General features: G+C 61.0%; 4 protein-coding genes across 7 annotated transcripts in view; 3 read left to right on the forward strand and 1 right to left on the reverse strand.

Moving 5' to 3' along the window:
• The first annotated feature begins 1,651 nt into the window (after window positions 1-1,651).
• POU6F1 (POU class 6 homeobox 1) lies at window positions 1,652-30,141 on the forward strand. Of its 3 annotated transcripts, XM_038164193.1 has the most exons (11): window positions 1,652-1,770; window positions 2,289-2,383; window positions 13,633-13,801; window positions 15,100-15,194; window positions 15,791-16,016; window positions 19,328-19,509; window positions 21,173-21,298; window positions 21,452-21,715; window positions 23,712-23,835; window positions 26,058-26,229; window positions 29,772-30,141. In XM_038164193.1, exons 2-11 carry the CDS (start codon window positions 2,330-2,332, stop codon window positions 30,115-30,117), a joined length of 1,758 nt encoding a protein of 585 aa, XP_038020121.1. In that variant the 5' UTR covers window positions 1,652-1,770; window positions 2,289-2,329; the 3' UTR covers window positions 30,118-30,141. The 3 variants fall into 3 exon arrangements, with proteins under 3 accessions (XP_038020121.1, XP_038020120.1, XP_038020122.1); XM_038164192.1 differs by lacking the exons at window positions 1,652-1,770; window positions 2,289-2,383 and adding an exon at window positions 11,928-12,056; XM_038164194.1 differs by lacking the exons at window positions 1,652-1,770; window positions 2,289-2,383; window positions 21,173-21,298 and adding an exon at window positions 11,928-12,056.
• A 2,967-nt stretch (window positions 30,142-33,108) lies between these two features.
• Window positions 33,109-53,945, forward strand: TFCP2 (transcription factor CP2). Of its 2 annotated transcripts, none has more exons than XM_038164199.1 (15): window positions 33,109-33,987; window positions 37,044-37,195; window positions 38,501-38,577; window positions 38,817-38,922; window positions 38,988-39,094; window positions 39,891-40,043; window positions 41,175-41,285; window positions 43,258-43,346; window positions 44,636-44,684; window positions 45,029-45,122; window positions 47,870-47,960; window positions 49,876-49,982; window positions 52,131-52,273; window positions 53,123-53,174; window positions 53,258-53,945. In XM_038164199.1, the coding sequence occupies exons 1-15, from the start codon at window positions 33,866-33,868 to the stop codon at window positions 53,293-53,295; spliced, it is 1,491 nt and encodes a 496-aa protein (XP_038020127.1). In that variant the 5' UTR covers window positions 33,109-33,865; the 3' UTR covers window positions 53,296-53,945. The 2 variants fall into 2 exon arrangements, with proteins under 2 accessions (XP_038020127.1, XP_038020129.1); XM_038164201.1 differs by having other exon boundaries at window positions 44,639-44,684.
• A 564-nt stretch (window positions 53,946-54,509) lies between these two features.
• On the forward strand, window positions 54,510-56,323 carry LOC119712661. The gene is made up of 3 exons (XM_038164175.1): window positions 54,510-54,756; window positions 54,798-55,869; window positions 56,267-56,323. Exons 2-3 carry the CDS (start codon window positions 54,808-54,810, stop codon window positions 56,321-56,323), a joined length of 1,119 nt encoding a protein of 372 aa, XP_038020103.1. The 5' UTR covers window positions 54,510-54,756; window positions 54,798-54,807.
• Window positions 56,324-62,437: 6,114 nt separating this feature from the next.
• Window positions 62,438-67,684, reverse strand: part of DTX3 (deltex E3 ubiquitin ligase 3) — an 8,027-nt gene continuing 2,780 nt past the window's right edge. Inside the window, exons 3-5 of the mRNA XM_038164414.1 lie at window positions 65,261-65,916; window positions 63,302-63,519; window positions 62,438-62,990 (exon numbers count right to left, since the gene is read on the reverse strand). Coding sequence (XP_038020342.1) covers window positions 62,915-62,990; window positions 63,302-63,519; window positions 65,261-65,916 — 950 coding nt within the window. The 3' untranslated portion in view covers window positions 62,438-62,914. The remainder of the gene's footprint in view (window positions 62,991-63,301; window positions 63,520-65,260; window positions 65,917-67,684) is intronic.

Consider the following 67,684-nt stretch of genomic DNA (forward strand, 5'->3'; position numbering starts at 1 on the left):
ATCCTTAAACGCTGCTCGGTTTAATTCATCCTAAAACCCTGCTCGGGCTTAGCTCCTCCTTAAACCCTGCTCGGGTTCAATTTATCTTTAAACCCTGCTCGGGTTTAGCTCCTCCTTAAACCCTGCTCGGGTTCAACTCATCCTTAAACCCAGCTCGGGTTTAGCTCTTCCTTAAACCCTGCTCATGTTTAATTCATCCTTAAACCCTGCTCGGGTTTAGCTCCTCCTTAAACCCTGCTCGGGTTTAATTCATCCTTAAACCCTGCTCGGGTTTAGCTCCTCCTTGGGGTTTCTCACCTGGGCAAACTCAGATAATAATATTAATATTAATAATATTTGTAATAATATTTGTAATAATAATAATAATAATAATAATAATAATAATAATAATAATAATAATAATAATAAACCAAAACATAATAATGATGGGTCCAACTTTTGGACCCATCTCTGCCTCATCAGCACCTAATTAAGATGGGAATTAAATCCACATGGAGATTGGGACCATCCTAAATATCCTTCTCTCGCCTTTTTTCCATCTTTCTTTATTTTTTAATATTTTTATTTGTGTCTCCTCCCAGCAGAGAGGAATCCAAGGGTTTCTCCTTGAAACCTTTCCTGTCCCCAAACTCCTCCATCTTTGGGGGGATCCTGGGGCTCCCAGGGTTTTGGGGAGCACGGGAGCAGCCCGAGCTCGGCACGGGAACGTCTGCAATGTTTTGTGTCCCTCCAGGCCGAACCCAGGCACCCCAAAACTCGGAGGAGCCCCGGGAGCTGGAGCCCCAAAACCAGGAGGGGCAGAAACCAGAGAGCCGGAGTCCAGGGACCCCAAAACCAGAGAGCCGGAGACCCCAAATCCTGCAGAGCCGGAGCCCAGAGACCCCAAAACCAGAGAGCCGGAGTCCAGGGACCCCAAAACCAGAGAGCCAGAGCTCGGAGACCCCAAAACCAGAGAGCCAGAGACCCCAAATCCTGCAGAGCCGGAGACCCCGAATCCTGCAGAGCCGGAGACCCCAAAACCAGAGAGACAGAGCTCGGAGACCCCAAATCCTGCAGAGCCGGAGCCCGGAGACCCCCAAACCAGAGAGCCGGAGACCCCAAATCCTGCAGAGCCGGAGACCCCAAATCCTGCAGAGCCGGAGCCCAGAGACCCCAAAAGCAGGAGAGGCGGAGACCCCAAAACCAGAGAGCCAGAGCCCAGAGACCCCAAAACCAGAGAGAGAGAGCTCGGAGACCCCAAATCCTGCAGAGCCGGAGTCCAGAGACCCCAAAACCAGAGAGCCGGAGTCCAGAGACCCCAAATCCTGCAGAGCCGGAGCCCAGAGACCCCAAAACCTGGAGAGCCAGAGCACTGACACCCCAAAAGCAGGAGAGCCGGAGACCCCAAAACCAGAGAGCCAGAGCCCAGAGACCCCAGATCCTGCAGAGCCGGAGTCCAGAGACCCCAAACCCAGAGAGCCCGAGAACAGACACCCCAAAACCCAAAGAGCCGGAGCCCAGACACCCCAAAAACCAGAAAGCCGGAGCCCAGAGTTCCTGAGAGCTGCAACCAGGACTGCAGAGAGCCGGACCCCTGAAACCCCGGGAGCCCCCGAACCCCGGCAGCCCCCGAACCCCGGCAGCCCCCGAAGCCCGGGAGCCCCCGAACCCCGGCAGCCCCCGAGCCCCAGGAGCCCCCGAAGCCCGGCAGCCCCCAGCCCAGCGGGGGACAGGAGCCACACCCAGCCCCGTGTGCCGAGCGAGGGTCCCTCACCCCAGAACGAGCCCTGGGTGAGTACCTGGGACCCCCAGAACCCCGGGGGATTCCCTTCCTTTCCCCTTCCTCCTTCTCCCTTCCCGTTTGGGGTCCCTGTTTGGGGACCGAGGCCCCCCTGTCTGACAGGTGTGGGGGCAGGGGCGGGGTGGTCCCACCTGGGACAGGAGCAGAAGCTTTCCCCCCTTTTCCAGCCTCGGGTGGAGGAAGAAGCTGCCGCAGGACTTTGGGGTGTTCCCCCAGATCCCTGGCAGCTCTCCGGGGCAGGGGAACCCACCCGGGGGGTGAATCCCGAGCCCATCCCTGTGACTCCTGTCCCCAACAATTTGGGTCCCCTCAGGGACCACCGGGGGCTTGGGAGGGCAGCCAGGTGTCACCTGGAGATTTGGGTGGGCTCCAGAGAGGGGCTGTCACCTGGCCCATCCCCGTTTTTAGGGTTTCAGAGGGGCTGAGAGGAAGCCCAGACCCCGCATCCCCCCGGGGACCCCCGTTGGTGGCCCCGTTGGTGACAGCCCCTCCTTGTCCCCTCCTGCAGCATGTGGCAGGTGTGACCCTGCCCACCTGTGCCAGGTCACCATGGAGCCGTGCCCGGGGCCGCCCCAGGAGGCCCTGCTGACGGTCAACGAGCAGGTATGGCCCCCCAAACTGGGCTGGGACCCCAAAACCGGGCTGGGGAGGGGGATCCACACCCCAAAACCGGGCCGAGGGGTGGGACCCCCAAACCAGGCTGGAGAGGGGGACCCCAAAACCGGGCTGGGGAGGGGGATCCACACCCCAAAACCGGGCCGAGGGGTGGGACCCCAAAATCAGCCAGGGGTGGGACCTCCACCCCAAAACCGGGCCGAGGGGTGGGACCCCCGAACCAGGCTGGAGAGGGGGACCCCAAAACCGGGCTGGGGAGGGGGATCCCCACCCCAAAACCAGTCTGGGGGTGGGACCTCAAAACCAGCCAGAGGTGAGACCTCCACCCCAAAACTGGTCTGGGGTTGGGACCCTAAACCAGGCTGGAGAGGGGGACCCCAAAACCGGGCCGAGGGGTGGGACCCCCGAACCAGGCTGGAGAGGGGGACCCCAAAACCGGGCTGGGGAGGGGGATCCCCACCCCAAAACTGGGCCGAGGGATGGGACCCCAAAACCAGCCAGGGGTGGGACCTCCACCCCAAAACCGGGCCGAGGGGTGGGACCCCAAAACCAGCCAGGGGTGGGACCTCCACCCCAAACCGGGCTGGGAGTGGGACCCTAAACCAGGCTGGAGAGGGGGACCCCAAAACGGGGCTGGGTAGGAGGACCCCAAAACCGGACCTGGACTGGGACCCCCACCCCAAAACCGGGCCAGGGGGTGGGACCCCAAAACCGGGCCAGGGGTGGGACCTCCATCCCCAAAATCGAGCCAGGGGTGAGACCCTCACCCCCAAAACCTGAGCGGGGCTGGGACGCCCCCTGTGTGCCCTGGGCTGGGCTGGAATGCCTGCAGGAGATTTGGGGGGGCTCACCTGGCCCTGCACCTCACCTGTGGGGCTGGAGGGGACACTCTGCAGGTGCGGGGCGCTGTTTTGGGGTGCTGTTTTAATTTGGGGTGCTGTGGGTGTGGGGATGATGCAGGTGGGGGGTACCCGCCGTGTTTTGGGGTGCTGCTGTGTTTTGGGGTGCTGCGGGTTTTGGGGTGCCAGCTCGATGGATTCATACAGGCTCAGGAGGAACAGCCAGGTTTAATTAATCATTAATTAATCCCCCCTGGAGGGGGTGGGGCGAAGTTTTACCCCCTCTGATGTAACATCGGGGTCACCCCCAGTCCTCATGAGGGGCCCCAGAAATGAGTCTGGGGGCACTTTGGGGGCTCTGCTCGTTCTGGCCCTGCTGGGACCCCACACTCTGAATGAGGGGCTGGGCCAGGGGGGACATCCCTGGGACTGGGGACATCCCTGGGACTGGGGGTGTCCTTTGGGACTGGGGACATCCCTGGGACTGGGGGTGTCCCTGGGACTGGGGGTGTCCTTTGGGACTGGGGGTGTCCCTGGGACTGGGGGTGTCCTTTGGGACTGGGGACATCCCTGGGACTGGGGACATCCCTGGGACTGGGGGTGTCCTTTGGGACTGGGGACATCCCTGGGACTGGGGGTGTCCTTTGGGACTGGGGGTGTCCTTTGGGACTGGAGGTGTCCCTCCTTGAACCCCTTCCCTCTCCACCACCCCGTTTTCTGTTTATGGCCCCTCAGGGCTTCATTTACCATTTCAGAACCCCATTTTCCCTTCTAGGGGCACGTTTACGCTTCAGGAGCCCATTTACCCTTCCAGGACCCCATTTATTCCCTGGGGATCCTCTTCCAGGACCCCATTAACCCTTCAGGGCCACACTCGGGCCTGGGAATGGCCCAACACCTCCGGGCTGGGTCTGGGGGAGTTTTGCAGTTGTGAAAGGCAGGACCTGCCTGATAAAAACCCCAATCCCTGGGGTCAGAGCCCAAATCAATCCCTGGGGATCAGAACCCCAATCCCAGCAGTATCAGAAGCCCAATTCCCAGGGATCAGAACCCCAATCAGTCCCTGATGGTCAGAACCCCAATCCCAGGGATCAGAACCCAAATCAATCCCTGGGGATCAGAACCCAAATCAGTCCCTGAGGATCAGAACCCCAATCCCAGGGATCAGAACCCAAATCAATCCCTGGGGATCAGAACCCAAATCAGTCCCTGAGGATCAGAACCCCAATCCCCGGAATCAGAACCCCAATCAGTCCCTGATGGTCAGAACCCCAATCAATGCCCAGGGATCAGAACCCAAATCAATCCCAGGGATCAGAACCCAAATCAATCCCTGGGGATTAGAAACCCAATCCTAGGGATCAGAACCACAATCAATGCCCAGGGATCAGAACCCCAGTCCCAGGAGTATCAGAATCCCAAAGAATCCCTGGGGGTCAGAACCCAAATCAACCCCTGGGATCAGAACCCAAATCAATCCCTGGGGATTAGAAACCCAATCCTAGCAGGTATCAGAACCCCAATTCCCAGGGATCAGAACCCCAGTCAATGCCCAGGGATCAGAACCCCAATCAGTCCCTGAGGATCAGAACCTCAGTCCCAGGAGTATCAGAATCCCAAAGAATCCCCAGGGGTCAAAACCCAAATCGACCCCCAGGTATCAGAACCCAAATCAGTCCCTGAGGATCAGAACCCAAATCCCGGGATCAGAACCCAAATCAATCCCTGGGGATCAGAACCCAAATCCCGGGGATCAGAACCCAAATCAGAACCCAATGTGCACAGGTTGGCAGATCTGCACAGGTGTGCTCATCCTGTGTGTTCAGGTGTGCTCATCCTGTGTGTACAGGTGTGTTCATCCTGTGTGTTCAGGTGTTCATCCTGTGTGCACAGGTCTGCTCATCCTGCGTGTACAGGTGTGCTCATCCCGTGTGTTCAGGTGTGCTCATCCTGCGTGTACAGGTGTTCATCCTGCGTGTTCAGGTGCTCATCCTGTGTGTACAGGTGTGCTCATCCTGCGTGTTCAGGTGTGTTCATCCTGTATGTTCAGGTGTGCTCATCCTGCGTGTTCAGGTGTGCTCATCCTGCGTGTACAGGTGTGCTCATCCTGCGTGTACAGGTGTGCTCATCCTGTGTGTACAGGTGTGTTCATCCTGTGTGTTCAGGTGTGTTCATCCTGTATGTTCAGGTGTGCTCATCCTGCGTGTTCAGGTGTGCTCATCCTGCGTGTACAGGTGTGCTCATCCTGCGTGTTCAGGTGCTCATCCTGCGTGTACAGGTGTGCTCATCCTGCGTGTACAGGTGTGCTCATCCTGCGTGTTCAGGTGTTCATCCTGTGTGTTCAGGTGTGCTCATCCTGTGTGTACAGGTGTGTTCATCCTGCGTGTACAGGTGTGTTCATCCTGCGTGTACAGGTGTGCTCATCCTGCGTGTTCAGGTGCTCATCCTGCGTGTACAGGTGTGCTCATCCTGCGTGTACAGGTGTGTTCATCCTGCGTGTACAGGTGTGTTCATCCTGCGTGTACAGGTGTGCTCATCCTGCGTGTTCAGGTGCTCATCCTGCGTGTACAGGTGTGCTCATCCTGCGTGTACAGGTGTGCTCATCCTGCGTGTTCAGGTGTTCATCCTGTGTGTTCAGGTGTGCTCATCCTGTGTGTACAGGTGTGTTCATCCTGCGTGTACAGGTGTGTTCATCCTGCGTGTACAGGTGTGCTCATCCTGCGTGTTCAGGTGTTCATCCTGCGTGTTCAGGTGTGCTCATCCTGTGTGTACAGGTGTGTTCATCCTGCGTGTACAGGTGTGTTCATCCTGCGTGTACAGGTGTGCTCATCCTGCGTGTTCAGGTGCTCATCCTGCGTGTACAGGTGTGCTCATCCTGCGTGTACAGGTGTGCTCATCCTGCGTGTTCAGGTGTTCATCCTGTGTGTTCAGGTGTGCTCATCCTGTGTGTTCAGGTGTGCTCATCCTGCGTGTACAGGTGTGTTCATCCTGCGTGTACAGGTGTGCTCATCCTGCGTGTTCAGGTGTTCATCCTGTGTGTTCAGGTGTGCTCATCCTGTGTGTACAGGTGTGTTCATCCTGCGTGTTCAGGTGCTCATCCTGTGTGCACAGGTGTGCTCATCCTGCGTGTTCAGGTGTTCATCCTGTGTGTACAGGTGTGTTCATCCTGCGTGTACAGGTGTGTTCATCCTGCGTGTTCAGGTGCTCATCCTGTGTGCACAGGTGTTTTCATCCTGCGTGTTCAGGTGTGCTCATCCTGCGTGTTCAGGTGTGTTCATCCTGTGTGCACAGGTGTGCTCATCCTGTGTGTACAGGTGTGTTCATCCTGCGTGTACAGGTGTGCTCATCCTGTGTGTACAGGTGTGTTCATCCTGCGTGTTCAGGTGCTCATCCTGCGTGTACAGGTGTGTTCATCCTGCGTGTACAGGTGTGTTCATCCTGCGTGTACAGGTGTGTTCATCCTGCGTGCACAGGTGTGTTCATCCTGTGTGTACAGGTGTTCATCCTGCGTATACTGGTGTGTTCATCCTGTGTGCACAGGTCTGCTCATCCTGCGTGTTCAGGTGCTCATCCTGTGTGTACAGGTGTGCTCATCCTTTGTGTTCAGGTGTGCTCATCCTGCGTGTACAGGTGTGTTCATCCCGCGTGTACAGGTGTTCATCCTGCGTGTACAGGTGTGCTCATCCTTTGTGTTCAGGTGTGCTCATCCTGTGTGTACAGGTGTGTTCATCCTGCGTGTACAGGTGTGTTCATCCTGTGTGCGTTGCACAGGTACTTTAACAGCACACACATAAAATCCATTTCAACATTTGCAAAAATCCGATATTATAACATGGATCTGTATCAGCTATGGCACTGAGCTTAATTAGCACCAGAAACTCAAACTGTATCTCTACAAAAAGGTTAAAGTGCACATAAAGAATCCTTTTCAATATTTGCAAAAAGCCAGAATTGTAACGTTTCTGTAACACTGCGTGGGGCTGATTTTCACCCAGGGGAGAGGAGGAGGAAGGAGAGGAGGGAGGGAAGAGGGCAGGAGCTGCCCCAGAGCTGCCGGAGCCTTTGAAAACACAAACCAGGGAGCAATGGCAATTCCATTCCCGCTCACCATGAGGCACAAAGACAGGAAAACTGCGAGCCTGGGGTCCATCCTTGGAACCTTGCTCTGCTTGGAACATTTAGAATAATTTTAATAACAATAATTGTGCTGAAAATGAAGGAGGAGCAAATGTTAAGCTTCTTCAGCTTGCTCTGCACGTACTCACCCCACCACACGCTTCCAAGACTTTTCACCCTTTCTGCATTTTAGCCAGCAAAGAAATTCGTGCCCATTGGCTATAAATTACAGAACTGTCATTAATTAGCAGTTTATGGTTATTGCTTTCTCTTCTGGTGCTGGTTCATTCCCATTTTCAGTCTCTTCAGGGCCTTTTTCCCCGCCGGGGAGAGTTCCAGTGCAGCTGTGGGCCGCCTGTGTCTCTTCCTTATCTCTGGGCTCAGCAGAGTGTCCTTGTGCTCTGTAAATCCCGTGTTCCTCACGCCCGGTTCCAGCACAAACATCTCCCTGTGCCAGGCTGTGTTTATTGGGGCTGGCTCAGCGCAGCCCCGAGCTCGGCCGTGTCCCCAGCCTGGGCTCCCAAAGCCATGAATGAGAAAGCCATTAATGAGAAAAGTTCATTGAAACCATTAATTAGGACAGTCCTTAGGAAAGCTGTATCGTTTCCAATGCAGAGGCACAGTTTGTGAGTGGTTCAGGAAGGGTTGGGTGTGTCAGGAAATTTAATCCTTAAACACCAGAGGTTTGTGTCCAAAAAGGAGCCAGAGGAGCCCTTTGGCTTTATTCAATAAAGGGAGAGGCCGTGGGGCATTCCCCTGGGCTCTCTCCAAGTTTTGGAGCCTCCTTTTTATCCCAATTTCCCTCTCTTTTTCCCCATTTCCGAGGTACTCGAGAGGTTCAGTCTTCCCAGAACCCCTGATACCGAAGATTCCCCTCTAATGCACAACCCTCCCTTTTCATTTTTAATTCTTGTGGAATTCAGGGGTTTTTCTTCCCCCCATTGTTTCTTTCATCTTTCAACGTCCAATTTCATTTATCAGCAAACCTAAAGTTTATTTGTGAAAGCAAATCTCTTTTTCCCATTCACCAATCAGTGGAACCCTTCCCATTGTTTCTTTTATCTGCCAGGGCTGGTTTTATCCACCAGCAGACCCAGAGACAAATCCCTCATTGCTCTCAGGTGGGAGCTGGGAAGAGATTCCCTCGTGTTTGATCCCTGTCCCCTCTCCTGCCCTGGGATGGGCCCCTGGGACGTTTCCTTGGGTTTTGTCAAGGTCGTTTCATTCCCTTGTTCATAACTCTGCAAAACTCAGCCAAATCCAGCCCAAATCCAAAGCCTTCCGAGGCAAAACTGACACTGAAATGCCCAAAATGGAACTGCAGCTGAAATCCCCAAATTCCTGCAGCCGGGTGATTCCAAGCATTCATTAATGTACCAACTCCCAGGCCTAATTTGGGTCAGTTCCCTGATTTTCAATTAGCTGATACAAATTTATACATGAGGTAAATGTACATTTAACCTAAAAGGAAAAGAAAAGCTTTTCCCACTCCATTCTTTTTTTTTTCCCAGTAAAAAAAAGACAAAACCAACTTAGCAAAAAAAACCCAAACTGACAGCACATGAAATAATCTGTTTCAGATAATTTAGCTGCCCAACAAGCTGCTCACAATAACAATTCCTACAATTGTTAAGTTGATAACGCAGGCAGTTCTTTTGGGGACAGTTCAAGGTCTCCTTGGTCCCACACAGCTCCATCGGGTCCCAGAAAAGGGAAGAATTCAGCCCGGGTTATTGCAAAGCAGGAGAAGGAAAAATCCCCCGCTGAGGGTTGATTCCATTCCCGGCTCGTTTCTCCTCCGGCAGCTGCGGGGTGAGACTGGGAGGGCAGAGGGGCCACCCCAAATCCTGGCACAGCCTGGGAGCCTCCCCTGCGAGCCCAGCGCCCCCCACTCAGGACTGGTGGGACTGGTCAGCTCCTGGGGGGGCTGGGAGGGTGAGACCCCCCCCCGTGCCCAAGGAGCTGGTGGGAATCTCCTTGGAATTCTGATTTTCCCTCTTTTTTCTGCTGCCCTGCCCCAGCATCCCCCCCCCCGTGGCACTGATCCCCCAGCCCCAGCACCCCGGGGGGGTCGGGAATTGTCAGAGCCAGGGGACAGCAACGCCGTTGGTCACAGGGGACAGTGACCACGGAGTGACACTCGGGGTGCCACCCCCGCTCCCCACCCCGGGTCAGTGTCACCTCCCTGGGGGACAGCTGGGCTTTGTGACAGAGGGAACCCGCAGTGACCTGGGTCACACCAGGAACCCCAAAGAGACCTGGGTCACACCGGGAACCCCAAAGAGACCTGGGTCACACCGGGAACCCCAACACCATCCTTGAGCAGAGGGAACCCCGCACAGACCTGGGTCACACCAGGAACCCCAAAATCATCCCTGAGCACAGGGAACCCCAAAGAGACCTGGGTCACACCGGGAACCCCAACACCAGCACTGAGCAGAGGGAACCCAAAGAGACCTGGGTCACACCGGGAACCCCAAAGAGACCTGGGTCACACCAGGAACCCCAAAGAGACCTGGGTTACACCAGGAACCCCAACACCATCCCTGACCAGGGGGAACCCGCAGAGACCTGGGTCACACCAGGAACCCCAAAATCATCCCTGAGCAGAGGGAACCCCGAAGAGACCTGGGTCACAGCAGGAACCCCAACACCAGCACTGAGCAGAGGGAACCCCAACATCATCCTTGAGCAGAGGGAACCCGCAGAGACCTGGGTCACACCGGGAACCCCAAAATCAGCACTGAGCACAGGGAACCCCAAAGAGACCTGGGTCACAGCAGGAACCCCAAAGAGACCTGGGTGACACCAGGAACCCCAACATCCATGACCACAGGGAACCCCAAAGAGACCTGGGTCACACCGGGAACCCCAACACCAGCACTGACCTCACTGAGCACTGACCACTGCACCCACCCCAGGGACCCTCAGTGACCACTTGGGAAGAGTTGGATTTTGCTCTGGGTTTAGGAGGGTGTTGGACTTTGCTCTGGTTTAGGGCAGGGTTGGGTTTGCTCTGGGTTTAGAGGAGGAGTTTGATTCTGGGTTTAGAGGAGGGTTGGGTTTGCTCTGGTTTAGGGGAGAGTTGAATTTTGCTCTGGTTTAGGGCAGGGTTGGGTTTGCTCTGGTTTAGTAGAGAGTTGGGTTTGCTCTGGTTTAGAGGAGAGTTGGGTTTGCTCTGGTTTAGAGGAGGGTTGGGTTTGCTCTGGTTTAGAGGAGGGTTGGGTTTGCTCTGGTTTAGAGGAGGAGTTTAATTGATTCTGGGTTTAGGGGAGGGTTGGGTTTGCTCTGGTTTAGTAGAGAGTTGAATTTTGCTCTGGTTTAGGGCAGGGTTGGGTTTGCTCTGGGTCTTGCAGGGGAGCAGCCGCATTCTCAGGAGGTTCAGGAACAGTGCTGGACCCTCTGGGGGTCGGCGGTTGTGTCCCCATTAACCCTTTCAGGGTCTGCTTGTGTCCCCATTAACCCTTTGGGGGTCGGTGGTTTTGTCCCCATTAACCCTTTCAGGGTCAGGTTTTGTCCCCATTAACCCTTTCAGGGTCGGTGGTTTTGTCCCCATTAACCCTTTCAGGGTCAGGTTGTGTCCCCATTAACCCTTTCAGGGTCAGGTTTTGTCCCCATTAACCCTTTCAGGGTCTGCTTGTGTCCCCATTAACCCTTTCAGGGTCAGGTTGTGTCCCCATTAACCCTTTGGGGGCCGGCTGGGCTCTCTCAGGGGGAAAACCTCGCCGAGCTCTGGGGCACCAGGGAGCCTCAGTGGCTCTGACGTGCCCAGGTCCCACCTGGGGGAGGAGAGAGCTGGAGCAGAGGGGGCAGTGAAGATCAGACCCCCGCAGCTGCCAGGACCTTCTGCTGGGGATTTCTGTCACCTCCCCATGAGTCTGGGGGCACTTTGGGGGCTCTGCTCGTTCTGGCCCTGCTGGGACCCCACACTCCAAATGAGGGGCTGGGCCAGTGGGACATCCCTGGGACTGGGGACATCCCTGGGACTGGGAGTGTCCCTGGGACTGGGAGTGTCCTTTGGACTGGGGACATCCCTGGGACTGGGGGTGTCCTTTGGGACTGGGGACATCCCTGGGACTGGGGGTGTCCCTGGGACTGGGGGTGTCCTTTGGACTGGGGACATCCCTGGGACTGGGGGTGTCCCTGGGACTGGGGGTGTCCTTTGGACTGGGGGTGTCCTTTGGACTGGGGACATCCCTGGGACTGGGGGTGTCCCTGGGACTGGGGGTGTCCTTTGGACTGGGGGTGTCCTTTGGACTGGGGACATCCCTGGGACTGGGGGTGTCCTTTGGGACTGGGAATGTCCCTGGGACTGGGGACATCCCTGGGACTGGGGGTGTCCTTTGGGACTGGGGGTGTCCTTTGGACTGGGGACATCCCTGGGACTGGGGGTGTCCTTTGGGACTGGGGGTGTCCTTGGGACTGGGGACATCCCTGGGACTGGGGGTGTCCTTTGGACTGGGGGTGTCCCTGGGACTGGGGGAACGTCCCAGCAGCTCGGGGGTGTTTCTGGGGCGGTGTTGCCGCGGCGAAGGGCAGGACCCGCTGATAGCGGCTCTGTCCGGCGGGATAAGGAGCCCGATCCCTCCCGCCCGGGCCGCTCCTCCGGCTCAGGGCCCAGCGCGGTCCCTCCCCTGCCCCCGGCCATGGCCGCGGGGTTCGGGGCGCTCACCGTGTGCGTTCCTGTCCCTGCCACGCTGCTGCAGGTACGGGGGGAGCGGCTGCGTCTGGAAACACCGGCCCGGGGTGCTGCAGGGGTGCGGGGCTCTGCAGGTTTGGGGTGCGTTAGGTTTGGGGTGCCGGCTCCATTTGGGGGTGCCAGCTCCGTTTGGGGGCGCCGGTTCTGTTTAGGGGTGCCGGCTCCATTTGGGGGTGCCGGCTCCGTTTGGGGGTGCTGATTCTGTTTGGGGATGCCGGTTTTGTTTGGGGGTTCCGGTTCTGTTTGGGGGTGCTGGTTCTCTTTAGAGGTGCCGGCTCCGTTTGGGGGTGCTGATTCTGTTTGGGGGTGCCGGCTCCGTTTGGGGGTGCTGATTCTGTTTGGGGGTTCCGGTTCTGTTTGGGGGTGCCGGCTCCATTTGGGGGTGCCGGCTCCATTTGGGGGTGCTGCAGCTGTGGAGGTTTTGCTGTAGGTTTGGGGGTGCTGTTTCTGTTTGGGGGTGCTGGTTCTGTTTTGGGGGTGCCGGTCCTGTTTTGGGGGTGCTGCAGCTGCGGAGGTTTTGCTGTAGGTTTGGGGGTGCTTTAGGTTTGGGGGTGCTGTTTCTGTTTGGGGGTGCCGGATCTGTTTGGGGGTGCTGCAGCTGCGGAGGTTTTGCTGTAGGTTTGGGGGTGCTGGTTCTGTTTTGGGGGTGCCGGTCCTGTTTTGGGGGTGCTGCAGCTGCGGAGGTTTTGCTGTAGGTTTGGGGGTGCTTTAGGTTTGGGGGTGCTGTTTCTGTTTGGGGGTGCCGGATCTGTTTGGGGGTGCTGCAGCTGCGGAGGTTTTGCTGTAGGTTTGGGGGTGCTGGTTCTGTTTTGGGGGTGCCGGTCCTGTTTTGGGGGTGCTGCAGCTGCGGAGGTTTTGCTGTAGGTTTGGGGGTGCTTTAGTTTTGGGGGTGCCGGTTCTGTTTTGGGGGTGCTGGTCCTGTTTTGGGGGTGCTGCAGCTGTGGAGGTTTTGCTGTAGGTTTGGGGGTGCTTTAGGTTTGGGGGTGCTGTTTCTGTTTGGGGGTGCTGGTTCTGTTTTGGGGGTGCCGGTCCTGTTTTGGGGGTGCTGCAGCTGCGGAGGTTTTGCTGTAGGTTTGGGGGCGCCGGTTCTGTTTTGGGGGTGCTGGTTCTGTTTTGGGGGTGCCGGTTCTGATTTGGGGGTGCTGCAGCTGCGGAGGTTTTGCTGTAGGTTTGGGGGTGCCGGCTCTGTTTTGGGGGTGCCGGTCCTGTTTTGGGGGTGCCGGTTCTGTTTTGGGGCTGCCGGTCCTGTTTTGGGGGTGCTGCAGCTGTGGAGGTTTTGCTGTAGGTTTGGGGGCGCTGCAGGTGAGGGCGTGCTTTAGGTGTGGGGGTGCTGTGAATTTGGGGGTGCTGCGACCGCTGGCAGCGCTTCACCTGCCCAAGGTGTCAGCCGGGGGTGCCCCTGGAGTTGGGGTGATGCCAGCAAAGCACTGAGGTGTCGGGGGGCTGGGACTCCCCCACCCGTTCCTCCCTCCTCCGGGGTCCAAGTGGACTCTGCGCCCCAAAACCAGGGGGACGGGGGGGAGCCTTGGGGGACACGGCCGCGGGGTGACGCACCTGGAGCTGATTTTGGGGTCCGTTTGCAGGTTATCGTCATGTCCAGCCACGAGACCATCCGGGTGCTGGAGGTGGGGGTGGATGGGGACCCCAAAACGGCCGGGGAGGGAGCGGGGGGGTCCCCGGCACAGGGGGGCCCCCCAGGTGTGGAGGACGCTCCCGCCAGCACCCCGAGCTCGTCCGGCGGGGAGGCGGCAGGTGAGAGACTCCCCCTTCCCTTCCATTCCCGGGATCGTTCCCGGTTCCCCCGGGTCTCTCCGTCCCGGGATCGTTCCCGGTTCCCCCGGGTCTCTCCGTCCCGGGATCGTTCCCGGTTCCCCCGGGTCTCTCTCTCCCGGGATCGTTCCCGGTTCCCCCGGGTCTCTCCGTCCCGGGATCGTTCCCGGTTCCCCCGGGTCTCCCATTCCCGGGATCGTTCCCGGTTCCCCCGGGTCTCCCATTCCTGGGATCGTTCCCGGTTCCCCCGGGTCTCTCTCTCCCGGGATCGTTCCCGGTTCCCCCGGGTCTCCCATTCCCGGGATCGTTCCCGGTTCCCCCGGGTCTCCCATTCCCGGGATCGTTCCCGGTTCCCCCGGGTCTCCCATTCCCGGGATCGTTCCCGGTTCCCCCGGGTCCCTCCGTCCCGGGATCGTTCCCGGTTCCCCCGGGTCTCTCCGTCCCGGGATCGTTCCCGGTTCCCCCGGGTCTCCCATTCCCGGGATCGTTCCCGGTTCCCCCGGGTCCCTCCGTCCCGGGATCGTTCCCGGTTCCCCCGGGTCTCTCCGTCCCGGGATCGTTCCCGGTTCCCCCGGGTCTCCCATCCCTGGGATCGTTCCCGGTTCCCCCGGGTCTCTCCGTCGCGGGATCGTTCCCGGTTCCCCCGGGTCTCTCTCTCCCGGGATCGTTCCCGGTTCCCCCGGGTCTCCCATTCCCGGGATCGTTCCCGGTTCCCCCGGGTCTCTCCGTCCCGGGATCGTTCCCGGTTCCCCCGGGTCTCCCATTCCCGGGATCGTTCCCGGTTCCCCCGGGTCTCTCTCTCCCGGGATCGATCCCAGCTCCATCCCTTGGAGCAGAGGGGGTGTCTGGCTTGTGTCACCTGGCTGGTGTCACCTGGCTGGTGTCACCTGGGCTGCTCCGCAGTCCTGCTGCGGGTCCCGCCCCACCGTCCCCCCGGCAGCTCTCGTTTTGGGGAGATCCCGCTTTATTCCTCACTGCTTTCTGGCCAACGCCCCAGATCCGGCAGGACACGCGCCTGTCGCCTGTCACCTGTCCCCTGTCACCTGTCACCTGTCCCGGCTCCCATCCTCTCTCCTGCCGGGGGAGGAGGAGGCCGCACCCGGGGGGTGGCGGGTGTCACCCCCTGGTCCCGCTGCGGCTGGCCCGGGTCCCTGCCCCTCCTGCGTCCCCTCCCCGCGCTGTGCCCGCACCTGGGGACACCTGAGGGAGGGTGCTCACTGCCCGGCCGTGCCGAATTGGGGTGTCACCCTCCCTCTCACCCCGGCCTGGTTGTCCCCCAGGTAAAGCCAAAGCGGCGTCGCCCACCCCGGTGCCCTCGAGCCCGGCCCCGAGCCAGCCCGGCGTGACACACCTGGCCGTGCAGGCCACCCCACAGGTAACTGTCCCCCGGGGCCGGGGGGCCAGGGGGGACCCCGGGGGAGGTGGCCGCAGAGAGGGGGTGGCCAGGTAAGGGGGACCCCTTTTGTCCCCCCGCGCAGACCCGGGGAGAAGGGAGGCCCCAGGTGTCCCTATGGAGAAGGGGTCCTGTGTTAGGGGGGACCCCGGGGTAAAGGGGATCCCCTCTCTGCCCCCCACCCCAACAGAGCGGGGTCAGCAGGAGGGGGGGACCCCCCTTAATCCCCTCCAGAGAGGCACCTCCACAGCCCCCCAGTGCCCCCCCCTTCACAGAGCTCCCCCCCATCTCCCCACGGAGAGGGGTTCCCGGTTCAGGGGGGCTCCCCCTTCGCCTTCTCCCCCCCCCACCCCGAGGTTCACCAGGGAGCCCCCCGGATCCCCCTTCCCCCAGGGGCTCACCGGGCAGGGGGGCTCCCCCTGTGCCCCCCCCCCAGAGGGATTCACCGGGGGGTTCCCCCTTTGCCCCCTCCCCAGAGGGGTGTCCCAGGCCGGGCGGGGGGGCCCCGCGGGGGTTTCCCTGATGCTGAGCAGGGCGTTGATTTGTGTTTCTCTTTCAAATCTCATTTATCTCCGCAGGTGTTGGCTCAGGAAAGCTTAGCCACAGGTGTGACAGGAGTAATGGTTCCGGCAGGGACAGTTACTCAACCTCTTCTTATCCCCATCAGTATTGCAGGTCAGGTGACAGGCCAGCAGGCGCTGGCCCTGGTGACAATTCCCACAGCAACGCTCGCCGCGCTCCCGGGACTGACGCCGGCGGCACCTGCGGGGGCGATTTTCAAACCGCCCGTAGCCAATCTCACAGGTAACCGCAGGTAACCGCGCCCGCCCGGGCAGCCGGCGCGGCACCGGGGACTGGCAGCGAGAGCGGGCAGCTCTGGGGCTCGGCTGCGGCCGCAGGAGCCCGCGGGCTTGGACTCGGGGCGCTGGAGGATCAAGGTGTAGATCTGGGGCTCCAGGTGTGACACCTGCTGCAGATTTGGGGCTCCAGGTGTGGCACCTGGTGTAGATTTAGGGCTCCAGATGTGGCACCTGGTGTAGATTTAGGGCTCCAGATGTGGCACCTGGTGTAGCTTTGAGGCTCCAGGTGTGACACCTGGTGTAGATTTCCAGGTGTGGCACCTGGTGTAGATTTGGGGCTCCAGATGTGGCACCTGGTGTAGATTTAGGACTCCAGATGTGGCACCTGGTGTAGATTTGGTGCTCCAGCTGTGGCACCTGGTGCAGCTTTGAGGCTCCAGGTGTGGCACCTGGTGTAGATTTCCAGGTGTGGCACCTGGTGTAGATTTAGGGCTCCAGCTGTGGCACCTGGTGTAGATTTAGGCCTCCAGCTGTGGCACCTGGTTTAGATTTGGGGCTCCAGCTGTGGCACCTGGTGCAGCTTTGAGGCTCCAGGTGTGGCACCTGATATAGATTTCCAGGTGTGACACCTGGTGTAGATTTGGGGCTCCAGCTGTGGCACCTGGTTTAGATTTGGGGCTCCAGCTGTGGCACCTGGTGTAGATTTGGGGCTCCAGCTGTGGCACCTGGTGCAGATTTGGGGTTCCAGCTGTGGCACCTGGTGTAGATTTAGGACTCCAGATGTGGCACCTGGTGTAGATTTGGTGCTCCAGCTGTGGCACCTGGTGCAGCTTTGAGGCTCCAGGTGTGGCACCTGATATAGATTTCCAGGTGTGGTACCTGGTTTAGATTTGGGGCTCCAGGTGTGGCACCTGGTTTAGCTTTGGAGCTCCAGATGTGGCACCTGGTGTTGCTTTGGGCCTCCAGCTGTGGCACCTGGTGTAGATTTAGCACTCCAGCTGTGTCACCTGGTTTAGATTTGGGGCTCCAGGTGTGCACCTTGTGTAGATTTCCAAATATGGCGCCTGATGTAGATTTGGGGCTCCAGCTGTGGCACTGGTTGACGTTTCCAGATGTGGTACCTGATGTAGATTTGGGGCTCCAGGTGTGGCACCTAGTGTAGCTTTGAGGCTCCAGGTGTGACACCTGGTGTAGCTTTGGGGCTCCAGATGTGGCACCTGGTATAGATTTCCAGATGTGGAACCTGGTGTAGATTTAGGACTCCAGATGTGGCACCTGGTGTAGCTTTGGGACTCCAGCTGTGGCTGCAGGAGGGCTCTGAAAAGGGCTTGAATTTGGGGAATTGAAGCGAATTTGGGGAAGTGAAGTGTGAAAGGTGCAGATTTGGGGCTCCAGGTGCAGATTTGGGGCTCCAGGTGCAGCTCCAGGTGCAGATTTGTGGCTCCAGGTGTAGATTTGGGGCTCCAGGTGTCGATTTGGGGTGCCAGATGCAGATTTGGGGCTCCAGGTGCAGATGTGGGGCTCCAGGTGCAGATTTGGGGTCTCAGGTGCAGATTTGGGGCTCCATGTGCAACTCCAGGTGCAGCTTTGGGGCTGCAGGTGCAGATTTGGGGTGTCAGGTGCAGATTTGGGGCTCCAGGTGTAGATGTGGGGCTCCAGGTGTAGATTTGGGGCTCCAGGTGCAGATTTCGGGCTCCAGGTTTAGCTCCAGGTGCAGCTCCAGGTGCAGATTTGGGGTGCCAGATGCAGATTTGGGGCTCCAGGTGCAGATTTGGGTGTCAGGTGCAGATTTGGGGCTCCAAGTGCAGATTTGGGGCTCCAGGGTCAGATTTGTGGCTCCAGGTGCAGATTTGGGGCTCCAGGTGCAACTCCAGGTGCAGATTTGGGGCTGCAGGTTCAGATTTGGGGTGCCAGGTGCAGATTTGGGGTGTCAGGTGCAGATTTGGGGCTCCAGGTGCAGTTTTGGGACTCCAGGTGCAGATTTGGGGCTGCAGGTGCAGATTTGGGGCTCAGGTGTGGCACCAGATGCAGATTTGGGGCGCCAGATGCATATTTGGGGTTCCAGGCGCAGATTTGGGGCTCCAGGTGTGGCTCCAGGTGCAACTCCAGGTGCGGATTTGGGGTGTCAGGTGTAGATTTGGGGCTCCAGGTGCGGATTTAGGGTGTCAGGTGCAGATTTGGGGCTCCGGGTGCGGATTTGGGGCTCCAGGTGCGGCTCCAGATGCAGATTTGGGGTGTCAGGTGCAGATTTGGGGCTCCAGGTGTAGATGTGGGGCTCCAGGTGCAGATTTCGGGCTCCAGGTGCAGATTTGGGGCTCCAGGTGTAGATTTGGGGCTCCAGGTGCAGATTTGGGGTGCCAGGTGCAGCTCCTGGTGCAGATTTGTGGCTCCAGGTGCAGCTTTGGGGCTGCAGGTGCAGATTTGGGGCTCAGGTGTGGCTCCAGGTGCAGATTTGGGGTGTCAGGTGCAGCTTTGGGGCTCCAGGTGCAGATTTGGGGTGTCAGGTGCAGATTTGGGGCTCCAGGTGCGGCTCCAGATGCAGATTTGGGGTGCCAGGTGCAGATTTGGGGTGTCAGGTGCAGCTTTGGGGCTCCAGGTGCAGATTTGGGGTGTCAGGTGCAGATTTGGGGTGTCAGGTGTGGCTCCAGGTGCAGATTTGGGGTGTCAGGTGCAGCTTTGGGGCTCCAGGTGTAGATTTGGGGCTCCAGGTGCAGCTCCAGGTGTAGATTTGGGGTGTCAGGTGCAGCTTTGGGGCTCCAGGTGCAGATTTGTGGTGTCAGGTGCAGATTTGGGGTGTCAGGTGTGGCTCCAGGTGCAGATTTGGGGCTGCAGGTGCAGATTTGGGGTGTCAGGTGCAGATTTGGGGTGTCAGGTGTGGCTCCAGGTGCAGCTTTGGGGTGTCAGGTGCAGCTTTGGGGCTCCAGGTGCAGATTTGGGGTGTCAGGTGCAGCTTTGGGGTGTCAGGTGCAGCTTTGGGGCTCCAGGTGCAGATTTGGGGTCTCAGGTGCAGCTTTGGGGTGTCAGGTGCAGCTTTGGGGCTCCAGGTGAGCCCCCCCTGCAGCAGGCGAGGGGGGTGGGCCCTGCAGGTGGGGAAGGGGAGGGACCGACCCCAGCTCGGGGGGCTTTTAGGGACCCTTCACCTGTGCCAGGTGTGTCCGGGGACATTTTGGGTTCCCCCGCTCCGTGCTGCAGCAGCACCGGGTGCGGGTGAGACCCCGCCAGGTGAGGGAGGGGACAGCGGGGCGGGGCGGGGGCGGGGGGACGCGGTCGCCTGTCCCCGGTGTCGCCACTGACGGTGTCTCCGTCTCTCCGCAGCCGCCGCCGTGCTCAGCCCCGCCGTCCCGGCCGTCCCGGCGGTCCCGGCGCCGCGGCCGCCCCCGCCGCCCCCGGGGCAGCCCCCGCTGCTGCCCCAGCCCCCCCCGGCGCCCACCCCCCCAAAGGACCCCCCGATGTCCGTCCAGCCCCAGATCGCCGGACTGGCCTTTAACCCCGGCATAGTAAGGACCGAGCCCAGCCCGGCCCGGGCTCCGGCAGGGGGGAGCCCCGGGAATGCCAGGGCCGCCGCCCGGCCTCAGTTTCCCCAGGCAGGGTTCCATCCCCGGGGCCCAGAACAAGATCCCTGCCTCAGTTTCCCCAGGCAGGGTTCACCCCTCATGTCCCAGAACAAGATCCCTGCCTCAGTTTCCCCAGGCAGGATTCCATCCCCGGGGCCCAGAGCAAGATCCCTGCCTCAGTTTCCCCAGGCAGGGTTCCCCCCTCGTGTCCCAGAACAAGATCCCTGCCTCAGTTTCCCCACGCAGAGTTCACCCCTCGTGTCCCAGAAAAGGATCCATGCCTCAGTTTCCCCAGGCAGGTTTCCAGCCTCAGTTTCCCCAGGCAGGGTTCGCCCCTCGTGTCCCAGAACAAGATCCCTGCCTCAGTTTCCCCAGGCAAGGTTCCATCCCCGTGTCCCAGAACAGGATCCCTGCCTCAGTTTCCCCAGGCAGGGTTCCAGCCTCAGTTTCCCCAGGCAGGGTTCGCCCCTCGTGTCCCAGAAAAGGATCCATGCCTCAGTTTCCCCAGGCAGGGTTCCATCCCCCGTGTCCCAGAACAGGATCCCTGCCTCAGTTTCCCCAGGCAGGGTTCCAGCCTCAGTTTCCCCAGGCAGGGTTCCATCCCCGGGGCCCAGAACAGGATCCCTGCCTCAGTTTCCCCAGGCAGGATCCCTGCCTCAGTTTCCCCAGGCAGGATCCCACTCCCACTTTCCACATGGCAGATTGTGACCTCAGTGTGCCTGGAGAGGATCCCTGCCTCAGTTTCCCTGTGCACGATCCCACCCTGGTTTTATGTGCAAGATCCCTGCCTCAGTTACCTCAGACACAATCCCAGCCTCAGTTTCCCCAGTGCAGGATTCCAGCCTCAGTTTCCTGGGACGAGATCCCTGCCTCAGTTTCCTGGGATGAGATCCCTGCCTCAGTTTCCCCAGTGCAGGATCCCAGCCTCAGTTTCCTGGGACAAGATCCCTGCCTCAGTTTCCCCAGTGCAGGATCTGAGCTTCAGTTTCCCTGCGCACGATCCCAGCCCGTTTTACGTGCAAGATCCCTGCCTCAGTTTCCCTGAACGCAATCCCTGCCTCAGTTTCCCTGAACGCAGTCTCTGCCTCAGTTTCCCTGAACGCAATCCCTGCCTCAGTTTCCCTGAACTCAGTCTCTGCCTCAGTTTCCCTGAACGCAATCCCTGCCTCAGTTTCCCTGAACGCAGTCTCTGCCTCAGTTTCCCTGAACGCAATCCCTGCCTCAGTTTCCCTGAACTCTATCTCTGCCTCAGTTTCCCTGAACGCAATCCCTGCCTCAGTTTCCCTGAACTCTATCTCTGCCTCAGTTTCCCTGAACGCAGTCTCTGCCTCAGTTTCCCTGAACGCAATCCCTGCCTCAGTTTCCCTGAACTCTATCTCTGCCTCAGTTTCCCTGCACGCAGTCTCTGCCTCAGTTTCCCCATTCCAACAAGCTGCAGCTCTGCTTTGGGCAGCTCCCAGTGGATGGATTTATGGATTAGGGGATTTATGGATTCGGGGATTTAGGGACCCCCAGGGACTCCAGTGGCCGCTGGGGGAGGGGGACAATCCCAGGGGGTCCCGGCGGCCCCCACCGGCCCGGCTCTGACCCCGTTTCCGTCCCGCAGCTCACGGCGGCTCTGGGGGCGCAGCCGCAGCTTTTGGGGTCCCTCAGTGCCCCCCCCGTGATCGCCACCCCCCTCCCCAGCGTCCAGGGGATCCCGGGGCAGCTCCTGACCGCCACCCCGGGCCAGGTACCGCGGGGGGGCCTGTGTCACCTGGGGGGGGCTGTGTCACCTGGGGGGGGCTGTGTCACCTGGGGAGGGGCTGTGTCACCTGGGGGTGCTCCCAGGGGTTGTGTCCCCCCCCCCGGTTTGCGGGTCCCCCAGCTCTGTGTCCCCCCCCAGGTGATCGGGACCCTGCCGTGGGTCGTGGCCCCTCCCGGGGTGGCCGCGGCCGCCCCCGCGCCGGCCGCGCCCAGCCTGCAGGTGACACCGGTGACACCGCAGCTGCTGCTCAACGCGCAGGGCCAGGTCATCGCCACGCTGGCCGCGGGGACCGCCCTGGCCGCGGGGACCCCCCTGGCCGCGGGGACCACCCTGGCCACCGCCCCCCCCGCTCCGGCCCCCGGCAAGAAAAACGGGCCAGCTGAGCCCCCCATCAAAAGCGAGGTGAGGCCACGCCCCGAGACCCCCTGAGCCCCCCCCGAGTCACCCTGAGACCCCCCCCAATCATCCCGAGACCCCCTGAGCCCCCCCGAGTCACCCCGAGACCCCCTGAGCCCCCCAGAGTCACCCCAAGACCCCCCGAGCCCCCCAAGACCTCCTGAGTCCCCCAGAGTCACCCGAGATCCCCCGAGTCACCCCGAGACCTTCTGAGCCCCCCTGAGTCACCCCAAGACCCCCCGAGTCACCCCGAGACCTCCTGAGCCCCCCTGAGTCACCCCGAGACCACCCAAGAGTGACCCCGACCCCCTGAGCCCCCCAAGAACAAGGGGAGCCTCTGCACCCCGAGACCCCTGAGCCCCCCAAGCTGCCCCACGGCTGGGGGACCTTGGCAATGGGGCCAAAGGGTGGCAGCGTCCCAGCCAAGGGGACTTGGGAGCAGGGGAGAGCCTTTGGGACCCCCCGTGTGCCTTTGGGACCCCCCATGTGCCTTTGGGACCCTCTGTGTGCCTTTGGGACCCCCCGTGTGGCTTTGGGACCCCCCGTGTGCCTTTGGGACCCTCTGTGTGCCTTTGGGACCCCCCTTGTGGCTTTGGGACCCCCCCTTGTGCCTTTGGAACCCCCCGTGTGCCTTTGGGACCCCCCGTGTGGCTTTGGGACCCCCCTTGAGGCTTTGGGACCCTCTGTGTGCCTTTGGGACCCCCCTTGTGGCTTTGGGACCCCCCGTGTGCCTTTGGGACCCCCCATGTGCCTTTGGGACCCCCCGTGTGCCTTTGGGACCCCCCATGTGGCTTTGGGACCCCCCGTGTGCCTTTGGGACCCAGGCACACGACCTTGGGGGAGCCAGAAGTGCCTTTGGGACACGGCCAGGTGGCTTTGGGACACCAAAAAAAAAGCTCCTGGGACCTGGCCCCGTGGTTTTGGGGGATGTGAGCCCCTCTGGGACCTGGCCATGTCATATTGGGGGACGTGAGCCCCTCTGGGACCTGGCTGCGTGGTTTTGGGGGACGTGAGCCCCTCTGGGACCTGGCCATGTCATTTTGGGGGGTGTGAGCCCCTCTGGGACCTGGCCCCGTGGTTTTGGGGGGACACTCCTGGCACCCAGCCGTGTGGCGTGGCTTTGGGACCCAGACAGGTTTAGGAGCCTGTGGGCACCTTGGGGTGCTGTGTGCACCTGTGGGGACACCCATGGGTACCTTTGGGTCCTGGCCACGTGGTTTGGGACCCCAGGAGCACCCCCGGGCCGTGCCCCTCCTGCCCCAGCGCTGTCCCTGCGGTCACCCCGTCCCCCTCCTGGTGCCACCAGCTCTCCCAGCGGGACGTGGCCCACGGGGAGCAGAGCAGCTGGTCCCCCACAAATCACCCCTGGGACCCCCAGGCCCCCAGGTCACCCTCGGGTCTCCCCCCAGGTTACCCCCAGGCCACCCCACGCCCTCCCCCAGGTCACCCCGGGGTCCCCCCAGGTCACCCCCAGGCCACCCCAGGCCCTCCCCAGGTCACCCCCGGGTCCCCCCAGGCCCCCAGGTCACCCCCAGGTCACCCCGGGTCCCCCCCAGGTCACCCCCAGGTCACCCCCGGGTCCCTCCAGGCCCCCAGGTCACCCCCAGGTCACCCCGGGTCCCCCCCCAGGTCACCCCCGGGTCCCTCCAGGCCCCCAGGTCACCCCCAGGTCACCCCGGGTCCCCCCCAGGTCACCCCCAGGCCACCCCATGCCCTCCCCAGGTCACCCCCGGGGCCCTCCAGGCCCCCAGGTCACCCCACACCCTCCCCAGGTCACCCCCGGGTCCCCCCAGGTCACCCCCAGGTCACCCCCAGGTCACCCCCGGGTCCCCCCAGGTCACCCCCAGGTCACCCCCGGGTCCCTCCAGGCCCCCAGGTCACCCCCGGGTCTCCCCCGGGTCCCCGTCCCCGTCCCCGTCCCCCCAGGTCACCCCCAGGTCCCCCCTGGGTCCCCCCCCAGGTGACCCCCGAGTCCCCCCAGGTGACCCCCGGGTCCCCCCAGGTGCAGCCCATCCAGCCGGCCCCGGCCGGGGTGGGGACAAGCCCCGCGGCCGTCACCAAGGTGTCGCCGTCGCCGGTGCCCATCACGTGCTCCGAGACGGCCACCGTGAGCCAGCTGGTGGCCAGTGAGTACTGGGGGCACTGGGGGCACTGGGAGCACTGGGGGCACTGGGGGCACTGGCACGGCTGGCACAGGGATGGTGGGCTGGGGGAATAGTGGGAAGGGGCACGGCAGGAACTGGGACCATGTGGGGAGAGGGATAGTGGGGTCTGGGGTCCCTGGGAAGAGGGATAGTGGGGTCTGAGGTTGCTGGGAGGAGGGACAATGGGGTCTGGGGTCCCTGGATGGAGGGATAATGGGGTCTGGGGTCCCTGGGAAGAGGGACAATGGGGTCTGGGGTCCCTGGGAAGAGGGATAATGGGGTCTGGGGTCCCTGGGAAGAGGGACAATGGGGTCTGGGGTCCCTGGGAGGAGGGATAATGGGGTCTGGGGTCCCTGGGAAGAGGGATAATGGGGTCTGGGGTCCCTGGGAAGAGGGACAATGGGGTCTGGGGTCCCTGGGAGGAGGGATAATGGGGTCTGGGGTCCCTGGATGGAGGGATAATGGGGTCTGGGGTCGCTGGGAAGAGGGACAGTGGGGTCTGGGGTCCCTGGGAAGAGGGACAATGCGGTCTGGGGTCCCTGGGAAGAGGGATAATGGGGTCTGGGGTCCCTGGGAGAAGGGATAATGGGGTCTGGGGTCCCTGGGAGGAGGGACAATGGGGTCTGGGGTCCCTGGGAGGAGGGACAATGGGGTCTGGGGTCCCTGGGAAGAGGGACAATGGGGTCTGGGGTCCCTGGGAAGAGGGATAGTGGGGTCTGGGGTCCCTGGGAGGAGGGACAATGGGGTCTGGGGTCCCTGGGAAGAGGGACAATGGGGTCTGGGGTCCCTGGGAGGAGGGACAATGGGATTTGGGGTCCCTGGGAGGAGGGACAGTGGGGTCTGGGGTCCCCTGGTGATAGTGGGGTCTGGAAAGTTTTGGGAAGAGAGATGTCAGAGTCTGGGATCCCTGGGAAGAGAGTAACAGTGTGGGAGGAGATAAGAGGAACTGGGGGAGGAGATAAGTGGGATTGTGGGGAAAAGGGATAATGGGGGTCTGGGATCCCTGGGCAGAGGGATAACGGGGACTGGGCACAGGGATAACGGGGACTGGGAAGAGGGATAACGGGGACTGGGCACAGGGATAACGGGGACTGGGCACAGGGATAACAGGGACTGGGAAGAGGGATAACGGGGACTGGGCACAGGGATAACGGGGACTGGGCACAGGGATAACGGGGACTGGGAAGAGGGACAACGGGGACTGGGCACAGGGATAACGGGGACTGGGAAGAGGGACAATGGGGACTGGGAAGAGGGACAATGGGGACTGGGAAGAGGGATAACGGGGGCTGGGAAGAGGGACAATGGAGACTGGGAAGAGGGATAACAGGGACTGGGAAGAGGGACAATGGGGACTGGGAAGAGGGACAATGGGGACTGGGAAGAGGGATAACGGGGGCTGGGAAGAGGGACAATGGGGACTGGGAAGAGGGATAACAGGGACTGGGAAGAGGGATAAAAGGGACTGGGGTCTTTGGGATTACCAGAGTCAGAACCACGGGGAGGAGGGATTGCTGGGTCTGGGGTCCTTGGGAAAAGGGGAAACAGGGACTGGGATCCCGGGGCACTGCAGGCCCTGGGTTCCTGGGCACAGCGGGCTCTGGGATCCATGGGCACAGTGGGATCTGGGATCCATGGGCACAGTGGGGTCTGGGATCCATGGGCACAGTGGGGTCTGGGTTCCTGGGCACTGCAGGCTCTGGGCACAGCAGGCTCTGGGATCCATGGGCACAGGGGCTCTGGGATCCATGGGCACAGGGCCTCTGGGCAGTGGGATCTGGGATCCATGGGCACAGGGGCTCTGGGATCCGTGGGCACAGGGGCTCTGGGCACTGAGGGCTCTGGGATCCATGGGCACAGGGCCTCTGGGCAGTGGGATCTGGGATCCATGAGCACAGGGGCTCTGGGATCCACGGGCACAGGGCCTCTGGGCAGTGGGCTCTGGGATCCATGGGCACAGGGGCTCTGGGCACAGCGGCCTCTGGGATCCATGGGCACAGTGGGATCTGGGATCCATGGGCAGAGGGGCTCTGGGCACAGGGGATCTGGGATCCATGGGCACAGGGGCTCTGGGCAGTGGGATCTGGGATCCATGGGCACAGGGGCTCTGGGCACTGAGGGCTCTGGGATCCATGGGCACAGGGGCTCTGGGCAGTGGGATCTGGGATCCATGCCCCATCCACAGCCCCCCATGCCCCCCCCAGAGCCCCCCGCCCCGCCCAGCGCGGAGGAGGACGGGATCAACCTGGAGGAAATCCGGGAATTCGCCAAGAACTTCAAACTGCGGCGCCTCTCGCTGGGGCTGACCCAGACCCAGGTGGGGCAGGCGCTGACGGCCACCGAGGGCCCCGCCTACAGCCAGTCTGCCATCTGCAGGTAATGTCACCTGGGGGATGGGGACAGTGCCATCTGCAGGTAATGTCACCTGGGGGATGGGGACAGTGACAGGGACAGGGCTATCTGCAGGTAATGTCACCTGGGGGACAGGGACATCTGCAGGTAATGTCACCTGGGGGACAGGGACAGGGCCATCTGCAGGTAATGTCACCTGGGGGATGGGGACAGTGCCATCTGCAGGTAATGTCACCTGGGGGAGAGGGACAGGGCCCTCTGCAGGTAATGTCACCTGGGGGACAGGGACAGTGACAGGGACAGTGCCATCTGCAGGTAATGTCACCTGGGGGACAATGCCATCTACAGGTAATGTCACCTGGGGGACAGGGACATCTGCAGGTAATGTCACCTGGGGGACAGGGACAGTGCCATCTGCAGGTAATGTCACCTGGGGGATGGGGACAGTGCCATCTGCAGGTAATGTCACCTGGGCGACAGGGACAGGGACAGTGCCATCTGCAGGTAATGTCACCTGGGGGATGGGGACATCTGCAGGTAATGTCACCTGGGGGATGGGGACAATGCCATCTGCAGGTAATGTCACCTGGGGGACAGGGACAGGGACAGGGCCCTCTGCAGGTAATGTCACCTGGGGGACAGGGACAGTGACAGGGACAGTGCCATCTGCAGGTAATGTCACCTGGGGGACAGGGACAGTGACAGGGACAGGGCCATCTGCAGGTAATGTCACCTGGGGGACAGGGCCATCTGCAGGTAATGTCACCTGGGGGACAGGGACAGGGACAGGGCCATCTGCAGGCAATGTCACCTGGGGGACAGGGACAGGGCCCTTTGCAGGTAATGTCACCTGGGGGACAGGGACAGGGATATCTGCAAGTAATGTCACCTGGAGGACAGGGACAGTGACAGGGACAGTGCCATCTGCAGGTAATGTCACCTGGGGGATGGGGACAGTGACAGGGACAGGGCCATCTGCAGGTAATGTCACCTGGGGGACAGGGCCATCTGCAGGTAATGTCACCTGGGGGACAGGGACAGGGACAGGGCCATCTGCAGGTAATGTCACCTGGGGGTCAGGGACAGTGCTATCTGCAGGTAATGTCACCTGGGGGACAGGACAGGGCCATCTGCAGGTAATGTCACCTGGGCGACAGGGACAGGACAGGGCCAGCTGCAGGGGAGGGGACAGGGCGGTCACAGGGGCCGGTTTGGGGCAGGCCCGGGGACAGGGACAGGAGGAGGAAAGGGGAAGAGATGGAAAAGTGGGGAAGGGAGAAAGGGAGAAAGGGAGGAAGGCGGGGAGGAGGAGGAAAAGTCTGGAAAGGGGGAAAAGCTGGGAATGGGAGGAAAGCGGGGAAGGGGAAAGCTGGGCCAGGGAGGAGAGGTGAGGGAGGGGAATGGAGGAAAGGGAAATGGGCAAGGAGGAAAGTGGGAAAAGGGAAATGGGCAAAGGGAAAATGGGCAAGGAGGAAAGTGGGAAAAGGGAAATGGGCAAAGGAGGAAAGTGGGAAAAGGGAAATGGGCAAAGGAGGAAAGTGAGAGAAGGGAAATGGGCAAGGAGGAAAGTGGGAAAAGGGAAAATGGGCAACGAGGAAAATGGGAAAAGGGAAATGGGCAAGGAGGAAAGTGGGAAAAGGGAAAATGGGCAAGGAGGAAAGTGGGAAAAGGGAAATGGGCAAAGGAGGAAAGTGGGAAAAGGGAAATGGGCAAGGAGGAGAGTGGGAAAAGGGAAATGGACAAAGGAAGAAAGCGAGGAAAGGGAAATGGGCAAGGAGGAAAGTGGGAAAAGGGAAATGGGCAAGGAGGAAAGTGGGAAAAGGGAAATGGGCAAGGAGGAAAGTGGGAAAAGGGAAATGGGCAAAGGAAGAAAGCGAGGAAAGGGAAATGGGCAAGGAGGAAAGTGAGAGAAGGGAAATGGACAAAGAGGAAAGTGGGCAAGGAGGAAAGTGGGAAAAGGGAAATGGGCAAAGGAGGAAAGTGGGAAAGGGAAGGGAAAGGGCCAAGGAGGGTGTTGGGCGTTGCTCCCCCCTCACTGTCACCCCCCAGTCCCAGTCCCAGGCTGCTGTCCCCTTGTCCCCCGTCCCTGAGCGTCTCCTGTGTCCTCCACATCCCCTCAGGTTTGACAAGCTGGATGTCAGCCCCAAGACATCCCCACCCAGTGTCCCCTGTGTCCCCCGGTTCAAGGAGCTGGACATCCCACCCAAGTGTCCCCTGTGTCCCCCCGAGTGTCCCCTGAGTGTCCCCATGTCCCCACAGCTTCAAGAGGCTGGACATCACGCTGAGTGTCCCCTGAGTGTCCCCCGAGTGTCCCCATGTCCCCGCAGGTTCAAGAAGCTGGACATCACGCTGAATGTCCCCTGAGTGTCCCCCTGAGTGTCCCCTGTGTCCCCAGGTTCGAGAAGCTGGACATCACGCTGAGTGTCCCCTGAGTGTCCCCCCTGTGTCCCCCCTGTGTCCCCAGGTTCGAGAAGCTGGACGTCACACTGAGTGTCCCCCTGAGTGTCCCCCTGAGTGTCCCCTGTGTCCCCAGGTTCAAGAAGCTGGACATCACGCTGAATGTCCCCTGTGTCCCCCCTGTGTCCCCACTGTGTCCCCAGGTTCGAGAAGCTGAACATCATTCCCAAGTGTCCCTCGTGTCCCCTCCAAGTGTCCCCTGTGTCCCCCCTGTGTCCCCTGTGTCCCCAGGTTCAAGAAGCTGGACATCACACTGAATGTCCCCTGAGTGTCCCCCTGTGTCCCCCCTGTGTCCCCAGGTTCAAGAAGCTGAACATCACGCTGAGTGTCCCCTGAGTGTACACTGAGTGTCCCCTGTGATCCCCCTGAGTGTCCCCACTGTGTCCCCAGGTTCGAGAAGCTGGACATCACGCTGAGTGTCCCCCCTGTGTCCCCTGTGTCTCCAGGTTCGAGAAGCTGGACATCACGCTGAGTGTCCCCTCAGTGTCCCCCCTGTGTCCCCTCAGTGTCCCCCCTGTGTCCCCCCTGTGTCCCCTGTGTCCCCAGGTTCGAGAAGCTGGACATCACGCTGAGTGTCCCCTGTGTCCCCTGTGTCCCCAGGTTCGAGAAGCTGGACATCACGCTGAATGTCCCCTGAGTGTCCCCTGAGTGTCCCCATGTCCCCGCAGGTTCGAGAAGCTGGACATCACGCTGAGTGTCCCCTGAGTGTCCCCTCAGTGTCCCCCCTGTGTCCCCTCAGTGTCCCCTCAGTGTCCCCCCTGTGTCCCCCCTGTGTCCCCTGTGTCCCCAGGTTCGAGAAGCTGGACATCACGCTGAGTGTCCCCTGAGTGTTCCCCTGAGTGTCCCCCCTGTGTCCCCTGTGTCCCCAGGTTCGAGGAGCTGGACATCACGCTGAGTGTACCCCCTGTGTCCCCAGGTTCGAGAAGCTGGACATGCCCTGAGTGTCCCCCTGAGTGTCCCCATGTCCCCACAGGTTCGAGAAGCTGGACATCACGCTGAGTGTCCCCTGAGTGTCCCCTGAGTGTCCCCATGTCCCCGCAGGTTCGAGAAGCTGGACATCACGCTGAATGTCCCCTGAGTGTCCCCTGAGTGTCCCCATGTCCCCGCAGGTTCGAGAAGCTGGACATCACGCCCAAGAGCGCGCAGAAGCTGAAGCCGGTGCTGGAGAAGTGGCTGCGGGAGGCGGAGCAGCGGCAGCGCGAGGGGCAGCAGCACCTGCTGGAGTTCGTGGGGGGCGAGCCGGGCAAGAAGCGCAAGCGGCGCACCTCGTTCACGCCGCAGGCGCTGGAGGCGCTCAACGCGCACTTCGAGCGCAACGCGCTGCCCACGGGCGCCGAGATCACGCGCATCGCGCAGGAGCTGCGCTACGAGCGCGAGGTGGTGCGGGTGTGGTTCTGCAACCGCCGGCAGACGCTCAAGAACACCAGCAAGCTGAACGTGTTCCACGTGCCCTGAGCGCCGCGCCCCGCCCGGCTCTGCCCCGCCGCGCCCGCCGCCGCTCCCGGTGCCCCGCGCTGGCAGCGCCCCCGGGCCCCCCCAGCCCCTGCCGTCAGCACTTTGGGCACTGGTTCCGTCCCTCTGTCACCTGGTTCCGTCAGCGCACCTGTCCCTCCGCCGCCTGGTTCCGTCACCACGCCTGGACACGTGTCCACCACACCTGTGCCTGTGTCTGTCACACCTGGACCCGTGTCCATCACACCTGGACCCGTGTCCATCACACCTGGACCCGTGTCTATCACACCTGGACCCGTGTCCACCCTGCCCAGACCTGTGTCCACCCTGCCCAGACCTGTGTCCAGCACACCTGTGCGTGTGTCTATCACACCTGGACCCGTGTCCACCATGCCCAGACCTGTGTCCAGCACACCTGTGCCCGTGTCTATCACACCTGGACCCGTGTCCACCACACCTGTGCCTGTGTCTGTCACACCTGGACCTGTGTCCACCATGCCCAGACCTGTGTCCAGGCCCTCACCTGTGTACAGCACACCTGTACCTGTGTCCACCCCACCTGTACCTGTGTCCAGGCCCTCACCTGTGTCCACCATGCCCTCACCTGTGTCCACCATGCCCATACCTGTGTCCACCACACCTGTGCCTGTGTCTATCACACCTGTACCTGTGTCCACCATGCCCAGACCTGTGTCCAGGCCCTCACCTGTGTCCACCATGCCCTCACCTGTGTCCGCCATGCTCATACCTGTGTCCAGCACACCTGTGCCTGTGTCCACCCCGCCTGTACCTGTGTCCAGGCCCTCACCTGTGTCCACCATGCCCTCACCTGTGTCCGCCATGCTCATACCTGTGTCCAGCACACCTGTGCCTGTGTCCACCCCACCTGTACCTCTTTCCAGGCCCTCACCTTCCCCTCAGCAACTCCCACATGCCCTAAACTGGGAGCACTGGGAGCTCCCCCATGTCCCTGCAGCCCCCTGCCATCAGCACTTTGGGCACTGGTTCTGTCCCTCTGTCACCTGGTTCCGTCCCTCTGTCACCTGGTTCCACCACCACACCTGTACCCGTGTCCACCCCACCTGTACCTGTGTCCAGAACACCTGTACCCGTGTCCAGAACACCTGTACCTGTGTCCAGCACACCTGTACCTGTGTCCACCACACCTGTACCTGTGTCCAGCACACCTGTACCCGTGTCCGACATCCAATGTCTTCCACACGCTCTGAACTGGGAGCACTGGGGCCATCCCAGTTCCCAGTCATAGTCCCCCCTGACTGTCTGCCCTCAGCCCTTCGGCCACGGATTTTGTCCCTTTGGCCATGGATTTTGTCCCTTCGGCCATGGATTTTGTCCCTTTGGCCACGGATTTTGTCCCTTTGGCCATGGATTTTGTCCCTTTGGCCACGGATTTTGTCCCTTTGGCCATGGATTTTGTCCCTTTGGCCACGGGTTTTGTCCCTTTGGCCACCCCTGTGTCCCTCCAGCCCCGTGCCCGTACCTGTGCCCACCCCACTGTGCTCTCAGCGCGCTGAACTGGGAGCACTGGGAGTCCCTCTGTGTGTCCCGCCAGTCACAGCCCCGTGACCTCCAGCCATCAGCACTTTGGCCGCTGGATTTGTCCCTTTGGCCAGGGATTTGTCCCTTTGGCCAGGGATTTGTCCCTCTGCCCCCGTGCCTGTACCTGTGCCCACCTGTGCCTGTGTGTGCCCCCCGTTCCCCCCCTCACACGCCACCCGAGCGTGTCGATGTCACACCTCCCCCACCTGTGACACACGTGGTGACAGACCCCCCCCCCCCCCGAGTGTCACCCGCCCACCCAAAATCAGCGATTTCCACTTTTCCTGGGTTTTGCCCTTTTTCCCGTGCAACTGAGGCGATGTTACGGCTCACCGGGGGTGACCCCAAATTTATGTCATCCCCCACGTTGCGGGTCCCCCACCTCGTGAGGGGCTTCCGGGGGTGATCCCCCACCTTGGGGACGTCCCGTGGGTGGATTTTGGGGACATCACCCCCGGGTTTGGGGGGCGTGAACCCCAAAGCAGAGGCAGCGCCCCTTCCCCAGCTCCCCCTGCCCTGAGCCCGGGGGGCTCCAGCCCCCCCCCCCGGGAGCAATTGGGGGGGACACGGGGACTGATGCACTTGATGTAGTGGTGTGAAATAAACAGTATTTTTCTTTTTTCTTTTCCTTTCCCCTTTTTTCAGGATTTGGGGGAGTTGGGGGGGTTCCTTTCTCCTCCCCGGCCCCCCTGTCTGCGGCCGGCGCAGAGGCAGCAGCGGGACTCGAACCCGCGGCCCCAAGGGAGGCGCCGCGCACAGCCCGGCGCCACACGCCGCCGCGGCCACGCCCCCCAGCCAATCCCCGAGCGGCCTGCATGGCGCGCAGCTCTCTATTGGTTGCTCTGGCCGCCCGTCACGCTGCAAGACCCGGTCCCATTGGCTGAGCGGGGCGGGGAGGCGGGGGCCGCCCTCCCAGCGGCGGGGGTGGGGCCGCCGCCTCCATCTTGGCGGAGCGGCGCGTTTGGGGGGTCCCGGCCCGGAGCGGGGGGGACGGGCCCAGGCTGGGGGTCCCGGCCCGGATTTGGGGGGTCCCGGCCCGGATTAGGGGGTCCCGGTCCGGAGCGGGGGGACGGGCCCAGGCTGGGGGTCCCGGCCCGCATTAGGGGGGTCCCCGCCCGGACTGGGGGGGAGGGCCCGGCCTGGGGGTCCCGGTCCGGATTAGGGGGTCCCGGCCCGGATTGGGGGGGCGGGCCCGGCCTGGGGGTCCCGGCCCGGATTGGGAGGGCCCAGCCCGGACTGGGGGGTCGCGGCTCGGATTGAGGGGTCCCGGCCCGGACTGGCGGGGTCCCAGCCCGGATTAGGGTGTCCCGTCCGGGTTTGGGGGGTCCCGGCCCGGACTGGGGGTCTTGGCCTGGACTGGGGGGGGTCCCCTTGGATGCAGTCTCTGGAAGGCAGTGCAGGATTTTGGGGTCCCCTTGGGTGCAGGGCGTGCAGAATTTTGGGGTTTCTTGGGTGCAGCCCCTGGAGGGGAGTGTAGAATTTTTAGGGGTCCCCTTGGGTTCAGGACCGTGCAGGATTTTGGGGTCCCCTTGGGTGCAGCCCCTTAGGAGGGTAGTGCAGGATTTTTGGGGGTCCCCTTGGGTTCAGGACCGTGCAGAATTTTGGGGTGCCCTTGGGTGCAGCCCTTGGGGTTGATCTGTAGAACTCGGGGCCCCCCGGGGGTGCCGCCTCTCAGGGGTTTGGGGGTCCCCCTTTGAGGTGCTGCAAGGGGGGGGTGCAACCTCGGGGGTGTCACTGGGTTTTGGGGTTCGTTCGCCTGTGGTAGTGGGGTTTGGGGGTCCCCAAATTAGTCACTGCAGGAGAGGGTCCTCAAGAGATTTGGGGGGGCTTTGGTACCCCCAGAAATCAGGGGGAGGCCTTGGGGTGCCCCGAGGAGCCCCTGGGTTGGGGTGACACTGAAGGCCCTGTTTTGGGGTGACCCCGAGACCCCCTCGTTCTTGAGGTGCCCCAAAGCCCCCCTGGTTTCAGGGTGACCCCTGCAAGCCCCTTTTTGGGGTGACCCGTGCGTTTGGGGGGAGGTGCCCCAAACCCCGCTTTTGCCGTGTCCCCATTTTCGAGTACCCCCCGCCCCATTTTTGGGGTGTCCCACAACCCCCCGTTTTTGGAGCGACCACGACAGCCCCGTTTCCTGCGGGGTGACCCCGAGGACCCCCCGTTTTTGGGGGCGGCCGTTTTCGGGGTGCCTGGGGCCATGGCGTGGGCGCTGAAGCTGCCGCTGGCCGACGAGGTGATCGAGTCGGGGCTGGTGCAGGATTTCGACGCCAGCCTCTCGGGCATCGGGCAGGAGCTCGGCGCCGGCGCCTACAGCATGAGGTACCGGGGACCCCAAAACTGACAGGGCACCCCAAAACTGACAGGGCACCCCAAAACAGGGCGCCCCAAAACATCCCGGGGCCGTGTGGGGAGTGGGGAGCCCCAAAACGAGCTGGAGGTTGGAGGCGTCAGGCAGCACCTCAGCCATGGTGCCTGAAATGGGAGGGGACCCCAGAATCTCCGGAGGCACCCCAAAATCTCCATGGATCCCCATAACCCCCAAGGGAAACCCCAGAATCTCCAGAGGCACCCCAAAATCTCCATGGATCCCCAAAACCCCCAAGGGAAACCCCAGAATCTCCAGAGGCACCCCAAAATCTCCATGGGTCCCCAGAATTTTCATGGATCCCCAAAACCCCCAAGGGAAACCCCAGAATTTCCAGGAGTCCCCAGAATGTCTGGGGTCCCCAAAATCGCCAAGGGAAACCCCAAAATCTCAATGGATCCCCAAAATCCCAAAGGGAAGCCCCAAAATCTCAATGGATCCCCAAAATCCTAAAGGGAAGCCCCAAAATCTCTGGGAGTCTCCAGAATCTCAGGGGGTCCCCAAAATCCTGGGGGTTCCCCCGGATCTCAAATCCCTGGTGGGGACTCCAAAATCTCTGGGGGTCCCCAGAATCCCGGGGGGGGGATCCCAAAGTCTCTGGGGGTCCCCGGCATCTCCAGGGGGATCCCAGAATCTCTGGGGGTCCCCAGAATCTCCAGGGGGATCCCAAAGTCTCGGGGGGTCCCCAGAATCTCAGGGGATCCCAAAATCTCTGGGGGTCCCCAGAATCTCCAGGGGGATCCCAAAATCTCTGGGGGTCTCCAGAATCTCCAGGGGGATCCCAAAATCTCTGGGGGTCCCCAGAATCTCCAGGGGGATCCCAAAATCTCTGGGGGTCCCCAGAATCTCAGGGGGATCTCAAAGTCTCGGGGGGTCCCCAGAATCTCAGGGGATCCCAAAATCTCTGGGGGTCTCCAGAATCTCCAGGGGGATCCCAAAGTCTCGGGGGGTCCCCAGAATCTCAGGGGATCCCAAAATCTCTGGGGGTCTCCAGAATCTCAGGGGGATCTCAAAGTCTCGGGGGGTCCCCAGAATCTCAGGGGATCCCAAAATCTCTGGGGGTCTCCAGAATCTCCAGGGGGATCCCAAAATCTCTGGGGGTCCCCAGAATCTCAGGGGGATCTCAAAGTCTCGGGGGGTCCCCAGAATCTCAGGGGATCCCAAAATCTCTGGGGGTCTCCAGAATCTCCAGGGGGATCCCAAAGTCTCGGGGGGTCCCCAGAATCTCAGGGGATCCCAAAATCTCTGGGGGTCTCCAGAATCTCAGGGGGATCTCAAAGTCTCGGGGGGTCCCCAGAATCTCAGGGGATCCCAAAATCTCTGGGGGTCTCCAGAATCTTCAGGGGGATCCCAGAGTCTCTGGGGGTCCCCAGAATCTCAGGGGGTCCCCAAAATCCTGGGGGTTCCCCAGGATCTCAAATCCCTGGTGGGGACTCCAAAGTCTCTGGGGGTCCCCAGAATCCCGGGGGGTCCCCAGAATCTTGGGGGTGCCAGGGGCACGGGGAGCCCTGAACTGCGCAAAGCTGGGGCACCAAGGGGGGAACTGGGGCCGTGGGGTGGGATAGGGGCTGGGATGGAGTAGGGAAGGAGTTGGGATGGAGTGGGGATGGAGTAGGGAAGGAGTAGGGATGGAGTGGGGAAGGAGTTGGGAAGGAGTAGGGATGGAGTAGGGAAGGAGTAGGGATGGAGTTGGGTTGGAGTAGGGAAGGAGTTGGGATGGAGTAGGGATGGAGTAGGGAAGGAGTAGGGAAGGAGTACGGAAGGAGTTGGGAAGGAGTTGGGATGGAGTGGGGAAGGAGTTGGGATGGAGTAGGGATGGAGTAGGGAAGGAGTTGGGATGGAGTACGGAAGGAGTTGGGATGGAGTAGGGATGGAGTTGGGATGGAGTTGGGATGGAGTACGGAAGGAGTTGGGATGGAGTTGGGTTGGAGTAGGGATGGAGTGGGGAAGGAGTAGGGAAGGAGTAGGGATGGAGTGGGGAAGGAGTAAGGAAGGAGTTGGGGTGGAGTAGGAAAGGGGTAGGGAAGGAGTAGGGATTAAGTAGGGATGGAGTAGAGAAGGAGATGGGAAGGAGTTGGGAAGGATTCAGGATGGAGTAGGGATGGAATTGGGATGGAGTTGGGATGGAGTAGGGAAAGAGTTGGGATGGAGTAGGGATGGAATTGGGATGAAGTAGGGAAGGAGTAGGGAAGGAGTTGGAAAGGAGTAGGGAAGGAGTTGGGAAGGAGTAGGGATGGAATTGGGATGAAGTAGGGAAGGAGTTGGAAAGGAGTAGGGAAGGAGTAGGGAAGGAGTTGGGATGGAGTAGGGAAGGAGTAGGGATGGAGTTAGGATGGAGTACGGAAGGAGTTGGGATGGAGTAGGGATGGATTCGGGACGGATTCAGGATGGATTCGGGATGCAGTAGGGATGCAGTATGGATGGATTCAGGATGCAGTATGGATGGATTCGGGATGGATTCGGGATGCAGTAAGGACGGATTCAGGATGCAGTAGCGATGGATTCGGGATGCAGTAGGGATGGATTCGGGATGCAGTAGGGATGGATTAGGGATGGATTCGGGATGGATTCGGATGGATTCAGGATGCAGTAGGGACGGATTCGGGATGCAGTAGGGATGGATTCGGGATGCAGTAGGGATGGATTCAGGATTCAGTAGGGATGGATTCGGGATGCCGTTGGGCTGGCGCTGTGGTTGCAGTAGGGACGGAGCAGCGCTGGAGTTACAGCTGGAATTGCGGTTGTTGCAGTGGTTGCAGTCAGGGTTGGGAGCGCTCACAGGTGTACCCAGGTGCTGACAGGTGTATCCAGATGGCCACAGGTGTGCCTCAGGTGAGCCCCTGAGGCCAGATGTTGAGGGCACACCTGGAGCCCTGGGCTCAGGCCGGGTCCAGAGGCAGGGCCAGGTTCCTGGCGGGGCTCTTCCTGCAGGTACCAAGGCCCGGCTTGGATTGAAGGAACCCCCGCCCCCAGCTCACCTGTCTCAGGTGACTCTCCCCCGTCTCCGCAGCGACGTGCTGGCTCTGCCCATCTTCAAGCAGGAGGAGTCCAGCCTGCCCCCGGAGAGCCAGGACAAGCTGCTGCCCTTCCAGTACGTGCTGTGCGCCGCCACCTCCCCCGCCGTCAAGCTGCACGACGAGACCCTCACCTACCTCAACCAAGGTGAGCCCGCACCTGCCCTGCGCAGGTAGCTCGGGAGCCACCCCGGCGGGAGGGTTCTGCCTGCGGAAGTTGTCGTTTTCCCCCCGGGAATTGCTGAGGTTTTGGGGGGTTCCTGTTGGGAAATGGGGGGTGGCAGTGCCTGCACCTGGCTGTGCTCTGCCCAGGTGCAGCGGGGGTCACCTGGGGGTTCGCCAGGTTAAAGGGGGGGTACTGGAGGGTGGTAACAGGTGTGTAACAGGCCAGGTGTGTGCAGGGTGGATACAGGTGTGTCTAAGGTGTATCTGTACAGGTGTGTGCAGGGTGGATACAGGTGTATGTAAGGTGTATCTGTGTGTGTAAGGTGTATCTGCAGAGGTGTGTGAAGAGGTGTGTGCAGGGTGGATACAGGTGTGTGTAAGGTGTGTCTTTGTGTGTAAGGTGTATCTGTATAGGTGTGTGCAGAGTGGTTACAGGTGTGTGTAGGTGTATCTGTACAGGTGTGTGCAGAGTGGTTGCAGGTGTGTGTAGGTGTATCTGTACAGGTGTGTGCAGGGTGGATACAGGTGTGTGTAAGGTGTATCTGTACAGGTGTGTGCAGGGTGGATACAGGTGTGTGTAAGGTGTATCTGTACAGGTGTGTGCAGGGTGGATACAGGTGTGTGTAAGGTGTATCTGTACAGGTGTGTGCAGGGTGGATACAGGTGTGTGTAAGGTGTATCTGTACAGGTGTGTGCAGGGTGGATACAGGTGTCTGTAAGGTGTGTCTGTACAGGTGTGTGTATGGTGTATCTGTGTGTGTAGGTGTATCTGTACAGGTGTGTGCAGAGTGGTTGCAGGTGTGTGTAAGGTGTATCTGTACAGGTGTGTGCAGGGTGGATACAGGTGTGTGTAAGGTGTATCTGTACAGGTGTGTGCAGGGTGGATACAGGTGTGTGTAAGGTGTATCTGTGTATGTAAGGTGTATCTGTACAGGTGTGTGCAGGGTGGATACAGGTGTGTGTAAGGTGTATCTGTACAGGTGTGTGCAGGGTGGATACAGGTGTGTGTAAGGTGTGTCTGTACAGGTGGATGCAGGTGTGTGTAGGTGTATCTGTACAGGTGTGTGCAGAGTGTTTGCAGGTGTGTGTAAGGTGTGTCTGTGTGTGTGAGGTGTACCTGTACAGGTCAGTGCTGGGCAGCTCTGCAGGATGGCAGTTACAGGTTCAGGCTGTACCTGCTGCTTTCAGGTACAACTGGAAGGTCTGGGCTGGCAGGACCCCAAATGAATGAGGAGCTCAGGTGACAGGTACAGGTGACAGAAACCCTCAGGTGTGCTCCTGCCCCCAGGTCAATCCTACGAGATCCGCATGTTGGACAACAGGAAACTTGGGGAGCTGCCTGAGATCAACGGGAAGCTGGTCAAGGTGAGCAGAGAGCACAGGTACCCCTGGCCAGGTGTGCCCATCCCAGCCAGGTGCCCTCAGGGGCCCTGCGGCTGGGTGGGGCTGGGAGATACACCTGTCTGGGGGAGGAGGGTGGTTCCCTTTGCCCCTTTTTGGACAGGGAAGGGGTTACAGGTGTATTCAGATGGTTACAGGTATTCAGGTGCACATCTGGCCAGGTGTGCCAGGGCAGCTCCAGGTGATGTTTCCCCCTTCCCCAGAGCATCTTCCGGGTGGTTTTCCATGACCGGCGGCTGCAGTACACGGAGCACCAGCAGCTGGAGGGCTGGAGGTGGAACAGACCTGGCGACAGGATCCTGGACATAGGTGAGTCTCACCTGGCTGGGGCGGCTGGGAGGTCCCAGGTGGGCCTCACCTGTCCCCCCCCGCAGATATCCCGATGTCCGTGGGGATCATCGACCCCCGCGCGAACCCGACGCAGCTCAACACCGTGGAGTTCCTGTGGGATCCCTCCAAGAGGACGTCGGTCTTCATCCAGGTGAGGCACAGGTGGACAGGTGGGCAGTGCCTCACATCCAGGTGAGGGACAGGTGGGCAGTGCCTCACATCCAGGTGAGGCACAGGTGGGCAGTGCCTCACATCCCGGTGAGGCACAGGTGGGCTCTGTTCCACATCCAGGTGAGGGGCAGGTGGGCTCTGTCCCACATCCAGGTGAGGCACAGGTGAGCACTGTCCCACATCCAGGTGAGGGACAGGTGGGCACTGCCTCATACCCAAGTGAGGCACAGGTGGGCACTGCCTCACATCTAGGTGAGGCACAGGTGGACTCTGTCCCACATCCAGGTGAGGCACAGGTGGGCACTGGCTCACACCCAGCTGAGGCACAGGTGGGCTCTGTCTCACACCCAGGTGAAGCACAGGTGGGCGCTGCCTCATTCCCAGGTGAGGCACAGGTGGGCTCTGTCCCACATCCAGGTGAGGGACAGGTGGGCACTGCCTCACACCCAGCTGAGGCACGGGTGGGCTCTGCCTCACACCCAGGTGAAGCACAGGTGGGCGCTGCCTCATTCCCAGGTGAGGCACAGGTGGGCACTGTCCCACATCCAGGTGAGGGACAGGTGGGCACTGCCTCACATCCAGGTGAGGGACAGGTGGGCACTGCCTCATTCCCAGCTGAGGCACAGGTGGGCACTGCCTCATTCCCAGGTGAGGCACAGCTGGGCTCTGTCCCACATCCAGGTGAGGGACAGGTGGACACTGCCTCATTCCCACCTGAGGCACAGGTGGGCTCTGTCCCCCGGGGGCAGTCCCACAGGAAGCTCACCTGTGCCCAGGTGCACTGCATCAGCACGGAGTTCACGCTGCGCAAGCACGGCGGGGAGAAGGGCGTTCCCTTCCGCGTGCAGATCGACACCTTCAGGGAGAACGAGAGCGGCGAGTACACGGAGCACCTGCACTCCGCCAGCTGCCAGATCAAGGTGTTCAAGGTACCTGCGGACCCCTCCCACCTGGGCTCACCTGTGGGGCTGTCCCACTTTGTCCTGGGGGCTGCCGGTGCCTCTGGAACCTCCCACCTGTAGGAAGAGCGGCCCCAACCTGTGGTGCAGGTGCAGGGAGGGGTTGTTCCCGCTGTGGTCACACCTTGGGGTGCCCGTGACTCCATCCCACCTGCAGCACCCCCAAAATCTCAGCTTGGCTCCTCTTTTCTCACCTGTTCACCTCAGGGGTCGCTGGGGTTTGGGGTCCTGCTCTGCCCTCCCCTGGTCTACCTGGGCCGAGTTCCTTCACCTGTGAGCGCAGGTACAGCCAGGTTTAAGGGAATTTCTTCAGGGATCTGCCAAGGGGAACACCTGGATACCTGTGGAGGTTCCCCGTCCATGGGATTTGAGTTACAAGTGTGTTCAGGTGGTTACAGGTGTCTCCAGGGAGTTACAGGTGTGTTCAGGTGGTTACAGGTGTCTCCAGGTGGTTAGAGGTGTGTTCAGGTGGTTACAGGTGTATTCAGGGGGTTACAGGTGTACTGTGGTGGTTAACGGTGTCTCCAGGTGGTTACAGGTGTCTCTAGGTGGTTACAGGTGTACTCAGGTGGTTACAGGTGTACTGTGGTGGTTAACGGTGTCTCCAGGTGGTTACAGGTGTCTCTAGGTGGTTACAGGTGTACTCAGGTGGTTACCGGTGTCTCCAGGTGGTTACAGGTGTCTCCAGGTGGTTACAGGTGTACTCAGGTGGTTACCGGTGTCTCCAGGTGGTTACAGGTATATTCAGGTGGTTACAGGTGTCTCCAGGTGGTTACAGGTGTACTCAGGTGTTTCCAGGTGTATTCAGGTGTACTCAGGGGGTTACAGGTGTCTCCAGGTGGTTACAGGTGTACTCAGGTGGTTACAGGTATATTCAGGTGGCTACCGGTGTCTCCAGGTGGTTACAGGTGTCTCCAGGTGGTTACAGGTGTCTCCAGGTGGTCACACCCCTGTCCCTGCAGGGGCCCTCAGGACAAGCTGCTCCCCAAACTCCTTTTCCCTCTGCCGAGCGCCAGGAGGGCTGAGTGCCACCTGAGTCACCTGTGCCACCTGCGTGCCTGTGAGTGTCCCTCACACCTGTCCTACCTGTCCCCCTGCCAGCCCAAAGGAGCCGACCGGAAGCAGAAGACGGACCGGGAGAAGATGGAGAAGCGAACGCCCCACGAGAAGGAGAAGTACCAGCCCTCCTACGAGACCACCATCCTGACCGAGGTGAGCTCACCTGCCTCACCTGGCTGCCAGGGAGCAGGGCTGGGCTGCTGGGAGAGCTCGGCTCAAGGTGGTCACACCTGCCAGGCAGAGCTGGGGGCAGAGAAGGTGCTTTTGTACCTGCAGAGGGGCTCTGGGGACATTATTGACCTGAGCTGGGCAGGTGTGTGCAGGGCCAGGTGGGTACAGTCCCAGGTGTGTGCAGGTACAGTCCCAGATGTGTGCAGGGCCAGGTGGGTACAGTCCCAGGTGTGTGCAGGTACAGTCCCAGATGTGTGCAGGGCCAGGTGTGTACAGTCCCAGGTGTGTACAGTCCCAGGTGTGTGCAGTCCCAGGTGTGTGCAGGGCCAGGTGTGTGCAGGGCCAGGTGTGTGCAGTCCCAGGTGTGTGCAGGGCCAGGTGTGTACAGAGCCAGGTGTGTGCAGTCCCAGGTGTGTGCAGGGCCAGGTGTGTGCAGTCCCAGGTGTGTACAGTCCCAGGTGTGTACAGAGCCAGGTGTGTACAGTCCCAGGTGTGTGCAGTCCCAGGTGTGTACAGTCCCAGGTGTGTACAGTCCCAGGTGTGTGCAGGGCCAGGTGTGTACAGTCCCAGGTGTGTGCAGGTACAGTCCCAGGTGTGTACAGTCCCAGGTGTGTGCAGTCCCAGGTGTGTACAGTCCCAGGTGTGTGCAGTCCCAGGTGGGTACAGTCCCAAGTGTGTGCAGGGCCAGGTGTGTGCAGTCCCAGGTGTGTACAGTCCCAGGTGTGTACAGTCCCAAGTGTGTGCAGTCCCAGGTGTGTGCAGGTCCAGGTGTGTACAGTCCCCAGGTGTGTACAGGGCCAGGTGTGTGCAGGTCCAGGTGTGTACAGTCCCAGGTGTGTGCAGGGCCAGGTGTCTGCAGGGCCAGGTGTGTGCAGTCCCAGGTGTGTGCAGTCCCAGGTGTGTGCAGGGCCAGGTGTGTGCAGGGCCAGGTGTGTACAGTCCCAGGTGTGTGCAGGGCCAGGTGTGTACAGTCCCAAGTGTGTGCAGGGCCAGGTGTGTGCAGTCCCAGGTGTGTGCGGGGTCAGGTGTGTGCAGTCCCAGGTGGGTGCAGTCCCAGGTGTGTGCAGTCCCAGGTGTGTGCAGGGCCAGGTGTGTGCAGTCCCAGGTGTGTGCAGTCCCAGGTGTGTGCGGGGTCAGGTGTGTGCAGTCCCAGGTGGGTGCAGTCCCAGGTGTGTACAGTCCCAGGTGTGTGCAGTCCCAGGTGTGTGCAGGGCAAGGCCAGGTATGTGGGGTTGAAGGTGTGTGTGGGTCCAGGTGTGTGATTCGTGTGTGTGCATTGCAGCTGTGTGCAGGTACAGTCCCAGCTGTGTGCAGGTACAGTCCCAGCTGTGTGCAGGTGCAGTGCCAGCTGTGTGCAGGTGTGTCCAGCAGTGTGCAGGTACAGTGCCAGCTGTGTGCAGGTGCAGTGCCAGGTGTGTGCAGGTACAGTCCCAGCTGTGTGCAGGTGCAGTGCCAGGTGTGTGCAGGTGCATTGCCAGCTGTGTGCAGGTGCATTGCCAGGTGTCTGTAGTGCCAGGTGTGTGCATGGTTCCAGGTGTATGCAGGGGTGTGTGCAGTGCAGGTGTGTCCAGCTGTGTGCAGGTGCAGTCCCAGGTGTGTTCAGGTGTGATCAGGTGTGTGTGTGCAGCCCACCTGCGTGCAGGTTCGGCCCAGGTATGTTCAGGTGTGTTCAGGTGCAGCCCAGGTGTGTTCAGGTGCAGCCCAGGTGTGTTCGGGTGTGTTCAGGTGCAGCCCAGGTGTGTTCAGGTGCAGCCCAGGTGTGTTCAGGTGTGTTCAGGTGCAGCCCAGGTGTGTTCGGGTGTGTTCAGGTGCAGCCCAGGTGTGTTCAGGTGCAGCCCAGGTGTGTTCAGGTGTGTTCAGGTGCAGCCCAGGTGTGTTCAGGTGTGTTCAGGTGCAGCCCAGCTGTGTGCAGGTGCAGCTCAGGTGGCCCTGAGCTCACCTGCCGTGCCCGCAGTGCTCGCCCTGGCCCGAGGTCACCTACGTGCCCAACGCGCCGTCGCCCGGCTTCAACAGCTCCCACAGCAGCTTCTCCATCGGGGACGGGTGAGCGCGGCGCCGGGAGCGCTGGGAAACTGGGAAACTGGGAAACTGGGAAACTGGGAGTGTGGGATTGGGAGTGCTGGGAGTGCTGAGACTGGGAGTACTGGGAGTACTGGGAGTGCTGGGAGTGCTGGGAGTGTGGGATTGGGAGTACTGGGAGCGCTGGGAAACTGGGAGTGCTGGGAGTGCTGGAACTGGGAGTGCTGGGACTGGGAGTGCTGGGAGTCCTGGGAATACTGGGAGTACTGGGAGTGCTGGGAGTTCTGGGAGTACTGGGACTGGGAGTACTGGGAGTGCTGGGAGTGTGGGACTGGGAGTACTGAGAGTACTGGCAGTACTGGGACTGGTAGTATTGGGAGTACCGGGAATGTGGGACTGGGAGTGCTGGGAAATTGGGAGTGCTGGGAGTGTGGGACTGGGAGTGCTGGGAGTGCTGGGAGTGTGGTACTGGGAGCACTGGGAGTGCTGGGAGTGTGGGACTGGGAGTGCTGGGACTGGGGGCGGGTCATACTAGGGGTGACACCAGTGCCATTCCAGTGACACCCCAGTGCTATCCCAGTGACACCAGTGCCATCCCAGTGTCCCAGTGCCATCCCGATGGCATCCCAGTAAACCCAGTGCCATATCAGTGACCCCAGTATCACCCCAGTGTCATCTCACTGTCATCCCAGTAGCCCCAGTGCCATCCCAGTATCATCACAGTGCCATCCCAGTGACCCCACTATCACCCCTGTGCCACCCCGGTGACCCCAGTGCCATCCCAGTGACCCCAGTGCCATCCCAGTGACAGTGACACCAGTGTCCCACTGGGACAGTGTCCCCAGTATTGTCCCAGTGACCCCAGTACTCAGCGGGACAGGTATCCCAGTCTGACAGTGACCCCAGTGCCCAGTTACAATGCCCCCAGTGTCCCCAGTACCCCAGTGACCCATATCCCAGTGTCCCCAGTATCCCCTGTCCCAGTGATCCCAGTGTCCCCAGTGACCCCTGTCCCAGTATTCAAGTGTTCCCAGTGTCCCAGTATCCCAGTGACCCTTGTCCCAGTGCCCCCAGTGTTCTAGTGTCCCCAGTGTCCCCAGTGTCCCAGTATCCCAGTGGCCCCTGTCCCAGTGTCCCAGTGTCCCCACTGTCTCCAGTGTCCCCAGTACCCCAGTGACCCATGTCCCAGTGTCCCCAGTATCCCAGTGTCCCCAATACCCCAGTGACCTGTGTCCCAGTGACCCCAGTATGTCAGTGTCCCCAGTGTCCCAGTGTCCCAGTGTCCCCAGTGACCCGTGTCCCTCTGTCCCCAGCAGTGGGTCCCCGAGCCACCAGCCCGACCCCCCCGCGCCCCTGGCTGACGTAAGTACCTGCCCAGGCACACCTGGGGGGGTTCCACGGGGGAGCCCTTGGGTCACCTGCAGACACCTGGGAGGCCCCGCTGTCCCCACCTGGGGGGAATTGCCACCTGTGCTGGCCCACCCTGAGCTCACCTGAGCTCACCTGAGCTCACCTGTGCCTCGGCACAAACGCTTCCGCATCACCTGGAGACATGTCCAGGTCACCTGAGCTCATCACCTCCTCCCACCTGCTCGGGGGCTCAATTCCCACCTGTGCTGAGCTCACCTGTGCCCCTGCCTGCCTGCAAGCACCTGAGCTGGCCAGCCGGGTCACCTGGCGGCAGCTGTGTCCCCCTGTCCCCCCAGACGCTGCTGCCCACCTGGAGCCCGCAGGAGGCGCAGCAGTGGCTGCACCGCAACCGCTTCTCCACCTTCTCACGGCTCTTCAGGAACTTCTCAGGTGAGTTCTGCCCTCACCTGGGCCGGGTCACCTCCCTCACCTGGGCCGGGTCAGCTCCCTCACCTGGGCTGGGTCACCTCCCTCACCTGGGCCAGGTCACCTCACCTGGGCCGGGTCAGCTCCCTCACCTGGGCCGGGTCAGCTCCCCTCACCTGGGCCGGGTCAGCTCCCTCACCTGGGCTGGGTCAGCTCCCTCACCTGGGCTGGGTCACCTCCCCTCACCTGGGCTGGGTCACCTGCGCTCACCTGGGCTGGGTCACCTGCCCTCCCCTCACCTGGGCCAGGTCACCTCACCTGGGCTGGGTCACCTGCACTCACCTGGGCCAAGTCACCTCACCTGGGCTAGGTCACCTCCCCTCCCCTCACCTGGGCTGGGTTTCTTTTCCTCACCTGGGCCAGGTCACCTGCCCTCACCTGGGCTGGGTCACCTCCCCTCACCTGGGCCAGGTCACCTCACCTGGGCTGGGTCACCTGCACTCACCTGGGCCAGGTCACCTCCTCTCACGTGGATTGGGTCACCTCCCCTGGACTGGGCCAGGTCACTTCTCCTCACCTGGGCCTGATCATTTCCCCTCACCTGGGCTGGGTCACCTCCCCTCACCTGGGCTGGGTCATCTCTCACCTGGGCCAGGTCACCTCACCTGGGCCAGGTCACCTCACCTGGGCCACGTCAGCTCCCTCACCTGGGCCAGTCACCTCACCTGGGCTGGGTCACCTGCGCTCACCTGGGCCAGGTCACCTCACCTGGGCTGGGTCACCTGTGCTCACCTGGGCTGGGTCACCTGCACTTACCTGGGCCAGGTCACCTCACCTGGGCTGGGTCACCTGCGCTCACCTGGGCCAGGTCACCTCACCTGGGCTGGGTCACCTCCCCTCCCCTCACCTGGGCTGGGTCACCTCCCTCACCTGGGCCAGGTCACCTCACCTGGGCTGGGTCACCTGCACTCACCTGGGCCAGGTCACCTCCTCTCACGTGGATTGGGTCACCTCCCCTGGACTGGGCCAGGTCACTTCTCCTCACCTGGGCCTGGTCATTTCCCCTCACCTGGGCTGGGTCACCTCCCCTCACCTGGGCTGGGTCATCTCTCACCTGGGCCAGGTCACCTCACCTGGGCCACGTCAGCTCCCTCACCTGGGCTGGGTCACCCTCCCCTCACCTGGGCTGGGTCACCTCCCTCACCTGGGCCGGGTCAGCTCCCTCACCTGGGCCAGGTCACCTCACCTGGGCTGGGTCACCTGTGCTCACCTGGGCTGGGTCACCTGCACTCACCTGGGCCAGGTCACCTCACCTGGGCTGGGTCACCTGTGCTCACCTGGGCCAGGTCACCTCACCTGGGCTGGGTCACCTCCCTCACCTGGCCCAGGTCACCTCACCTGGACTGGACCAGGTCACCTCCCCTCACCTGGCCCAGGTGACACAGAGGGGCTGATTTTGGGGAGAGCGGAGCCGGAAATGGCATTTCTGGGAAAAGGGGCTGAAAATGGACAACGAAGCTGAAAACTGGGGGGAAAAGCTGATTTTGGGGGAAAACGCCGAGAAAACGAATTTTACAGTGGCAAATTTGGGGAAAATAGAGGTGAAAAATCTGGAATTCGGGCAAAAACGGGCTGGGAAATGCTGATTTTAAGGAAATTTAAACTGAAAAACGACAATTGCGGCTAAATGAAGATGAAAACCTCATTTTTGTGGAAAACAGAGGTGAAAAATGCTGGTTTTGGGTAAAGCAACCTCGGAAAATGGCAATTTGGGGAAGATTGAGCTGAAAAATGCCAAATTGGGGGAAAAAAATAAAGCCACGGTTTGCTGATCGGGGGAAAAACAAAGCTGGAAAATTCTGGGATAACCGAGCTGAAAATTACTGATGTGGAGGAAAACGGGGTGGAAAATGTTGAATTTGGGGAAAATTGGGCTGGAAATGCTGATTTTGGGGAAAATGAAGCTGAAAAGTGGTGAATTGTGGGGGAGAAAGGGGTGAAAAATGCTGGGTTTTGGGAAAAGTGAGCTGGAAAATAGGAATTTTGGAAAAACAGAAGTGGAAAACGCTGATTTTGGGGAAAATGGAGTTAAAAAAAAACCCCACTGGTTTGGGGAAAACAAAGCCAAAAAATGATAGTAATATAAATGAACAAATGAATAAATACCCAAAATATGAAATATAAATAAAAGTTATAATTTGGGGGAAAGCAAAGCTGGAGAAGGCTGATTTTGAGGAAAAGCAGGTGAAAAATTGCAGTTCTGGGCAAAGAGAGGAGAAGTTGGGGTGAATTTGGGGTGACTCTGGGCTGAATTTGGGGTGAATTTGAGATGAATTTGGGCTAAATCTGAGATGAATTTGGGGTGACTCTGGGCTGAATTTGGGATGAATTTGGGATGAATCTGGGGTGAATTTGGAATGAATTCAGGGTGAATTTGGGATGAATTCAGTGAATTTGGGGTGACTGGGGTGACTCTGGGGTCAATCTGGGGTGACTCTGGGGTCAATCTGGGGTGAATTTGGGGTGAATTTGGGGTGGATTCAGGGTGACTCTGGGGTGACTCTGGGGTCAATCTGGGTGAGTTTGGGATGAATTTGGGGGGAATCTGGGTGAAACTGGGGTGAGTTTGGGGTCAAGCTGGGGTGAATTCAGGGTGAATTTGGGGTGACTCTGGGGTGACTCTGGTGTGAATTCGGGGTGAGTTTGGGGTGACTCTGGGGTCAGTCTGGTGTGAATTTGGGGTGACTCGGGGTGACTTTGGGGCTCTGCAGGGGCGGATCTGCTGAAGCTCACACGGGAGGACGTGATCCAGATCTGCGGCCCCGCCGACGGCATCCGGCTCTTCAACGCCCTCAAGGGCAGGTGGGACTCACCTGGGGGGGCTGGGACTCACCTGGGGGGGCTGGGACTCACCTGGGGGGGCTGGGACTCACCTGGGGGGGATCAGGACTCACCTGGGGGGGCAGGATTCACCTGGGGGGGCAGGGACTCACCTGGAGGGGTCAGGACACACCTGGGGGGGCAGGGACTCACCTGCGGGGGATCAGGAGTCACCTGGGGGGGCTGGGACACACCTGGGGGGGCAGGGACTCACCTGGGGGGGCTGGGACACACCTGGGGGGGCTGGGACACACCTGGGGGGGCTGGGACGCACCTGGGGGGGTTTGAACTCACCTGGGGGGGCAGGGACTCACCTGAAGGGGTCAGGACTCACCTGGGGGGGCTGGGACACACCTGGGGGGGCAGGATTCACCTGGGGGGGCTGGGACACACCTGGGGGGGGGGGGGGGTCAGGACTCACCTGGGGGGGGGGGGTCAGGACTCACCTGGGGGGGCTGGGACTCACCTGGGGGGGTTTGAGCTCACCTGGGGGGTCAGGACTCACCTGGGGGGGATCAGGACTCACCTGGGGGGTCAGGACTCACCTGGGGGTGCTGGGACTCACCTGGGGGGGCTGGGACTCACCTGGCCCAGCATTTTCCCATCCGAGTCAGGAATTCAGAGGAACTTTGGGGATGGAAGTCCAGGCAGGAGAGAGGAATTGGGGATTGGGGATTGGGGATCGGGGATTGGGGATTGGGGATTGGGTATCGGGGATTGGGAATTGGGAATTGGGGATTGGGGATTTGGGATCGGGAATTGGGGATCGGGGATTGGGAATTGGGGATTGGGGATTGGGGATTGGGGATTTGGGATCGGGAATTGGGGATTGGGGATTGGAAATTGGGGATTGGGGATTGGAAATTGGGGATTGGGGATTAGGGATTGGGGATTGGGGATCGGGAATTGGGGATTGGGGATTGGGGGATTGGGAATTGGGGATTGGGAATTGGGGATTGGAAATTGGGGATCAGGGATTAGGGATTGGGGATCGGGAATTGGGGATTGGGGATTGGGGAATTGGGAATTGGGGAATGGGAATTGGGAATTGGGGAATGGGGAGTGGGAATTGGGGATTGGGAATTGGGGATTGGGAATCGGGGATCGATGGGAATTGGAAATTAGGAATTGGGGATTGGGAATTGGGGATTGGGAATTGGGAATTATGGATGAGGGATTAGGAATTGGGAATTAGGAATTAGGGGTTGGGGATTGGGAATTGGGAATTAAGTAAGTATTGGGGATTATGAATTGGGAATTAGGAATTGGGGATTGGGAATTAGGGATTAGGGATTAGGGATTGGGCATTAGGAATTCTTTGACATTGAGAATCCAGGACTGGAGCCCCAGGCCAGGAGCTCCAGCTGGTCCAGGAGCTGTCTCCACCTGGGACCTGCCCAGAAGGTTCCCAAAAGGGGACGTCCCTCACACCTTGCCCGAAAACGCAGGGGTTTGTCCCAGGGTTGGACACACCTGGAGCATTCGGGGGGTGAGAGGGACAGGGAGTCCAGGTGGGAATGGCTGAGGAGCATCTGGCAGGGACAGAGAGTCCAGGTGGGAATGGCTGAGGAGCATCCTCGGGTGCCTGGCAGGGACAGGGTCCAGGTGGGAATGGCTGAGGAGCATCCTCAGAGTGTCCAGGTGGGAATGGCTGAGGAGCATCCTCAGGTGCCTGGCAGGGACAGTGTCCAGGTGGGAATGGCTGAGGAGCATCCTCGGGTGCCTGGCAGGGACAGGGAGCCCCTCAGGTGGGAATGGCTCACCTGGCTCACCTGGGGCTCAGCCAGGTGGACGCAGCAGGGGGGTTGGGATGAGCTCACCCGGCTGCTCCTGGGGACACCTGGCAGGGAGCGGGGCTGGGCAGGGGGCAGCTCCAGGTGACCCTGCCCTGTCCCAGGATGGTGCGGCCCCGCCTGACCATCTACGTGTGCCAGGAGTCGCAGCAGGTGAGGGACCCCCAGCACGAGCACGAGGACGGCGACGGCAGCAGCGGCACCTTCTTCGGTGAGGGAGCACGGAGCTCACCTGGGGGGCACAGAGCTCACCTGGGGGGCACGGAGCTCACCTGGGGGCAGGGAGCTCACCTGGGGGGCACGGAGCTCACCTGGGGGGCAGAGAGCACACCTGGGGGCAGGGAGCTCACCTGGGGGGCAGGGAGCACACCTGGGGGGCACGGAGCTCACCTGGGGGGCAGGGAGCACACCTGGGGGGCAGGGAGCACACCTGGGGGGCAGGGAGCTCACCTGGGGGCAGGGAGCACACCTGGGCGGCACGGAGCTCACCTGGGGGGCAGGGAGCACACCTGGGCGGCACGGAGCACACCTGGGGGGCAGGGAGCTCACCTGGGGGGCAGGGAGCTCACCTGGGGGGCACGGAGCTCACCTGGGGGGGCAGGGAGCTCACCTGGGAGCAGGGAGCTCACCTGGGGGCAGAGAGCACACCTGGGGGGCAGGGAGCACACCTGGGGGCAGGGAGCGCACCTGGGAGCCAGGAGCACACCTGGGGGGCAGGGAGCGCACCTGGGGGGCAGGGAGCGCACCTGGGCGGCACGGAGCTCACCTGGGGGGGCACGGAGCTCACCTGGGGGGGCTGAGAGGGGCACGGGGTGGGAGGGGCTGGAGACAAACCCACCTGAACAGAGCAGGTGCTGCTGCTCAGGGACCCCGGGAGGTTTGTGGGGCCAGGTGGGGAAATGCCAGGCAGGACACAGTGACAGACAGGGCATGGTGACACACAGGACACAGTGACAGACAGGGCATGGTGACACACAGGACACAGTGACAGGACACAGTGACACACAGGGCATGGTGACACACAGGACACAGTGACAGGACACAGTGACAGGACACAGTGACAGGGCATGGTGACACACAGGACGGGGGTGACAGGACACAGTGACAGACAGGGCATGGTGACACACAGGGCATGGTGACAGACAGGGCATGGTGACACACAGGACAGGGGTGACAGGACACAGTGACAGGACACAGTGACACACAGGGCATGGTGACACACAGGACACAGTGACAGGACACAGTGACAGGGCATGGTGACACACAGGACACAGTGACACACAGGACAGGGGTGACAGGACACAGTGACAGGACACAGTGACACACAGGGCATGGTGACACACAGGACACAGTGACAGGACACAGTGACAGGGCATGGTGACACACAGGGCATGGTGACACACAGGACGGGGGTGACAGGACACAGTGACAGGGCATGGTGACACACAGGACACAGTGACAGGACACAGTGACAGGACACAGTGACACACAGGACAGGGGTGACAGGACACAGTGACACACAGGGCATGGTGACACACAGGACAGGGGTGACAGGACACAGTGACACACAGGGCATGGTGACACACAGGACACAGTGACAGACAGGGCATGGTGACACACAGGACAGGGGTGACAGGACACAGTGCCAGGACACAGGTGACAGACAGGACAGGGGTGAGAGGCAGGACACAGTGGCAGGCAGGTCGCAGGTGACAGGACATTGGTGACAGGACACGGTGCCAGGCAGGACACGGTGACAGACAGGACATGGTGACAGACAGGACACGGTGACAGACAGGACATGGTGACAGGACACAGGTGACAGACAGGACAGGGGTGACAGGACACAGGTGACAGACAGGACAGGGGTGACAGGACAAGGTATCAGCCTGGACACAGGTGCCAGACAAGACGTGGGTGACAGATAGGACACAGTGACAGAACATGGGTGACAGGACATGGTGCCAGGCAGGTGACAGGACATGGGTGGCAGGACACAATGCCAGGCAGGTCGCAGGTGACAGGACATGGGGGACAGGACACGGTGCCAGGCAGGTCGCAGGTGACAGGACACGGGTGACAGGTCGCGGTGCCAGGCAGGTCGCAGGTGACAGGACACGGGTGACAGGACACGGGGGGCAGGACGCAGTGCCAGGCAGGTCCCTGTCCGCGCGCGGCGGTGCCAGCCGCGGGGCCGTGGCACACCTGGCAGCGCGGCCGTGGCACACCTGGCAGCGTGGCCGTGGCACACCTGGCAGCGCAGCCGTGGCACACCTGGCAGCGCGGCCGTGGCACACCTGGCAGCGGGGCCGTGGCACACCTGGCAGCGGGGCCGTGGCACACCTGGCTGTCCCCGCAGTGTACCACGCCGTGTACCTGGAGGAGCTGACGGCGGCCGAGCTGGCGGAGAAGCTGGCGCAGCTGTTCCGGGTGCCCGCGCAGCACATCCAGCACATCTACAAACAGGGCCCCACCGGCATCCACGTGCTGGTCAGCGACCAGGTAACGCCCACCTGCCCCGGGGCACACCTGGCTAACCCTCACCTGCCCCGGGGCACACCTGGCTAACCCTCACCTGCCCCGGGGCACACCTGGGTAACCCCCACCTGCCCCGGGGCACACCTGGCTAACCCTCACCTGCCCCGGGGCACACCTGGGTAACCCCCACCTGCCCCGGGGCACACCTGGCTAACCCTCACCTGCCCCAGGGCACACCTGGCAGTGCCCCCCTGCCCCAGTGCACACCTGGCAGTGACCAGGTAACGCCCACCTGCCCCAGGGCACACCTGGCAGTGCTCAGGTAATGCCCACCTGCCCCGGGGCACACCTGGCTAACCCTCACCTGCCCCAGGGCACACCTGGCAGCGACCAGGTAACGCCCACCTTCCCCAGGGGCACACCTGGCAGCGCCCCCCTGCCCCAGGGCACACCTGGCAGTGATCAGGTAATGCTCACCTGCCCCAGGGCACACCTGGCAGTGACCAGGTAACAACCCCTGCCCCAGGGCACACCTGGCAGTGATCAGGTAATGCTCACCTGCCCCATGGGCACACCTGGCAGCGCCCCCCTGCCCCAGGGCACACCTGGCAGTGACCAGGTAATGCTCACCTGCCCCAGGGCACACCTGGCAGTGCCCAGGTAACCCTCACCTGCCCCAGGGCACACCTGGGGGGCACCCTGGTGACAGCATCACCTGGGCAGGTGCTGGGAAGGGCCCAGATACATCAGGTGTTTCTGGCTGGTGCTTCCAAAGCTCCCACCTGAATTCCCACCTGGGCTCCTCCAGCCCTTTGGATCCCAGGTTCTTCCCCGGCAGCGCTGACCTGGCGCTGTCTGTTTGGGGTTTTCCAGATGATCCAGAACTTCCAGGATGAGTCCTGCTTCGTCCTGGACACCATGAAAGGTGTGTGAGTACCTGGGCTCTGTGTTCGGGCCACACCTGTGTCACATCACCCTTCCCTCACCTGTCCTGGGCTTCCCTTGCAGCCGAAACCAACGACAGCTACCACATCATCCTGAAGTAGGGGGGCCAGGTGAGGGACAGGTGAGGAGCACCTGCAGCCTCTCAGCACACCTGGAGACCCTCCACTCCCAGCGCGAGGACGCAGCAGAGATCTGGGACCCCCCCAGGTGCTGTTACCTGGCCACCCCCCCCGGCAGGGAACACCTGGAGAGCCCCCAGGTGTGGTCACCTGGCAGCCCTGCCCACAGGTGACCCCTGGCATGGACAGGATGCTCCACGGCTGGAGCTCTGGGGCACCAGGTGTGCACCCACCTGGCACAGGTGTTGCCTGCAGGTGGGCGCGGGTGTGAATTGATCTCAGAAGGTCATCAAGAATTCCAGATCCAGATTTTAATTATGCAAAATTGGAGGATAAAGGAATAACTCGGGGCGGGGGGGGGGGGAGGGGAGGGGACGTTGCTGCGTGTTTTGGGGAGAAAAGCAAAGATTTGGCTATTTCTGCTGAATATGGGAAGGGATTGAAGCAGCTCTGGGCAGGTGTCCCGGTGAGGGATCTGCTCAGGTGTGAGAGCTTGATCCCCAGATCCCTCAGACTTGGATGCTCCAGGTCACACCAGCCTCAACCCATCAGGTGTTTCCGACAAAAAAAAACCAAGAAAAAAGACAATAAAAACCGAGGCTTTGATTAAAATAAAGCCAGGGTGGGATCCAGGTGTGGCAGGTCCGGCCTCAGGTGACAGTTGTGACAGTCCGGCCAGTGCAGGGGGTCAGCATCACCCCAGAACTGAATAGCACCTCCAAAATCACCTCAAAACATCTCCCCAGAACCATCCCCAAGACCACACAAAAATCACTCAAAACCACCCCCAAGCAACCCCCAAAATCGGCCCCAAACTACCCCAAAATCACCTCCAAAAATCTGCCAGATCACCTCAGGATGGCCCCGAAATCACCTTGAAATGTCCCTGAATCTTCCCCTAAATTACCCCGTCACCACCCAAAATTACCCCAAAATCATCCCCAAATCCCCCCAAATCACCTCAAATTCATCCCCAAATCCCCCCAAATCACCTCAAGTCCATCCCCAAATCTCCCCAAATCGCCTCAAATTCATCCCCAAATCCCCCCAAATCACCTCAAGTCCATCCCCAAATCACCTCAAATTCATCCCCAAATCTCCCCAAATCACCTCAAATTCATCCCCAAGTCACCTCAAGTCCATCCCCAAATCCCCCATGCCCCAGGGGGTGTCAGAGCAGGAGCACCCCGGGGTTGATCCTGGCTCAGGTGTGCCCAGGTGGGACACACCTGGAGGAGGGGGAGTGCCCTCATTTGCAGGTCGTACCTGGGATTTCACCGGGAACGGGCAGGAGGAGGGACACGGAGGGTCTTTGATCCTTTCATTCCCCTTTCCTTGGCCGGTGGCTGCCGGGTGTGAGCTCAGTGCTGCGCCCCCAGGCTCCAGACCCAGCTGGGGGCTCCAAAGGCAGCAGCCATCAGTGGAGGAAAGAATTTAAACAAACAAACAGAACAGCAACGTTGGTAACAAAGAATTTAAACAAGCAGAACAGCGATGGTACAGACGGGCCTCGGGGTCCTGGCAGAAATTATCCCTGTCCTGGCCACAACCAGGCTATTCCCCACCCCTCGGTGCACAACATCCACAGCATTCCTTATCCCACACCTTGTATTCATCTTTACGCCACCCACAGCATTCCTTATCCCACACCTTGCACTCACCCTTCATTCTAAACCATTCCATATCCCAAACCCTGCACTTGCCCTTTATTCTACACCATCCACACCATTCCTTATCCCAAACCTTGCACTCATCCTTTACACTATCCACATAATTTCTTATCCCAAACCTTGCCCTCGCCCTTTTTTCTGCACCTTCCACACCATTCCTTATCACTTGCACTCATCTTTACACTGTGTGCACCATTCCTTATCCCAAACCCTGCGCTCACCCTTTATTTTACACCATCCATGTCATTCCTTATCCCATCCATGTCATTCCTTATCCCAAACCTTGCACTCCTCCTTTATTCTGCACCGCTCCTTATCCCAAACCCTGCACCATCCTTACCCCATCCATGTCATTCCTTATCCCAAACCCTGCTCTCATCCTTACCCCATCCATGTCATTCCTTATCCCAAACCCTGCACCATCCTTACCCCATCCATGTCATTCCTTATCCCAGACCTTGCACTCACCCCATCCATGTCATTCCTGATCCCAAACCCTGCACTCACCCCATCCATGTCATTCCTGATCCCAAACCCTGCACTCACCCCATCCATGTCATTCCTGATCCCAAACCCTGCACTCACCCCATCCATGTCATTCCTGATCCCAAACCTTGCACTCACCCCATCCATGTCATTCCTGATCCCAAACCCTGCACTCACCCCATCCATGTCATTCCTGATCCCAAACCCTGCACTCACCCCATCCATGTCATTCCTGATCCCAAACCTTGCACTCACCCCATCCATGTCACTCCTCATCCCCACCTTGCCCTCCCCCTTTTTCTGCACCACCCTCCCCCGCCCAGGCTCCCACCCCTTCCAGCTCTTCCCACATTTTACCCGCACAGCAGGATTCCGTCTCCTCAGTCCCCGGCTGGCCCAGGTGTGTGCTGAGGTCGGTCAGTCCTGCCTGTCCGTGTGTCCATCCCGGATCTCTCCCGGGGCTGCTGTGCTGTCAGCTCTGTGCCCAGAGCTCCTCCTCATCCTCCCTGGAGTCACAGCAGGGTCACCCCAGCCAGCGGCACCGGGAACCAAGGCAACCCCGACAAAGGGGAGGAAGATGGCGAGGAGGACTCCGTCTTATCAGAAGGCTAATTAATTAATTACTTTATTTTACTGTGTTATTCTACATTGTATTGCGCTGAATCTGCCCAGCGCTCAACTGCACTGCACAGGATCTCTGTCAGCCGACACACACACACGGGTTCGATTGGTCAATCAATCAAACTGACCCGAATAATCGATCAAATCACCAGAATCCAATTCCCAATTCCCTCCAGGTAAACAATCTTCCACAGAGCACTCCCCTTGTGAACAACGAGAGGAGCAGCAACTGAGATAAGAACTGTTTCTTCTTTCTCTGAGGTTCAGAGAGTGTGAATCCCAGAAACACCCCTGGGAGGTCGTGCCTCGCTTTTCTCTGTGAAGAGAAACGCGGCCAAGCAACGGGACACAGTTCCAGGCTGTTCTCACCCCAGCATCAAAGCCCCCCAGGGACATTTGTGCTCTCTGTCCTCTGCATCTCCCACCAAGTGAGCAGCAACAATCCCAGGGATGGGGTTGGTTTGCTTTTGCTCGCGGCAGGACCGATCCAGGCTCTTCCCTGGCACGTTCCTGGCGTGTCCCACAGGGGCTTTGTCCCCTTCTGCAGCCGCGGGGGGCTCGCGCTGGGCAGGGCTGGTCCTGCTCCGCTGCTGCAGCCTCAGGTGGTCGCTGCCCAGGTGACCCCCACCGACTGCAGCCCCCCGTGGCTGCAGGTGCCCAGGTTTGCCCTCAGGGGGGGTTTTAGCGGCCCCTTGCACCGGCAAAGTTCCCAGGGCTGGTGCCTGGCAGGGAATGTGACACCCCCCAATCCCGAGGGGAATGTGACACCCCCTCATTCCCGAGGGGAGTGTGACACCCCCTCATTCCCGAGAGGAGTGTGACACCCCCCAATCCCGAGGGGACTGTGACACCCCCCCAATCCCAAGGGGAGTGTGACACCCCCCAATAATCCCGAGGGGAATGTGACACCCCCCAATCCCGAGGGGAATGTGACACCCCCTCCCCAATCCCGAGGGGACTGTGACACCCCCCCAATCCCGAGGGGAGTGTGACACCCCTCCAATCCCGAGGGGAGTGTGACACCCCCCAATCCCAAGGGGAGTGTGACACCCCCCAATCCCAAGGGGAATGTGACACCCCCCCAATCCCGAGGGGAGTGTGACACCCCTCCAATCCCGAGGGGAGTGTGACACCCCCCAATCCCAAGGGGAGTGTGATACCCCCCAGTCCCGAGGGGAATGTGACACCCCCCAATCCCGAGGGGAATGTGACACCCCCCAATCCCGAGGGGAGTGTGACATCCCCCAATCCCGAGGGGAATGTGACACCCCCCAATCCCGAGTGGAGCGTGACACCCCCCAATCCCGAGGGGAGTGTGACACCCCCCAGTCCCGAGGGGACTGTGACACCCCCCCAATCCCAAGGGGAGTGTGACACCCCCCAATCCCGAGAGGAGTGTGACACCCCCCAATCCCGAGGGGAGTGTGACACCCCTCCCCATCCCGAGGGGAATGTGACACCCCCCAATCCCGAGGGGAATGTGACACCCCCCCAATCCCGAGAGGAGTGTGACACCCCCCAATCCCAAGGGGACTGTGACACCCCCCCAATCCCGAGGGGAATGTGACACCCCCCAATCCCGAGGGGAGTGTGACACCCCCCAATCCCAAGGGGACTGTGACACCCCCCAATCCCAAGGGGACTGTGACACCCCCCCAATCCCGAGGGGAATGTGACACCCCCCAATCCCGAGGGGAATGTGACACCCCCTCCCCATCCCGAGGGGAATGTGACATCCCCCCAATCCCGAGGGGAATGTGACATCCCCCAATCCCGAGGGGAGTGTGACACCCCCCAATCCCGAGGGGAGTGTGACACCCCCTCCCCATTCCCTCTGGCCCGGGGGTCTGTGAGCCCATGGAATGTGTCCCCCTGTCCCCCCCAGTCCTTTCAGCGCTGCCTCCTCACCGCGGGATTTGTTTTCCCAGGCCCAGGGGGTGTCCAGGCAGGGCTGAGAGGCACAGGCTCCATCTGCAGCCACCCTCGGGTGCCCCCTGCCACTGCCAGCACGCGGCACTGGCCCTGGCGGGTTTGGGGTGCTGTGATGCCACCGACTGCCACTGCCCGCACTGAGATCCCCGATGATGGCATCAATGACAGATGGGGGCAGATGGGGGGCTGTGCTTCCACCCCTGGGGAGCTGGTTCCAGGTGTCAGCTGCTTCCAGGGTCAGCATCACCCCAGAACTTCTCCAGGACTGAGTAGCACCTCCTAAATCACCTCAAAACATCTCCCCAGAACCATCCCCAAGACCACACAAAAATCACTCAAAACCACCCCCAAGCAATTCCCCTAATCACCCCCAAAATCACCTTCAAAAATCTGCCAGATCACCTCAGGATGGCCCCGAAATCACCTTGAAATGTCCCTGAATCTTCCTCCAAATTACTCTGTCACCACCCAAATGATCTCAAATTGATCCCCAAATCCCCCAAACGCCTCACGCTGCACACCCCTCCCGCCGAAAGCAAACCTCGGGCTGCGCTCTGTCCCCTGAGGAGCGGAGGAAAACGCGCTGGCCAGCCCTGGTGGCACCGCTCGGCTGCCCTGGGCTCCACCCTGGAGCTCCAGCGAGTGCAGCACAGCAGCCCTCGGTGGTGGTGTGGCCTCAGGAAGCACCGACAGATGAGGCCGCAACTGCTACAGCTGGAAAGAGGTGTCTGGGTTTGGAAAGGCAGGTGTCTGCTGAGGAAGGCAGGAGCCTCCCCTGAAATGCAAAATGCAAACCCCTTCCCTCTGAATTGTTATGAATTTGAGATTAAGGGGCTCTCAGGCAAAGATATGGGAGCAGGAATAGAAGTTCTTTATTGGGGAAAAAATAAAAATAAAATAAACAATGCAGTGATAGAAACCAACCCTGCCAGAGTCAGAACAGGCCCTGGCCCCCTGTGGCTCAGGGTGGTGGCAGCAGTGCCATTCCATGGTGGCTCAGCCCTCCTGCAGGGCCAGCTGTGGCTCTGCTGGAGCAGGGATCCTGGGCAAGGGGGGAGTTTTCCTCTGGAGCTCCAGGGCTGCTGGAGATGGGCCTGGAATTCCTCTGGGAATGCAGGGGAGAAGAAAGCTGCTCCTCTGGGAATGACGTGGAAAGGCTGCTGGGGGGTTCCCAGGGTCAGATTGTATCCAGGCAGGAATGTTTGCAGTCTCAGATTGTATCCAGGCAGGAATGTTTGCAATCTCCGATTGTATCCAGGCAGGAATGTTTGCAGTCTCAGATTGTATCCAGGCAGGAATGTTTGAAATCTCAGATTCTATCCAGGTAGGAATGTTTGCAATCTCAGATTGTATCCAGGCAGGAATGTTTGCAATCTCAGATTGTATCCAGGCAGGAATGTTTGCAGTCTCAGATTGTATCCAGGCAGGAATGTTTGAAATCTCAGATTGTGTCCAGGTAGGAATGTTTGCAATCTCAGATTCTATCCAGGCAGGAATGCTTGGCTCCTCCCCTGGGCAGAGCATCTCCCCGTGGGATGATGGAATTTGATCAGCCATGCAGGGACACTCACTGGCCCATGAACAGAAGATAATTAATAATTAATGGCCCATGAACAGCAGATATCTCCTGGAGGGAGGATTGGTCGTGGCAGAGATAAAGAAAGCTGCCCACTGAACAGCAGATAACCGCCCCAGCTCTGACAGATGGGAACTGAACACCTGAGACCCTTCTGTAAACCCCAGCTGAGGTGCCAGGGCCTCCAGTCCTCTCTGTGTCATGCAGGTAACACCACAGGTGACCCCATGGGGTGTCCCCTCTCTCTGGAGCGGGGGGCAGCTGCTCCCAATAGCAGAGACTGGCCCGTACTGGTGGGACAAGGGACATTTCCTAATCTGTGCGAGACTTTGGACTCTGCCCAAGGTCTTGGACTGTCCTCCCACAGCCGAGGTCAGTGGGGAGGAACGAGGATGGTGCCAGGGCTGGGGACCCACCTGAGGCACTCTTTGTTCTGCTGCTTCCATCGGCACCCCTGCCGGGGAGCTGGGGCATGGTGACAGCACTCTGGAGAACCTTCCAGAGCCTGGACCCCGGGCTCCACCCAGGGAACTGCTCCAGAGAACCTTCCAGAGCCTGGATCCTGGGCTCCACCCAGGGAACTGCTCAGAGAACATTCCAGAGCCTGGATCCTGGGCTCCACCCAGGGAACTGCTCAGAGAACCTTCCAGAGCCTGGATCCTGGGCTCCACCCAGACCCAGGGAACTGCTCCAGAGAACCTTCCAGATCCTGTGCTCCACCCAGGGAACTGCTCAGAGAACATTCCAGAACCTGGATCCTGGGCTCCACCCAGGGAACTGCTCCAGAGAACCTTCCAGAGCCTAGACCCTGGGCTCCATCTAGACCCAGGGAACTGCTCAGAGAACCTTCCAGAGCCTGGATCCTGGGCTCCACCCAGGGAACTGCTCAGAGAACATTCCAGATCCTGTGCTCCACCCAGGGAACTGCTCCAGAACCTTCCAGAGCCTGGATCCTGGGCTCCACCCAGGGAATTGCTCCAGAGAACCTTCCAGAGCCTGGATCCTGGGCTCCACCCAGGGAACTGCTCCAGAGAACATTCCAGAGCCTGGATCCTGGGCTCCACCCAGGGAACTGCTCCAGAGAACCTTCCAGAGCCTGGATGGTGTGCTGGGCTCCCCCCAGCCCCGCAGGAGCTGCTCCCTGCTGGAACCCCGAGCGTTCCCTCCGGCACGGCCGATTCCCTCAGTCCTGGGGACATTTCTCCTGTTGTTGCAGCTCCCTGGGCTCACTCTCAGCCAGTCCTCCAGGGAACACCTTTCCCTCACGCTTGCTGGGAGTCTCCTGCAGGGCCTGGGGGTCTCTGACCTCTTCCCAGCCCCCCTGGCAGTGCCCACGTCCCGGGACAGGATCCCAGTTCCGCGGCTTCGCTCTGTCCAGTTCCATATCTCGGTATCCCAGCCCTGCAGCAGCCAGGCCAGCAGGGGCTGGAACCTTTTCCAGGTCCCACAGGACTCCTGGGGACAGGGATTGGGGGAATTCTCCCTGGCTCTGCCTCTTCTTGGCTTGGCAGGGCCCTGCTTCCTCTGCATCCCTCGCCGAGCGAGCTGCTCTGCTCTTGGATTCCTTCTTGTGAAAAATGCGTATTTTATGATTGGCTTTTTGCAAATATTAAAATTAATATATACATAATTATTATATATATTCTATTATTTTCTAACATATTTATGTTAGAAATTTATGCTGTATGAATTTTCTTGTGTGTTAAATATAATTTTGGGTTATAACATAACATTAAAATAGAAACTGTGCATGTGGGATATTTTTTTAAAAAAAGGAATGAGGTACTCGCACCAGACAGCAGCCACAGGACACCTCAATCTTTCACAGAAAGAGAATTTATTGCTCCATTATCAGAAGAAACGAACTTCTTCTCACCTGGCTCAGCCCTGAAGAGCCGTCAGGATTCAGAGGAAGGAGCTGACACTGCCCAGCCAGAATCCTTTGTTTGAACGGAATTTATGCATTATGCATGAGGAGTATGAATATGCAACAGGCTGTTGTTTTAAGGGTTAATCCTCTGTTAACGTGGGTCCTTTTTCAGGCTTATTTTACCCAGAAAAGGCACCCGGACCGTCCGCAACTCTTTGCTCTTATTGTCTCGTATTGTCCTAATCCTAATTGTCCAAATTTTTATTACTCTAATTTTATTGCTATTTTCATAACCATTTTATTACTATTAAACTTTGAAAAACAAGTGATTGGTGTTTTTCACGTTCTCCTGTGTCGGGGTGGCTGCTCCTGGCACGGGCTGTTCCTCTGGCCCTGCTGCACTTGGGGTGGGCACGGTGCCCAGGCCCAGGCTGGACAGGGCTTGGAGGAACCTGGGACAGAGAGAGGTGTCCCTGCCATGGCAGGGGTGGCACAGATGGGTTTTAGGGTCCCTTCTAACCCAGTCCACTCCATGATCCTGGGTTGTCCCACCCCAAAATCCCCCTGACCTCGGGGCCCAGCCCAGTGCCCACACCCCAAAGTGCCCAAGTTTCCATCCTCGTGTCCCAGCCCAGTGTCCCCATCACACATCCCCATCCCAGTGTCCCAACGGCTCATCCAAGTGTCCCACCCCAAATCCCACCCCAAAGTCCATCCACACAGCCCCAGTGTGCCCTCACTCTGTCCCATGCCCGTGTCCCCACCCCAAAGTCCCCATCCTGCTGTCCCATTCCCATGTCCCCATGTCCATCCCATTGCCCTGACGCCCCCATTGCAATGTCCTCATCCCAAAATCCTCATGTGCCATCCCAATGTCCCCATGGCAGTGTCCCCAGCCCTGTGCCCCATCCAGAGCTGCCCCCCCCCGACTGCCCCAGGAGAGGAGGGAGCCCCCCCGGCACCCCTCAATCCATTGCATATTTTTATTGGATCAAAGTTACAGACCTGGGGGAAAAATAAAAAATAAATAACCCCCCCCCGAGGGTGGGACCCCCCCGGGGCTTGGGGGGCAGGGATCCCCCTGTCTGTCCTGGGGGTCAGGGATATGTACAGGGGTCCGTCTGTCCGTGCTGCGGGGGGCTGGGTGGCACCACCCCCCCCGGGGGGGCCTGGCCCCCTCCTTGTGCCCCCCGCTGCCAGCCAGGGGGGCTGGGGGGGCCCCCTGCTCAGGGGTGGTCCCGTTGTATGGGGGGATCCCCCTGCACGGGGGGGTCCCGTCGAATGGGGGATCCCTCTGCCCGGGGGGGGTCCCCTTGTATGGGGGGACCCCCTGCCTGGGGAGGTCCCGCTGCCCAGGGGGGCTCCGGGGGGGTCCTTGCTGCCCGGGGTGATCCTGGGGGGGTCCCGGTGCACGGGGGGGTCCCCCTGCCCGGGAGGGGTCCCCGCTCAGTCCTCGGTGATGCCCTTGGCCCGCAGCTCCTCCTGCACCCGGGCGAGGTACGTGGGGTCGGGGTACCCGAACCTGGGGGCACAGGGGGGGCGAGTCAGGCCGTGCCCCCCGCCAGGGGCCCTCCCCTCAGCCATGCTCCCTTCCCCCCACCCCAGCTGCCCCCCAGTGCCCCCGGTTCCCCCTGCCACAGCTGGATGCTGCTCCCCAACCCCCCGGCTGCCCACCCAGGTGCCCCCCCAAGTGCCCAGGTGCCCATCAGCCCCCCCAGGTGCCCCCACACCCCCCCTCACCCAGCTGGGGGCAGTCACTCTTGTGGTGGGCGCTGTCCCCCAACCCCCCGGTGCCCCCCCCCGTGCCCCCCGTGCCCCCCGTGCCCCCCGCACAGCTGGGGCCCGCCGGTGCAGTTGGTCTTGTGGTGGATGTCGTTCCAGGTGATGACGTTGGCGCGGCCGGTGGTCAGCGAGGTGCCCACGGTGAAGGTGAGGCGCTGGGCGAAGGCCTTGCGGAACAGCCCCAGCACCTTGTTCCCCTCGGGGCAGTCGGGCAGGTACGCCACGCGCGTGGTGCCCGGGTACCGCACGCCCGGGTTCGGGTGCTCCACCTGCACAGCGCGGGGGACAGGTGAGGGGACAGGGACAGGGGCACAGGTGCCAGTGCCCTTGTGCTGCCAGGGTACCACACACCTGCACGGCATGGGGGACAGGTGAGGGGACACGGACAGGGGCACAGGTGCCACTGCCCATGTGGTGCCAGGGGACAGGTGAGGGGGGCAGGGGAGTGACAATGGCACAGGTACCAGTGCCCATGTGGTGCCAGGGTACTGCACCCCCAGGTTTGGGGGTTCCACTTGCACAGGGTGGGGGACAGGTGAGGGGACAGGGACAGGGGCACAGGTGTCAGCACCCATGTGGTGCCAGGGGACAGGTGAGGCAGGCAGGGGAGTGACAATGGCACAGGTGTCAGTGCCCACGTGGTGCCAGGGGACAGGTGAGGCGGGCAGGGGAGTGACAGGGGCACAGGTGCCAGTGCCCATGTGGTGCCAGGGTACCACACACCTGCACAGCGTGGGGGACAGGTGAGGGGGGCACTGGCATGGCACCCCAGGTTTGGGGGCTCCACCTGTACAGGGTGGGGGACAGGTAAGGGGACAGGGACAGGGGCACAGGTGCCACTGCTCATGTGGTGCCAGGGGACAGGTGAGGCGGGCAGGGGAGTGACAATGGCATAGGTGTCAGTGCCCATGTGATGCCAGGGTACCGGACCCACAGGTTTGGGGGTTCCACTTGCACAGGGTGGGGACAGGTGAGGGGACAGGGACAGGGGCACAGGTGTCAGCACCCATGTGGTGCCAGGGGACAGGTGAGGCAGGCAGGGGAGTGACAATGGCACAGGTGTCAGTGCCCATGTGATGCCAGGGTACTGCACCCCCAGGTTTGGGGGTTCCACCTGCACAGGGTGGGGGACAGGTAAGGGGACAGGGACAGGGGCACAGGGGGACAGATGGCGGGGTCTGTGTGGCCCTGGGGTGCTGCAGCCCCGGGTTCAGGTACGGGGGGCACAGGTATGGGAGGAGTGATGGGCACACGGGACAGGTGCCACTGCCCGAGGGGTGCCCAGGTACCGCACCCAGGGGGACGCAGGGGACACACAGCAGGTAAGGGCGGAGGGACAGGGGGACGGGGGACAGGGGGACAGGGGGACAGGGGGACAGGGGAAGGGCTGGGGATACTTCACCTGCCCGGGCTGTGGGGGGGCAAGGGATGGGGTGACAGGAGGGATGGGGATCAGGCTGGGGGCACCCAGCAGGGCTTGGGGCACCCAGGGGTGTTGGGAGCACCCAGGACTGTTAGGGACACAGGGGCATCTGGGGACACCAGGGGTGCCAGCAACACCCGAAAGGATTTGGGAACACCCGGGGACACCTGCCAGGATGTGTGGGTAGCCCGGGGATGCTGGGTACACCCGGCAGAGCTGGGGGGCACCCGGGGGCAGTGGGGACACAGGACTGGCTTGGGGGTATTTGGGGACACCCGGGATCAACCATCAGGACCCGAGGGTGCTGGGGACACGGTACCGTGTGCCGGGCCACCCAACAGGATTTGGGGACACCTGTGCTGGGGACACAGAGGTGGACTAGGAACATTTGGGGCAACCAGGGCCACTGGGGGCACAGGACTGGGTTGGGACGCCGCTCGTGGTTTAGGGGCACCCAGGGGTGCTGGGGACAACCAGGGGCGCTGGGGGCACCCACTGGGGCGCTGGGGGCGTAGGGCTGGGCCAGGGCCGTCCGACGGGATTTGGGATCGCCCGGCACCGACCTTTCCCCCTGCGGGCTCACTCACCCCCTGCACGCCGGGCGGGAAGACGTACTGGATGATGATGGTGCCGAAGGCCTCGTAGCCGGGCAGGGGCAGCGCGGCGTCGCGGGTGACCAGCATGCGCCCGTCGGGGGGCTGGTTGCCCACCAGCTGCCCGTAGAAGCGGCCGCAGACGGGGCAGGCGGAGCGCACCTGCAGCGCCCGGGCGATGCACTCCCCGCAGAAGGAGTGCCGGCAGCGCTCCAGCGTGCGCGGGCCCCGCATCTCGCCCAGGCAGATCGGGCACTGCCGCTCCGGCTCCTCGTCCCGCGCCGGGCCCGCGCCGGGAGAGCCCGCGGCGCCCGCGGGGGGCTCCGGGCGCGCCCCCGGCGCCTCGCCGTGCCGCTGGCTGCGCTTCTTGAGCTCCTTCTCCGTCTCCTTGAGCAGCGCCTTGAGCGCCTTGCGGGCCGGGCAGAGCCCCGCGCCGCCCGGGGCGCCCGGGGGGGCGGCGCAGAGCTGCAGCACGTACAGCTCGGGGGTCTCGCCGTCCACCAGGATCCGCACCCGCGCCTCCTGCGCCAGCAGCGCCAGGCGCGCGGCGCGCTCCCGCGTCACGAACTCCCACACGCGCTTGGGCACCGTCACCCGGCTCTTGGCCCCCGGGGCCCCGCAGCCCGACATCCTCGAGAGCACGAAGGACACTGCGGGACAGCCCCGAGAGCGTCAGCGCCCGGGAACCGGGAACCCCGAAAGAGCCCGAGCCCCGGGCACCGGCACCCTGAAACAGCCAGGAACCCCGGGAACCGAACCCCAAAACAGCCGGAGCCCCGGGAACTGGCACCCCGAAATAGCCCGAGCCCCGGGAACCGGCACCCCGAAACAGCCAGGAACCCCGGGAACCCGCACCCCGAAACAGCCAGAGCCCCGGGAACCGAACCCTGAAACAGCTGGGAAACCCGGGAACCCGCACCCCAAAAGAGCCAGGAACCCCGGGAACTGACACCCTGAAAGAGCTAGGGAACCCGGGAACCCACACCCCAAAACAGCCGGGAACCCCAGGAACCCGCACCCCGAAACAGCCGGGAGCCCCGGGAATCCACACCCCGAAAGAACCAGGAACCCCGGGAACCCGCACCCCGAAACAGCCGGAGCCCTGGGAACCGAACCCCGAAACAGCCCGAGCCCCGGGAACCGAACCCTGAAACAGCCGGAGCCCCGGGAACCTGCACCCCGAAACAGCTGGGAACCCCAGGAACCCGCACCCCGAAACAGCCGGAGCCCCGGGAACCAACACCCCGAAAGATCTGGGAAACCCGGGAACCCGCACCCCGAAACAGCCGGAGCCCCGGGAACCGAACCCTGAAACAGCTGGGAAACCCGGGAACCTGCACCCTGAAAGAGCCGGGAGCCCCGGGAACCGACACCCCGAAAGAGCTGGGGAACCCAGGAACCGAACCCCGAAAGAGCCGGGAACCCCGGGAATCCGCACCCCGAAAGAACCAGGAACCCCGGGAACCAAACCCTGAAAGAGCTGGGAGCCCCGGGAACCAACACCCCGAAACAGCCGGAGCCCCGGGAACCCGCACCCCAAAACATCAGGGGATTGAACATGGACACCCCAAAACACCCAGGACTGGGCACGGGCCCCCGAAACACCCGGGGATTGAGCATGGACCCCAAAACACACATGGGCACCCCAAAACACACGGAGATTGAGCACGGACACCCCGAAACACCTGGGACTGGGCACGGACACCCCAAAACACCCATGGGCACCCCAAAACAGCCGGAGCTGGGCACATCCCTCAGGACAGGACCCTGCTGGCACTGTCACCCCACTCCTGCTGGGGCCCCCACACCCCGACATCCTCGACAGCACGAATGATGCTGCAGGGGCACCCCAAAACTGCCAGGCTGGGCACGGGCACCCCGAAGCCCAGGGACTGGGACAGAGCTCCCGAAAACACCCACGGACACCCCAAACCAGCAGGGCATGGAGATGGACCCCCCAAAACCCCCTGAGCCCCGACCCCACCGCCACCGCCACCTGGCTCCTGGTGGCCCCCTGCACCCCGACATCCCTGAGAGCACCAACAACACTGGGGCACCCCAAAACTGCCAGGGATGGGGTACGGGACCCCAAAACTGCCAGGGACGGGGCATGGGACCCCAAAACGCCAGGGACTGCACCCCCACTGGCACCATCACCTGGGGGCCCCCACACACCCCAAAATCCCTGACAGGACAAACATGGGGGGGACACCCCAAAACCATCAAGGGCTGGCCGTGAACACCAAAATCTGGGCATGGGATCTTCAAAGCCTGAGACTGAGCACTGACCCCCCAAAACCTCTCAGAGCCTGGGCATGGACCCCCCAAAATCCTCTGAGACTGGGTATGGAACCCCAAAAACTGCCAGAGACTGAGCATGGACCCCCAAAATCCTCTGAGACTGGGCCCCCAAAATCC

The sequence above is a fragment of the Motacilla alba genome, chromosome 29 (genome assembly GCF_015832195.1).
Source record: "Motacilla alba alba isolate MOTALB_02 chromosome 29, Motacilla_alba_V1.0_pri, whole genome shotgun sequence".
In the NCBI taxonomy this organism is placed as follows: Eukaryota; Metazoa; Chordata; class Aves; order Passeriformes; family Motacillidae; genus Motacilla; species Motacilla alba.

Coding starts and splice junctions, on each gene's coding strand:
- POU6F1 (XM_038164192.1), top strand. CDS start 11,997: ATGGCCGCGGGGTTCGGGGCGCTCACCGTGTGCGTTCCTGTCCCTGCC. Junction 21,716..23,711: donor AGCCCCCCATCAAAAGCGAG/GTGAGGCCACGC, acceptor GGGTCCCCCCAG/GTGCAGCCCATCCAGCCGGC. Junction 26,230..29,771: donor AGCCAGTCTGCCATCTGCAG/GTAATGTCACCT, acceptor ATGTCCCCGCAG/GTTCGAGAAGCTGGACATCA.
- TFCP2 (XM_038164199.1), top strand. CDS start 33,866: ATGGCGTGGGCGCTGAAGCTGCCGCTGGCCGACGAGGTGATCGAGTCG. Junction 40,044..41,174: donor GCCAGATCAAGGTGTTCAAG/GTACCTGCGGAC, acceptor TCCCCCTGCCAG/CCCAAAGGAGCCGACCGGAA. Junction 47,961..49,875: donor TTCAACGCCCTCAAGGGCAG/GTGGGACTCACC, acceptor GCCCTGTCCCAG/GATGGTGCGGCCCCGCCTGA.
- LOC119712661 (XM_038164175.1), top strand. CDS start 54,808: ATGGTACAGACGGGCCTCGGGGTCCTGGCAGAAATTATCCCTGTCCTG. Junction 55,870..56,266: donor TCAGTCCCCGGCTGGCCCAG/GTGTGTGCTGAG, acceptor AATTCCCTCCAG/GTAAACAATCTTCCACAGAG.